Consider the following 72,089-nt stretch of genomic DNA (forward strand, 5'->3'; position numbering starts at 1 on the left):
AAGGCAATACTAGCAATAATGCATCTGTTGTGGCTTAACAGTATCATTTAGCACAATTTTTGGTTCGAAGTTCCCTTTTTTGACTTTTTCTGCTATGCCTACTGTAAGGAGATGGGATGGCTACTCCAGCTCAGGCTCTTGCTGCTAGAATTTGGATTTGTATGTTGTGTCTCTGTTACAATTACAGAGACTCACCCTCAAACAGGTACCCTTGCCCCTCGCAGCTTTTTTTTCTTGCACCACAGGGATCTGAAACAGCAGCTCTGTAGTCAAAGTGTTGGATGTTGTCCTATCAAACTCATTCTCCTTGATTTTACAGGAGAGATGCTACAAAGCGATGAGCATCACCCTGCTCTTGTTCCTCATGGTGTTCCCTCTGCCACGATGCTGTTTAGTGGAGCAGTGGCCAAGCTGACCCCTCATCCAGCCAGCTATCATGGTCGCCGGATAGACACCACCTTCCCAGCCCTACCCCCATGCTGGCAACAGCCTATGACTGCAGCAATCTTAAAAATAAAACAGGAAATGATTTCAATAGGGGATGTGGTGGTTGACAGAGAAAAGTGGGGTAGGTCTGAAGTTCAGTCATTCTTTCATGTGAGCGCCAGGGCCCTGCAGACATATTGCAGGGGAATGAATGTTTGTGCAGCCTTTCATGTGGCGGAGACACCCCTGCTTGTTTTTGTTGTTGCCGCTACCGAGACCTATTGTGGTGGCTGTCCTCCTGACCTGGGTCCGAATGCTGCCGGTTGCAATGCAGCAGCATTTTGCTGGGGCTGCATGGCCCCAGGGTGCTATTGGCACATGCTTGGTAGTGTGCGGGTGTTGCCTGATAATCTGGCCTGTGTTCGGGTCACCATGATAACCCCTAGACTTTAACATCGCAAATACTCCCTTGCAGTAACTGCAGCTGGGATAGCTGTGCTCTGGCCAGTAAACAATTCACTTGCCCACCACATTCCAGCATGAGATACCATTTTGGTTTGATGCCTGTCAGAAACGTCTACCCAACTTACTATTTCTTCTGAGAAGAACCTTTGGCATCTGATTAGATTATTGAATGGGAAGGTTTTGGGTAGCCTGGTCCTACATGTTGCTGAGAGCTCTTTATCCTCCCTGTTTTCTCCCGGGGGATCATCTGGAAGGAATCACAGTATCACAGAATGGTTGGGATTGGAAGGGACCTCTGGAGATCATCTAGTCCAACTCACCTGCTCAGGCAGATTCATCTAGAGCAGATTGCACAAGAATGTGTCCAGGTGGGTTTTGAATGTCTCCAGAGAAGACTCCACAACCTCTCTGGGCAGCCTGTTCCAGTGCTCTGGCACCCTCAAAGTAAAGAAGTTTCTCCTCATGTTTAGATGGAACCTCCCATGTTTCTGTCTGTGCCCACTGCCTCTCCTCCTATGGTTGGGCACCACTGAAAAGAGTCTGGTCCCATCCTCTCGACACCCACCCTTGAGATATTTATAAGCATTGATAGGATCACCTCTCAGCTTCTCTTCTCCAGGCTGAACAGACCCAGCACTCTCAGTCTCTCCTGGGTGAGTGCTGCCCCAGAAATGCCGGGCAATGGGGGACTCTCAGGCTAAAAGATGCTTCTTGGCTTCAGAAAGCTGAGTATTTTCTTGGAGGCAATGTCTTGGGCTTGGAAATGCACTTTTGGTCTGCTTCCACTAGCTTTGTATTTACACTGAACATTTATTTCTCTCACCAGCTGGGTTAAGTGTTTTTTCCTGTATCATTCAAATGTTTAGAATAGAGGTTCAAATCCTTCTCTGCCTTGAAACACAAACATACCATATCTGGGTCAGGAAATCCTTGACCTCCAAATCACTGGAGGTTGACAGAGTATATCATGGTAGTTTTATTACGGGCTTGCCCCAGTCTTATACTCTTCCCTAGGCATCTGCTATTGCCAGCATTAGAAGCGGGATATTGGGCTAGAGGGACCTTTGGTCTGACCTCCTATGGATGTTTTTATGTTTTTTTTTGTCTTTATCTGGGGCCTCCAGAGGCTAATAAAGATTTTGTAAATATAAAGAGTTCATTGTGATCCAAGAAGAAGTCATGAGCATAGGAGGGCTCTCCCAGCCCTGTGCTCCCTGGGAGCAAAGGTCCGATAAGAGAAGTGGGTGTCTGGCAAGTGCTGATGAAACAACTTCCAAGGTCTATCGGTTGCTAGATAGATGGTCCTCAGTGGGTAATGAAAATAACTGTTCCTGGATACTTCTTAACATACACTTCTTCATACAGTGCATGATTTAATAATTTATCATTTATGTTTGCTTCTAGCATTGTCCCACAGCCTCACTGGAAACAGCAGATATACCTATCTCCTTTGGCTTCTTAATTGGTTTCTTCAAAGAACAAAGAAGTCTCCAAAGAGGTCCCGTGTCCGCCTTGTCAAGCCCTGAAGGCCTGCTGAGAAGTGCGAGTACCCATGCTTGTTATTTGCTGTTATCTAAGTGGAGCAACTCCAATGTCATGAAGCTGTGCAGGGGTGTCAGGCTCACTGAGACACATGGTGTTTGTGGAGATGAGCTGGAGATGAGATCTGAGATATCTTCAGTGCACCAGGAAATGCCAAGGGGGTTTTGAGACAGCAGAAAAGCATCTGCCAAGACTCCTCTGAGCTTGTTTTCTATCTGTTTCTTCTCTCTGCTTGGTCAAGGGGAGCAAACGGGACAGAAATCCCTTGTGTAATTCAGTTTTCCTTTCCACTTTTCAGTTTGTTTCTAAAAGACATTTCTGCATAAGGAGGAGCATCCTCACAGCTGAGAAAGGACCTCAGCTGGGTGATGGGGGAGGTTTGACCAACTGGCCCAGATACATAACCCGTGCCTGCCTCTCTTGAGGGCTTCTGACCCAAAGCTGCTTAGCCAGATGAGAGGAGAGGAAAGAAAAATGGCAAAGTGGTTCCCACAAATGATGTGAAAAACCTGCAAAATAATCAGACAAGGATTTTTTAAAAAACTGTTCATTTTTCTATCTTCCCTTGCTCTTCCAAGACTAGAAGAATCCCCTTCAGTATGACATTAAGCCTGTAAAGAGTCCTATTCTCTTCTAGTCAGGTGTTGTTGAAGGGTTTAGAGCTGTGGTTTCAAACCTGCCTGAAGCTGCTTAACCTTCACTTGCTTTGTTGCAATCCCTGGGTCCTGAGCAGGAGCTTCAGTATTGACACTCGTAAAGGAGATGCTATTTTTAAAATCAGGCTCTACATTCATGTTTTTCATGCTCCCAAAATAGTCCTGAAGATTCAGATCTCTGTGTGCCCAACCCTGCCACCCCTGTGCCAGAAAGGGCGACAGCCCTGGCCCTGCAGCCAGTGCGCATCAGCAGCAGGGAAAATTCAGTAGAGCTCATCCAGTTACCCTAGGAGGGAAAAAGAAAGTTTCAGTTGTACAATTTGTGCTTTACTGAATATTGTACAGCTTTAAAAAAAATCCATTTTTTAAATTAGAATGAGCAAAGTGGGTGATCCTGCCTAAAAACTTTCTAAGTGACACGCTATCGCTTAAAAAGTGTCCACAATCTGCTTAATGTGAGTCAAGTATCAATGCAATATGCAACCTGAAAAAAACACTTTACACTGAAAAATACTCACTTCTTACAGGGGCAATTGAAGTGGCAAGTGAGGATTCTGCTGTGAAACTGGAAAACACCCCAGAAGCAAACCCACAGCAACTCATGGAGAGCGTCAACCTCTCTAGAAAGTTAAAAATACCTAATCATAAGCAAGCGCTTTTAAAACCAACATGGCTCTCTGTGCATGCATCTCACTTGCCTAATCTGTGGGGATCCTTGTTACTCATTCAGGGAGCGGGGTGAAGATCACTGAAGTCAATAGAAAGACGCAGAGTGATTTCAAGCAGTTTTAGATGTCACACACTTCGTGCCTTCTGACTGCCAGCGTCCTTGGTGTTCTTTGCCATCCTTGTCTTTGGTGGCCTCTACAGTAGTTTCTGAATTGCAGAGAGAAGATGAATTTCTGATGTTTCACATTTCTGATACACTGGCCTGCCCCATCCCCCTCACACTGTGAGCCGGCAGCTCCCACAAACACGGCCAAGGATTTCCAGGTAGACCTGGAAATCATGACTTTTGAACTTCTTACAGTAATAAAAACTAAAGGGTGCTTTTCTTACCCAATGGCATAAGGAAGGAAGGTTTATGGAGGGATTAATAGTGTCCTTTACAAATGCTGAAGTCATGAACATGTGCGTGACTTGAGTTCAACCAGGGTCAACACACAGGATTTGCTGAAAGGCAGCAAACACAGAAGCTCACCCAAGTGGATGGGTTTGACCAAGTTTCAGGGCTGGGGAATAAAAAGGGTGAAATTCCAAAGCTACAGTTTACTGCTTGATATTTTTTAACACAAATATGTCCACAAAATAGTTGGTGTCTGCAGTCACTTTTTGTGAAGCTGGCTGCAGTCGCCGATCAGGTTACCAGAGGTGAATGCTGCGCCCCGGCTATCCGGGCTCTCTCCACGGCTGGGGCTGGTGGGGGCGGCTGCATCCCACAAAACCCCACTGTGGAGGATGAGTGCCAGCAGCAGCACCGCTCTCCCGGGGTGCTCCCAAATTGGCCCTGGCTGAGCAAACTGGGGTGCTCTGCGGGGCGTGCAGGCGCGGGCTCAGCGCGGCGGTGGGGACAGGGACAGCTGTTGAGCACGCAGACAGCCACCCACCCACAATGTCTGCAATGCACAGCTGCTGCTGGGCTGCATTACAAAGGTGCCTCTGCAGCAGCACATGGGCTGGCTGTGATACCAGGCTCGGGCGATATTTTACAAGTTTATTTTCTGTGGTGCTTGCAAGCACAGGCACGCTTTTATGGCATCTAGAGCATTTCGCTTAATGATTTGGTAGTACGCTGCTGACCAGACAGCACATTTCCAGATTTAGATTATAAGAGGAAAACAGCAAGTGGTAGGTTCAGGTGCAGGTCAGTGGATATATTATACCAGAGCTCCTCTGATGAGCACTGGAGTACTCATGCTCCCCTGGGATCAATACTGTAAGCCGTGCTCAATAGACATGGCCTAAGGTGTTTGCTTTTATGATTACTAGTACCATTCACACTGGGAAAGCTGCTGTTATCACATTGTAAACATAATTTTTAATATCATGGAATCTTTTTGATTGATATTTGGGATTCAAAGAGGAATGGAAGATGTTAATTTTCTCCTGTTCTCTAGATGTATTAAGCAGCATTTTAGCTGGAGGTTTTCAGCAAGGAAGAGTACAGAGTTAGAGAGAATATTCTGAATCTGCTGATGGGTTTGTTTTTAAATAGCCACTAGTACCAGTGAGCACAGTTTGGAGGAGGAAAGCAAAGAAAAGCTGCAACCCAGACCATGAAAACCAAAATTGGTGCTGATGGCCACACTACAGATACGCATGGAAAAGTAAATACCGGAACACAATGTCATTGGCATTCAGCATGAACAAGCAGCATTTAAATATCTCGCTTGTAATAAAATCTGAGTTTACAGACAGCGTAAACCAACTTACTGATGTGGTTCATATCCACCACCTGAAAGGTGGTGGGAGAGTATCTTCTGATGGTCTGAAGAGCAAAGCAAATCCTGTTAATAATGTTTAGTAATTACAAACTGGCCTTGAACACTGCAAAGTTTTTTTAGATTAAATTCTGTTTAGTTAAACTTTAGATCACCTTTTGCAGGGCAATATTCCATTTAAAGCTAGACCCAGGGCTGCACGAGCCCCCTCAGCCTGCTCTCCAAGTGTAAATGGTGATTGCCAAAAGCATGACGGGTACAATATCAACAGAGAAACCTGCTTACCATTTCATTGCCACAAGGAATAAAGCTCCCTTGCTCACTCTCGCTGGGCTGAACTGCTTATAAAAGCGCAGCCTAAGCCCCAGCACGGTGTTTGCTGAGTAAGATCTGGCCCGTGTAGGAGTCACTCATGAATAACCTGCCCGGAATTACGGTTCAGGTTGCTCACAGATCTCCCACATCTTTTAACACAATGGTACTTTTAATGTCAGGGTGTGTCATACCCCTGGGGGTTGCTAATCATGGCTTTTGGGAAGGTGGTCCCTGTCCCCAGGCAGAAAGGGGATGTGAGAGATGCCGCTGCCTGGGGCTGGCAGGGGGTGAGGGACAGGGATGGGGACTGTGCCTGCACCAGCAGGGGGGAATCACCTGCCCCCAGCACAATGTGCTAACTAGACATATTTATTTTTGTGACAAGGAGACTCAGAGTGGCTGGAAAGGTGGAGTATCTGCGGCTTTGATGGCTTGGAGCTCTGATTCATCCTTTGGGAAGGCTGCCTTTGATGCAGCAGTTAGAAACATGATAAACCACATGCACACTAGCACTTTTAGGTCGATAATGCTTATTTTTCAGGGTGATGCTTTATTGCCCCCAGAACAGCCCAAATCCCATATTCCTGCCTTAGATCTTAATCAGACAAACCTCCTATGAACCTGCTCCTGTCTGGATTAGAAATGACCAAAACCTTCAGGTCTTGACCCAGAAGGTACGAAAAGATGCTAAACTAAGATTCACAGAGCTACATCCCTTTTGTTTAACCCAGTTTCTGTATGACACAGGCACATCTGACTGAGTGACAATGTGATGCATGTAAGGCAGATGCTGTTCATTGAGAAGACATTTGTGTCATGCCCATGCTTCTTGCAACACATCCCACCACACGGGACCCCTCCTCTCACCCTTGCTCTGAGAACAGGGCTATGCTGACGTGTGGGAGGAAGGGAAAAGGAAATGTGTAGATCTGCCTATCTGAAACAAACAACCTTTTTTTTGGTTGGCAGACAGTACAGCAGGCTTGGGTGGTGGGAGGGCGGGGGACACCCTGCTTACCTGCCCATGCCCTGCAGCCCCTGTCTCCTGCCCTGCCTTGGGACTCCCATGGTTTTGGCCAGCCCTGGGGCAGGGTCCGTCCTCATGGAGGGGTTGCAGCCCCGCGCCATGTGGAGGAAGGTGACATTTTACATTGTGGTCTTGAATGTCGTTGACAGATGTGGAGAAAACCTCAGCACCTGCAACCAGACAACTGACTGACAACAAAGCTTGTGTTCTGGAGCAGTGCTAATTATTTGAAGCAAAGCTAGCAAAAATTCAAACTCCCAAACCTTTCCCAGGAGATGCCCTTTCCCTTTGCCTTTCCATATCATGCCCCTCCAGCACATCTGGTTGGCCTCCATGCCCAAACCTGCCCTTGCTGAGGTGCTCCTGGCTGGAGCTGCCATGGGACATGGCAACCTGCTGGCACACAGGGGCTGCAGCCATGGGGCGTGCAGGCTGTTCCATCAATGAAGAATTAAATGAATCCTAAAAAGGCGAGAACAGCGAGTGAGAACCAATGGTATGTTGCTCAACTGTTTTACTTGCTCTAATCGCTCAGGTTTTAAAGCAAAATAGAAAGCTGTGCTTAATGAACTGCACTACCTTAATGTGTCCTACAGTTAGCAAGAGGTGACAATAGAAGCCTGGAAGGGGTTCCTAAATGGGCTGTACAGCTTTGCAGAAGGCCACCCAAAGGACAGAAAGCAAAGCGCTGGCACTGCTGGGAGCAGGTGTCGTGGCGACTGCAGCTGCAGCTGCAATTGCAAGCAGCCTCATTTTGAGTATGAAAACTTCAGGCTGGGAGGCACAAGGACGGGCTGAAAGCCGGTGGGGGGAGGAGGAGGAAGGCCCATGCTAAGTGTGCTCAAAGCACTGGAGCTGAGTTGGCATCTCACAGGCTGAGCACAGCTTGGCTATGCCAAGCAGCCAAACAGCCTCCCTGTGACCTTCCCTTCTGCAGCGCTGCAGACATTGCTTTAAAAAACTGCTGTCGCTGCAAAGAGATTAGAAATACCATGATTCAAGGAAAGCCCAAGGAAAAGTAACATGGAAAAGCCTCCTGCTATAAATGAATGCATTTGGACAAATGCCTCCTGTCCAAAATCAACAGGCATAGATAGAGCTGGTTGTCCATACTTCTACATATTCCGGTCTTTCTATGCCCCCTGTTTGCTGCTCATGAATCGGTGGCAATTTTATCCCACTGTTCATCAAAAGACACTATACCATAAGGTCCTACATCTAAGCTTATTATGAGGCAACTCTGCTTTTGTAAAAAAAAAAACTTGATAAATTGGATATTTTGGTTTGCTTGATTGTTCTAAGTTAATTGTTGGATTATTAAATAAGGATTGAATCTAAGACTCACAGAATTCTCAATTCTTTGCAGATCTCAGCAACAATGGGCTAGCAGAAAATAGAAAATTTGATCTAAACACATAGGAACATGAACTTGTTTCACTCGAGGCTTTGTCTTCTTATGTCTTTGTAAATTATTTTTCATTTCTATGTCACTATAGAATTTTCAGCCTTCCTCACAATATGCAGGACTTATTAACAGAAGCAGGTCTGCTGTCTTTAAGAGGCTGACGTGTCTGAAAGTGGTAAAATCCATCAAAAAATACATACCAATGATAACTACTGTTACTGCTAAATATGTGCAAGTAACTTAAACTATGTATTTTAACCTCATTAAATAAATACTAGAATTGTTTCCATTTTATATAAATACTCGATTACATTGATACACAGTACACAACAAATAGTAAATCTGTTGTTTACTGCTAGTATGAGTTTTATGTCTGGTTCTGTTATTAGTACAATGTCTATTTTCGGTGAAAATTCTTCAAATGTCAAAACATGACTAAAATGCAGTAAACTGCAAGTAAAGCAACCACATTTGAAAGAATGCAAAAAGTGCTTTGGGAAATTGTTATCTTTACAGTGGTATCTTTGCTCTATATATTTACACAAATACACAGAAAGATATTATATATTAATGACACAGGAAAATCTTACTCATCTCTGTAGAAAAACAGGATAGAGATTTCACATGTGGCTCATCTCTAGGACGACGTGATATTGGTGTCTGTGCTGTTTTCAAGATGCGCTTTATCTAACACTGGAAAAGGGTATGGTTTGGCTGACTAAACTCTGGAGTGATGTTGAATGATAAAAGTGCTAAGGGGAATTTTTGGGGCGTCTAAAAGACAACGTATTAGACTCTGTAGGTGTAAAAAAAAATCAAAGAGACTTTTTCTGGTGGTTGTATAAAAAGCTTACTGACATTTTGTGACACAGACCAGCCTACCTCCATACCTTTAACCCCTCCTTGCAAAGTGCAGCTGCCTTAGAGCAGAACACAAGCTCGCTTGCACAGAGGTGTTATTTTGGAACTTTGGCTCATCTTGCCCCTCTCTGGGAGTTTTTTTTGTGCCATTAGTGCCCCATACTGAAGCAGGCAGTAGTGCACGTAGGCAGGACCAGTGAGAAGGATAAGCATACAAACCCAACAGCTCGTCTGGGATTTGCACCACTAGTTATTTGCAAAACACTCGGCATCACAGATGTTTGAGAGTTGAGGCAAACCCTGCACCAGTTTCAAATGCTGGGGAGGGAGAGCTCTGCCAAACCCACCCTGCCATGGGGGCTGCCCCTGGTGAAGGGTGGATCCTTGTCTGTAGGAACTTGCTGAGCTGGGCAGCTTCTGGGAGGAGACCTGGCAAAGAAAGGCAGCCTTAGCTAAAAGAGCCCCTGTACTCACAGGCATGGTGTGGAGATAAAAGGTCAGTGGGCTGGTGTGGATGGATGTGCGAGCAGCACCCTGCAGGAGAGATTTGTGCCAGGAGAAGCAGTTTTTGTGTGATGGTGATGGATGGGTCTAGATAGAGATGAATGGTGGGCTGGCTCCTCTCTGCAGTGAAGCTGGAGTATGGTGGCACTGTTGTTAATGCTGAGGTTTGAGCTAGCTCTCAGACCCAGGATTCCCAGAAGCTCCCCACCCTGTCTCATCTGTGTGCTTGAGGTCTCAGTAAAGCTCAGGGTGGGGGGCTGGACTTTGTCCTGGGCTGCCCAGCGGTGTCAGGGTCCTGAACCATGGGGAGGCTCTGGGCAGGCTTCATCCTGTCCAACTTGTGAGGCACTTGATGGGGAGAAGGACATGTGCATAGAGGTAGATTTTGATCTTCAAGGGGCTACTGAAGTTATTTTCTGCAGGAGCCTTTTGGATTTGGCTCTAGAGAGAGCCTGGCATGAGCAGGTTTGCTGTTCTTACTTCCTCAAAGTCATCGAGGTCAAAATACCCACTTTGACCCAAGCTGTCACTCCCTATGGGTGTTCAGACAGACTCTTGGTGGCCATAACTCTCGTGGAGGTAAGTGTATTCCTAGATCTTCTCCTCTTGCATTGTAGCTCCTGCTCCTGGCACATCAACCATTTCTACCTACCACTGTTTCAAGGCCTTGCTTCAGGGGGAATGGGGAAATTCAGGTCCACATCAGGTTAAGGAACACAGAGGGAGATTGTTTTCTGTTGTATGAAGCCTGTGCTTCCTTCTTTCTGATGTTAGACCTTGATTTCAGGCCACCAGAGAAAAGATGTGATTGCTGCTGTCTTTGTGGAGTCCCAAGTCTGTGCTGATGAATTTCCCAAGAAAGTTTTGTTGCTTTCTTTGCTGCTTTCCTAGCCCCTGACTACACAACAATCCCAGCTGTGAATATTTTTGGAAAAATAGCTTGGCTCCAGCTTGAAAAGTCAGCAGTCCTCTTTCCAACCCTCCAGGCTCATAGAAAGCACCTTGGAAACCAAAAAAGGGCATGATCATAGTTGAATCTTGGGATTTCTTCAGCCAAATATTTAGGGGAACAGATTTGTGGATGTTGAATAACTGGGAATGGCGCTACTCTAAATTCAGGGCCTAGCAAAGCCAGAGGAGGAGGTCTACAGGGGGGAGGCAGAATTAAGAGCTTTGAGACAGGAGAAGAAAACCAGGGAGAATTGCGGGGTCTGAATTTTGTTTTCCACCAGCTAATCTCACTCAAAATTAATTTTGAAATCTGAATAAGGGGACTTCAGGATTCTAACAAGCACCAGCCTGGATGCAGCAGGCTTAGTGTTTTTTCTCCTTCTCACTGAACCAGGGAGGTTGCCCTGTCAGGTGTGGGTAGCAAACCTCTCAGATATTGATTTTCAGTCTGTTGGTCTTGAAAGAAAAAAACGTCTTTAATGTCACCAGGCACTGTCTCAGAGCCCACAGTGGCTTGCAGGGTATTTCTGTGCATCGTGGCAGTGAAGACAATAGAACATCCTGTGAAGTAACAGCCCTAGCAAAACACCACAACAGAAAATTGTGAAAAACACACTTCTCTGTTCCCTATTTCACACAGACTTTTGGTTATAAACACAGACATGCTGGATCTGAAATCGCTTTCTCTTGTGATTTGGCTTCTTTTTAAGCTTCAAACCATTTAAAGCTCCACTCCCCTCCCTCAAACCCTGTTGAAGCTTGATGTGGGAGAATGTAGGCTTTTTTCCTACTGCTTTCAGTCACTGTCTGACATGTTCTGAATGTGCCTTGATGTGTCCGCTGCTTTTAATATTGCTGGCTAACACAAAGCACTCAATTTGTTCCCTCCTACTGACAAACATAATTTGTATTTCCTTAGAGAAATTTTGGTGTATTTTGCAGGGAGATTATATGGGAGAACAATGTAACAGCTTCCATAAAATCACTGCTTGGTGTTGACTTAGTCAATCAGTTTCCCTATGGCATTACATGCTTATAGACTGTGGCATCTTGCATGCTAAGTAGTAGTAGACCTTTACACTTGCAGTTGCTACTCTGAGGTTGATGGAAACTTTATTTATTCTCCTAAACTTACTAGTGCCTGTCTTCAGTGCACTTTGGGACACTGTGCTGTTGGAAGTGTAACCTCAGGGATGGAACTTGTTATTGAGGTGCTGCAGCCTGCAGGAACAAAATGGCATTTTTTACCTTTATTTTTTTGGTGAGGCATTTGCTCCCAGGCTGGGAAAAGACTTTTTACTAAAATACACCTCCCCCGTGTTTGGCCTATGTCCATGTCCAGCATTGTTGTATTTAAAGTTTATTGCATTTCCCTCAAAGCTGGCTGAACTCTGTGAGTGGGTGAAATAATTCCTTTAATGTCTACTAAGTTTATGGCTGCAGCAATATCATTTTAATATCTTTTGGGATGGATGATGCTCTATGAAGAGGATGATCTGCCAGAGGTTCAGGGTAGGTGTTGACCAGCTACATTGCTCACTCATGCAGACTTTTGCTGGGGTATCAGTATGAAAACAGGAAACGATGTGGGAAATGTTAATAAAAATTGACAACAACAGCTCAAAAGTTGTTTGATCCACTATTCAAGTGTATGTAACTATTACAGGATGAGGAAACAGGAAATATGCTGAGGGGGAGGAGATGAGAACAGAGAAATGTAAAAAGGAAAAAAAGACTGAACTTGAAAAATTCCGAGTCACTCTTCTAAGTCAGCTGGCATGCACGAGGTATTTGTCACAGCACACAGCTCCTCACTTAGGTGTTACACATGTAAAACCTAAGGAGCCAGAATTGAGGTCCTTCAGCAATAAATTCCATTGTGGCACTGAATAGGAGACCAAGTTAATGCCAGAAAGAAAAACCCCAAATGAAAATGTTATTTCCAAGCAAGGGTTTTAAAATTTTCAAAACCAAATCAGCTCTCTGTGGTTCCAGTTTCTTCAGAATCTGCATTTGTTCACAGGTTTGAATAAATGAAATGCCATACTGCTACTTCTATGCAAGAGGAGTATTACCACTTCATGATCGCTTTTTTTTCTCCTCAGATCCCCCACACATCACCCCACGTTCTTTCACAAGTAAATGAGTCAGGAAAAAAAAAAAGAAAATCAAACGACCACACACCCTCTTTTTCCTGCTATGTTGTGTTGCAGTAGCTTCTCTGCCTTCTTGTTGAGGTTTGCATGATGAGTTTCCTAGTAACCCACTCTGAAGTGTTACTGAATGAAGTCTACCAAATGTTGAAAGAACCGTTCAGGGCAAAAAAAAATATTAATTTGGATGTAAGAACATCAAATTCTTCCCTAATTTTACCTTTTATTAGCAGCATTCAACACTTTTAAAAGTGTTGAAACACTTGAAGCCATGATTCATAGATATAGACAAAGAAACTGGGCTCCAAAGTCGAAGGTGTATGGTAATTAGTAAACTAATTGTGGAGTTCAGGTGTGCTGATTTTTAGCCTCTGGCCCATATCCACTGGATGATACTGTTTCCTGTGACAAATACACTGAAAGGAACCATTTTCTAATGTGTAGGCACCTATTATCTTCTTTAAAATGTCCCTTGGTCCTTTGAAAATGGGGAACAATAGTTACAAGATGCACACTTCCTTCTAGCTATGGGCCTGCACAAACTGATCACAGAATCACAGAATCACAGAATCACAGAATCGACTGGGTTGGAAAAGACCTCAGAGATCATCGAGTCCAACCCTTGGTCCAACTCTAGTCCGTTTATTAGATCATGGCACTAAGTGCCATGTCCAATCTCAGTTTAAAAACCTCCAGGGACGGCGAGTCCACCACCTCCCTGGGCAGGCCATTCCAATGCCTGACCACTCTCTCTGTAAAGAATTTCTTTCTAATATCCAGCCTAAATTTCCCCTGGCAGAGTTTAAGCCCATGCCCCCTTGTCCTATTGCTAACTGGCTGGGAGAAGAGACCAATCCCCACCTGGCTATAACTTCCCTTCAGGTAGTTATAGAGTGATGAGGTCACCTCTAAGCCTCCTCTTCTCTAGACTAAACAACCCCAGCTCCCTCAGCCTCTCCCCATAGGTCTTATGCTCAAGTCCCTTCACCAGTCTTGTTGCTCTTCTCTGGACTCGCTCCAGCACTTCAATGTCTTTCCTGAACTGAGGGGCCCAGAACTGAACACAATACTCCAGGTGTGGCCTCACCAATGCAGAGTACAGGGGAAGGATCACTTCCCTTGTCCTGCTGACCACGCTATTTTTGATACAGGACAGGATACCATTGGCCTTCTTGGCCACCTGGGCACACTGATGGCTCATGTTGAGCTTCCTGTCAATTAGTACCCCCAGGTCCCTTTCTGTCTGACTGCTCTCCAGCCACTCTGCGCCCAGCCTGAACAAGAGTTTCCAAGCCACAGAAGCAAAGGAGATTGTTAAGTATCTTCTGGTGCTTGGGAGCTTGTATAGGATGCATCTGCCCCAGCTTTGATGAGAGAGTTCTGAGGAGGGTGACGAAGCTGGGTCTGGAGCGCAAGTCTGATGAGGAGTGGCTGAGGGAACGGGGGCTGTTCAGCCTGGAGAAAAGGAGGCTGAGAGGAGACCTTATTGCTGTCTACAACTACCTGAAAGGAGGTTGTAGAATGGAGAGTGTTGGTCTCTTCTCCCAAGTAGCAAGTGATAGGACAAGAGCAAACGGCCTCAAGTTGCGCCAGGGAAGGTTCAGACTGTATATTAGGAAAAAATTCTTCATGGAAAGTGTTGTGACGTCGTGAAACAGGCTGTCAGTGTTGGAGTCACCATCCCTGGAGGTGTTGAAAAGGTGTATAGACGACGTTCTTAGGGTCATGGCTTAATGCTAGAGTTAGGTTATGGTTGGATTGGATGATGTTGAGGGTCTCTTCCAACTGAAATGATTCTATGATTCTATGATTCTGTGATGTCACTGCCAAAGTCACAACTAAGACAAGACAGATGCACCATCCTGTAGCAATATATTAGTTTCTGGGCACCCACTGCAAAGGTTAGCAACTCAGATTTCAGTGTTCAGCTTCTGAATTTCTAAGGGCAGACTCTTACACTTTGTGTCTCCCCTTGAGAATGAGCCTGCCCAGAGAGGAAGAGGATGGGGGCTCATGGGGACTTCCCTTGAGGCAGAGCTTCCTCAAGACACAACAACCCATTCCTCGCTGCTGTTGGTTTAGAACAATGCTTTGCCTTCTGCTGGTTTGGCAGATTCAGGGAGCTCTGTCAGGAGATGACCACCTTTGATCTCTAACATAGGCTACACTTTCTTCGGGAAGGTAAGCAGATATATGTGGTGTCTCTTCTTGACAACTCAGACAAGACATGTGACCACCACAGCTTGCACACACCTGTGTGCTTGTTTCCTTCCCTGTGATTTTCATCTCTTGGCTTTATGGGCAGTGGGTCAGGCCTGACCCTGCTTAAGCATCTGACCCATACACAGTGTGCTCTGCTGTGTTTTTTCATGGAAACAACCGCTTTTTGTGGAAGCCTGTTGCTTGTTGATACAGCTATGACAGTTTGACATGTAAAGATTTAATGGAACCACATATTAAACTGCCCCTGCAAAATTTGCCAAGTATCATAATCTGCTAGTTTGTTGTTCTTTGAAATTATTTTAGTGGAGTCTGGGAGAAATGCAGTGCTACAACTCTTGATAGCTCTGTTATGCTAAGCACATAAGCAAGTGTTCTATAGAGTCTGTGTATATGTGTACATACATATGTCCCCACCCACAATTATACCTGTCCTTCATCTGATGTTGAAGGTTTGCCCCATTTAAAGTGCAGAAGTCTATTGTTTATAGTCTTTAAAATACCCCTCCCTCAGGGCCATGATATCACTCCTGGCATCCCCTGAACTTCCTCCAAAGTGCTTTCATGTCTTCCTATGTTAGACAGAATAATGAATTGCCAAGTTTATTCATAAGTGGAGTGAAATATCACCTGCATGTTGGACTGTCATGCTGGAGACAGTGTGGCTGGTGATGAGTCCCCTTTTCATCATCTCCCAAAGGCTGGAAAGATAATACACAGTCACCTATTACAAACCAGGCTTTTTATAGAGCATGATTTCTCTGTGACACAGCCTTATTGCATGTGTTTAACTCTACTTTGGGTAGTGATATTAAAAACAAAGTAATCTCATGGCTGATGTAATGCCATGGTGCCCTTCTTTAAGATTGGCTGTGAGCATGAGAGCACTTCCACTAGTCTTTTTTTTTTGAAAGGCAAAGAAAGTAATATCCAATTTGACCAGTGAGTCATCTTTTATCTCCCTGGTGCAGTTCATTGGTTTCCAATTTGCTCCACCATTTTTAGGCTCTTCTGACCATGTTGCTCACTGTGAATAGGGACAGCCTGCAGCTGGTGTTTGCAGCTACCTTGGGAAGGCATTGTGAGCTGAGAAACCTGCCTAACACCATGTGTCCCCATGGGCTCTTAGAGGGAAGCCTTGTTTGTTGATGCAGGAAAGAAGGAAAGGTCAAGTGCAGGTAGGTTATGTGCCAGCAGTTTGGCTGAGGCAGTCACTGGTACCAGCAGCAGGAGGAAAAGGTTGGTGTGGAGACAGTAAGAAGGAGTAAGGGGTGGAGAAGGATGACACATGCAGGATGCAGGGTGAGGTAATTCTTTCCAGTTGTCCTTGGTCCTCCTTTTTTGTCTTGGTGCTTTCCCAGCAGCAGATTCCTCTTTGAACCTCTTTGTCTCCCATTTTCAGGCAGAAAACCATGGTGGAGGGCAGCAGTCTCAGGAGACCCGTGTGCTGCTTTACTTGTGGACAGAGGGACAGACAGACAGACTACCTTGGATTAATGATCTGAAAACCAAACAAACCTAAACTCCCCCAAAGCAAGCTGTGAAAAACTCCTAATGTACATTGGATTTTTGTGAGTGGAAGCAATAATGAATGTTTTTCTAGAGAGACCATCTATAAACAATTTCCTTTTTCTGTTCATCTGTTCATTAGAAAATGAAAGTGGATGTAAATGATTCCAGAGAGCGCTGGTTGAGATAAAGGCAGGACGTAGATGAACAATTGGCAGAGACTATATAAAAATCCTGGGGGAGCTGAACAACCTGCATGGCTTATCTTTGAGGGACAGAGACAAGGTTTGTGGAGGTGCAGAAGATACCTCATGCACACAGCCTATTGCCAGAGTTAGCTCCAGAGATAGCAGTGGAACATAATTTTCAATAGTGTTCAAGGCCTTACAGGCAGAAAAACCCAGCCCCACGGCACAACATGAAGTAAAAAGTGCTGACTGATGGAGAGCTTGACCTTAAAAGTCTCCTTTCCTATAAGAAAACTCATAGCAATGAACCCTTGGCTGTGCCGGCCTGGTGCAAACTGGCAAACATAATGCATGGCTCTAGTGAGGTGACACAGGCAGCAGAGACTCAGTGTTAAGGCCATCGTTCCCTGCACTGTTTGCTGGTGTCCAAGCACAGAATACTAAAAGGGACAAGGTGCAGGATAAGCTTAAGAAAAATCCAATTTAAGTCTGACATTTCTCATGCCAGAGAATAGTGACTTATGCAGTCTTCTCAGAGGCTTTATTCTTGCAGTTATGAAGGAACAAGTTGGTGGCACCTGGCAGTGTCTCCTCAGGTCCCCATGCCCTCCCTATACTGCAAGGGTAACTTTCCTCCTTCCTTTCAGAGCCACCACTGCCTGGGCTCCGCTGTCTGGGATGGCAGTGTGTCTCCTTGCCATGGTGGCTGGTAGCCTGGTGTGAGACAGCGATTCTTTGTTCCTGTGCAGAAACAGGTCACCGTGGTTAACCACACTGACTCCTTTAGGTGCAAACATTTCTTCCTGAGCTTATATGTATTGATCTTCTCCGTGACATCAACAGGGCAGTATGTAGGAGGCAAGACATGCTGACTTCAGTCATTTAAACTTCTGACAAAATCCCACATAAGGAAGCTCCGTCAGTGTAGGGGTTAGAAGCTGCTAGAGCTGGGTATTGACCCGTAGGAATAAATGGCCACTTGACAGCCCAGCAAATAGTGGGGCTCAAGAACTGGCCTGTTCTGTGTAGGGCATGACTTTGGCTCAGGGCAAAAAATCTCTGGGAAAAAGAAGGAAATACTTTTGAGATGGTATTTTGCTACCAGACTTCTTCAAGAGCTCCAGGATATTCCTGTGCTGCCCTGTGTCATGCTGAACCACATGTTTTAACCAGAAGAGCCGTAAGTGAACCGTGCAGTGGCCCTAGACTCTGTAGACAAACATGAGCGGCACAAGGCATTGCTGGTAACTGAGCTTCAGCAACCCTCATGTCCTACAGCTGCAGAAAACGCCTGACATTCAAAGGGAGAACAGGATGCCCTGTGAGGTGCAACCATCCTGATGAAGCTCCAGACAACCAGGAGACAAGAGGAGACATAGCAATGAAAAAATGGTATAGTCACCATGGTCAAGGTGCACCAAGAGGTTCTTTCGTTAATGCTGCCGGTTGCCATGCAGAAATAGGAAAGAAGAACCTGGTGACAGCACCCTAGAAGGCTTTATGTTAGAGACCAATTCAGAAATGCCACCAAAGTATTAGACCTTGTAGCACTCAGCAAAAATGTAAAAGTTGATGAAGTAGATTTGTTTTGTGTAGGTCTTTCTCAGCAGTTATATTAATCTTGCTTATGAACTGCAAGTTTTATGCCAATAATTAAATTGTGAAATACTCTGAAGATTTAGGAAATTATAACAGGAACGAGCACTGTACATTTTGTCCACTTTTAAAACAAAATGTTTTTTCCTGTTTTTCCTGGAATAGAGCAATATTTTAGACCATTACAGCTATTTGTTTGTTTCTCTATGATGAATTACTTGCATCTCTGAATCAGGAGTGCAGGTCTCTCGGTCAAATTGCTGAAATGTCATCAATATCTGTGTAAAAACTCATGGATTGGTAAAGCTGGCAATTGGCTGATAAAATTCCTTGAACTGCTGTAATGTCTGAGGACTCTGCTGATATGTGGCATATATTATGCTGAAGGCTATGATAACCTGCAAGATAGCTGTGTTTTTGAACGTGTTCTGTTCAGCTTCCCTTACCTGTGCTGCATCATGCCCTTCCCAGACTTTGCATCTCTCCCGAATTAAGGACAAGGCCTGATCATTAAAGTTCAGTAATTTTCTGCTGAGATGGGATATAAGAACCCATCTGACACATTCTGGTCTGCTTCTGACCACTTTTTTCTAAATCTGTGGTTTTCTCATGCTACTTAATATACATGATGCTTTATATCCCTGTGCAGGTGCATCTTGCGAAGCAGCACAGACACTGTCAATGGCTTAGTAATGCATAGAAGGGGTAGCCAACTCACCTACTCAGTGTTTCAAGCATTCAACCCTACAGAGAAACCTTAGGGAGATTAGCCCTCTGATTCTGATATGCAAGTTAGGTTTATAAGGTGGGAATGACCCATTTGTTCCACTGTGACAGATTGAGGACAAGCAAGCTCGGTGTATGCGGACCCACCGCAGCCTCGTTCAGCCAGCCAGCACTCAGCTCTAGGGCTTGCAGGTGTCTGTCACAGGATATCTGCACAGTGTTAGCTTCACGGTCTATTAGCTTGGGAATTCATAGTTCGTCCTGATATATTCTGTATTATCTGTAGTTTTATTGTTTGGGTTCCTGTATAACACCCTCCTTTGCGATTCTGGAAGAAAAGCAGTGGTGAAATAGTGAATGGAAACGTGGGAAACTCACCTTTCTTGATGTGTACGGGAAATGAGTGAAGTCAGCATTGCACAAATGATGAGTTGATGAACTATGCTTACCTCCATCTATGCTGTGCCACTGAGCAGGGTGTCACTGTGGGGGTGGAAGCGATGAAAGGACTGGATCTCTGGAGGGAATGAAGAAAAGGCTGCAGAAAAATGGGAGCCAGACTCCTGCCTTCCTCTGCTCTAGCACCAGAGCATCTTGCTGTAGCTCTTGCAACAGCATGAATAACATCTGTCACAGAGTTTAATCTCACACCCTCTCCCCAGGGGGAGAAGTGTGTGCACCGGAGTGTGCTGTTTTGCTGGGAGGGTAGATGTTGGTGGTAGATGGGGAAAGCATGTTCATCTTAGAGAGGAAAAGAGCCAAGACATGGGCCTTGCTGGTGCAGATGGAGGTGATGTGGGCGGTGACAGTGCCTAGACCCTGGGAAGGCCCTGCCACAGCTGTGAGGAAGTTTAGGATCTGTCATAGACATACTTCATGCTCCCCAATACTGCACCCTCTAAAGATGCTGAAGCCACTGCCTGCCTGCAATGCAGTTCCCTTGGCTGCCATTTGATGCTGTTCTCACCACCAAGCTGTCCTTGTGGAGAAGCACAACGCAGGCCAAGGCATGTCTGCGTGGTGTCCTTAAATGGTCCAAGTCACAGGCTGTAGATATCCCAGATCTGTACAAAAAGGGACGAATCCCACCAGAGCCTCTCTGCCCTGTTGCCCCCCTCCTTCCAAACCTTTAATGGTTTACCTTTTCTTCTTGCAAAAGGGTAAAATAAAGTGATTTGGGGGGCTCATATGACTTAAATTGAAGTTTTTTTCCAAGTTTTCTGCTTGTAATCAACAGAGAATTTTGCTGTGTAACCATCTCCTGTGAAGCAGTGGCTGGGCATTTGGTTGTCATATGGCTGTGCTGTATAATTATAGAGCATGTTATAGTTTGATGGATGAAGTCATTAAGAGCATAATAATAAGTACCAGCCTACTACTTTGAACTGCTGTGTGGTGTCACATATTCCTTACAGTGAATTACATCTGTGCACACACTGAATACAGCTTTCCAACCATCTGATGCCTCAGGCCTACATATTGTTATGCTGTATCCATCCAGAACATTTTTCATTCATTTTTAAAAATACACACACATCAAACCAGACACCAGTCTGTAGCTTCCTACCTCCTAGAAACTGCCTTTTTTGTTGTTGTTGTTTTTTGTTTGTTTGTTTGTTTGTTTTGGAAGGAAAACTCCAAAAGGAGAGTTTAAAGGCATGATGTGATGCCTGACATAGTCTGGGCACAGAAAATGAAATCTTGGAGAAGAAAGGTGAGACTTTCTGCTGCCATGTGTTGGACCTCCAGCCAGAGGTGATCCTGGTTTTCTGCCTTTTGACTTGGCAGGATGCATTTACAGCCTCTGAAGAAAGTGCTTGACATGCAGGCTTTTACCCTTGAGCTGAGCTGCACGTTGTGATTTCAGTGATGATCTGTATGGAAATCCCAACTGAGTGACCAAGGTTTTCTCTGGGAGAGCTGGATGCGTGCAGGAGCACAGAGAGGATGGGAAAAGCAGTCCTGCAATAGGGAGAAGTCTGATGGCTCATCCTGGAGGTTGCTCACCAGTGACCATTTCTTCACCACATGAAGCATCTCATCGCAGCCTCCTCCAAACAAGCACTGGTATCCCACCTGTCTCCCACTCCAGACTCCTGGAGGCAATCTGGGATGATCTCCCCTGTGAGCAGATGTGTTTTCCTCCCCTCCTCTGCCTCACCACAAATGACCTTAGATAAGCCTGTGCTACTGGGCACTCTGGTGGGAAAAACTCAACTACTGCACTTAATTACACAGGGGAGACATGTCCTTGCTATGTGGCTGGTATAGGGTTGGTTGTTTTTCTCTCCTCCACCTGCATCATATTCCCCTTTGGAGGACATCACTAGGCATGAAAAATCAAAATGTGACTATCTTCAGCTGCAAATGACAGCTTAGGTTTGCAGCATAGCATGTTGGTGCCTCCTGGGAATTACAGTGTGGTCAAACATGAAGTGCTGAGGCTGCGATATCTCACTTTTCTATTTGTGGTTGGACGTTCCTGCTGTGCCACAGCTCCCAGGGTGGCTTGGTGTCTCCCTGTTTAGACAGCCACCTTACACTGGAGAAGAGGTAACTTGAAATAGGGTAGTCTAACTCAGAGAGCATAATATCCAAACTAGGCTGAATTTGAGCTGGATTTGGAACAAAAACACTAAAATGCTTTGGGTTTAAGGGTTTTTTTAATGAAAAGTTGAAATTTAGTCTGGGAAACAATTGCTTTTAGAGGAAAAACAGAACTGAGCAACCACAACTAAAAATTCTGTTTCCTACTGAAAAAGTATCTGGCAAGAATTGCACTTAATCATACAAACAAGGAGCCTTCTTTACTGGCAAAAAAGAGAGGACATATGAAAGAAAAAAATGGCTTGAACAAAATACACTAGGGAGTATTGGTTTGATGATCATATGTAATGGTTGCATCAATCTCAGACTTCCATTCTCTGATCCATCTTTGCAAGGGGCTGAACTGCCTGCTTTAGAAATTGCTGCTACTGCTTGCATCAATTTTAGAGCTCATTTGCGGGGGCGGCAGGAGAAGAAATGGCCTTTGTAAAGTGGCAGTCATTTTGTCTGTCACCCTTTTCTTAGTTCGATGAGCTATTTTTTCAGCTTTTTCATTTATTTCCAAGGTGGTATCACTCCACAGACGGCACTGAACTGTGCTGTACATATAACAGTGCCCTTGCACTGGGATATGCATATGTGAGCATATCCCATATCTGCCCCATGCCTATGTCATTCTCATCTGCCAAACTGCCTGGTTGCTAGTTGCCACAGAAAGCTTGGGGAGCATAAATGACTTGCATAAATGTTTTCCATTTCATCCCTTTCACACTTTCCAAACTTCTTGGGATATAGGATGAAATCTGCACACCTTGTTTTCACCTCCAGCACTGCTGCCAAGCTGTAGGAGAACCTCTGCAGAGGTGCCTGTCCAATCTGAGTGGTAGGTTGTGGTGGATTTTTGGAGCGACCTTTTCAATTCTGATTCAATTCTGTGGGCTGAGGGATAAGGCATGGCATGTAACGTGGCGTGTAACATGGCATGAGACAATAAAAGTACATCTTATGTGAGGGACAGGCCTGTGCCACTGGGACTTCTCCACACTACAGTACAAGCACTTTGGGGCAGTGCTGTACTGTGAATACATGAGGTCCACCTTGATCAGATGTGGTGTCCAAATCTGAGGTCCCTTTGGAGTCAGGGAAGGACTCAGCACTTCCAGGTCAGCACCTCTCATTCTGCAGTAGCTGTCTAAGGTGGGATTTTAACAGTATCTCAGCTCCTTGTCTTGAATAAAAAAGTACTTTCTCCTTTGAAGCAGCTGACTCTTCCGCTGGTGAGTGACTACTGTTGTCCCTGGAGTCCCTCTCATCATCAGGCTGGAGAATTGGCATGCTGGAACTAATTAACTAAGGCACCTGATTTGAAGTGAGTTAATCCACACGGTTTCCTCTGGGTGCAGGTTAAGAAGTCACAGCTGACTCCACTTTTCCAAAGTGACAGATTGCATTCATTTTAGACGTTCCTGCTTCGGTTTCTGTGAGTGTATCCCAGACTCTGCAAGGCAAAGCAGTGCTCGTGTCAGGTGCTGAACATCAGGTACCTAAAGGGACTGTGTGGGCAGTGAGCTGGAGCTAAGGAGAAGTTATACATTAGGTTTTTCTCTTCACCTGCTTGGATGGTCGCTTTGAAGAACACTTGAGTGGCCTTAAGAAGACCAGGCAGGAGAGAAGAAGACAGGGCAGGAGAGTGTGCATGGTTTTCCTGATCCAGAATCAAAATCTCAGTCTACTCAATATCAGTCCTCTAATTAGAGTAGTGTATAGGTTTGAGTGGTGTTTGTTTTCTTTTTCCATACTGTGGACGATGAATGGATGCCATGGCAGGTGTTGGCTGTAGGATGTTGTCTGTGGATGGGCAAAGCAAGTCTGTGGCTGACTGGGAAAAGGTAGAACCACCTCCGGGATGTCTGTGGCTTGTTCTGTTCTTGGTGCATGTTTCTGAGCCCTCATCCCTTCTTCACACCTGACCCCCCATCAGGACACTCTCAGTGGAGCTTCTGCCCTACACACCTACTCTGCTGGATCTGTTATCAGACACAACTTTATAGCTGTGACTTATATAGCTTGTGGCTTAAACCATATGGTCATTCTTTTATGTAGTATTTCTGCTTGCTTATTTTTCATTTTCCCACACCCACTCCATTTATTGTTGGCTGCTTTCCCAGCACCTTTCCTCCAGAGAGGGAGTTACATAAATAGATCTCTGTAGGCTTTAGAAGGCAGATGCTGATGGATAGATCTTCCCAGATAGACTGCAGAGCAGTGTGAAATGCACATCACCTACGTACCTGCAGACACAGGAATTGCAAACCATGGTCCCCTGTGGCTGAGGAGCTTGATTGAGACGAGAGTGCCACCGTGTTGACAGTGCCAACACGGGGCCAGCAACAAACTCTGTGTTTCAGCTGCTGCATCTTATTAAATGGTGTCCTGCTTTGAGTGATTAGTCTGTCTGCAATCACTGGGAATGAATGTAGGGCTCAGGGGGAATTAGGAATAATTGAGGAAATTAAAATCTGCATAATGTTTGCATTTTCCTCTTCATATGCCTTTTATAATGATTTAATATTTATGTACCCAGTATCTGAAAACATGTGGTTGATTTGTTTTCTTGACTTAATTTGCTACTGAAACATTTAATTACATTTAAGACTAAACACATTAATACACTTGCTTTATATGGTTCAGTAAAACTTAGTAGTTGCACTGCAGTGGTCCTGCCTTGATTCCTCACACACCCAGGGCTCCCCTCAGTTTTAAGACAGCCTGTGGTAGGAATGGTTACTATGCTGCTATCTCTGCAGGCTTAGCAGCTTGGTTTTAGCCGGGCTTCTTCATACTTAAATGTGTTTTAATCAGAGCTAATAAAACTAAAATCAAGGTAAGGGTCCCTCTAGAGGAAAACTGGGAAAAGATTATCACCGCAGCTGAATTCTTGGGGAAACAGGCATGTTATCTGGAAAGTGGTAGGGAGCTGGTAATTTGAGGTTTGGGGTTGTTCATAGGGCTTGCTGGGGCAGGTAGCAGGAGGAAGAACCCCCAGATTAGGTCACTGCTCTAACAGCTGGAGGGCTGAGCAATAGGTGATGTGTCCCTGTCCAGGGAGGGCCAGCTGACCCAGGGAGTGGGGTAGGGAGACTTGCTGTCACCACATAGCTCTGCATCAAGGAGGGAGGACTGCTGATTTTGTGATGGACGGTGTGAAAGGATAGTGCAGCAGGAAAAGCAGTTATTGGGCTTGGGGGTTGTGTAAATAGGTGAGATAAATTAATACAGTTGTCAGCTGATGGCTTTAGATCCCATGCCCTGAAGGTCCACGATGGGGTAGCTGATGGCTCCAGCTATTCCATCCAGTCTTTGGTGTGACAACCCAACACCAGTAGCCCCCAGATTCACACAGAAACCACTGCTGAGCTGCTCTGCTGCCCTCTGTGCTGTGTCCACAGACCTGGGGCCTGGCAGGGCAGCTGGTTCATCACATGTATCAGTAGAGCCATGGGCTGCTAATAGCAAGAAATTGCCCTTAATCAAATTGCAGATGTGGATATTTCCAAACTGGAAGAAGTCTGTGTCTGGTCTGAACTTTCCAGCTCATGCTGCTTCCTACAAAACAGGGCACTGGCTTCCCCAGTGCTATTGCAAGGACCATCCTTCCACAGCATGAGGGAAAGAGCCATGAGCAATTGGAGTCGAAGCTACACTCCGGAGCCTCCAAAAGGCATGAGGAACTTGCACAAAATAGGCTGATCTCTCTTAAGAATGGAGCAAGCCACCCTGAGCTAGGCCAAAATGCTTTACTTCCTCCCCACATCCCCTCCTTGGAGACCAGGGAACTCATCATTGATGTTTCTGGTACTGCAGTCAACAGATCATTAACACCACCCATAACAGTAACAGTGCTGAGAGTCTAGTGATAGTGGGATGATGCTGATGGGGAAAAAAATACAGAGCCTTGGACTTCAGCTGTGAAATGCCCCCGTCCACTCTAAAGACACTGAATACCGGGGGAAAAGCCAAACTGTCTGCTTAAGATCCTCACTGGATTATTCCACCCATTTGGGAAGGGAGTTGCACAGCAATAAAGCTTCTTTCCATACTTCAGAGTAGATGTCTGAGTGCATGAGAAGCCCGCTCTGGTGTGCATCCTTCCTGCCTGTCTTCATGGTGCAGTCTGGAGACGTGCCGCATTCATTAGCTTTTGGCCAAGGGAACGGCTCCATGTGTGAAGAGAAAAATTCCCCAGGGAACCCACTGTGTAAACCACTGTCTGGGAGATAAGACTGGACCTCAAAGAAGAAATTGATCTTCTCAGACCATATTATGTCTACATGTCTGAGACCAGACAAGTGCCGAGACCAGAAAAAGCTGTGTACAGGAGGTTTTCATCAGGCGGAGAATTCCGTGGGCAGATAGAGCAAGTTGGCTAATGAGATAAAGGCACAAGAGCACGAGGAGCTAGAGAAACACGGTAAGGGAGGATGGGAGGCATGAAGCTGGATCAGGGTGATGAGACAGAGGGGGTTTCTGGTACAGGCTGGCTCTGCTGTACCAGACATCCTGAGAGAATACTCCCAGACAACACCCACTTTGTGGAAAAAAATGTGGGTTGGATACTGGCGTGCCACACACACAGATGTATTATGCTCCAGAAAAATGTGCTCTCCGAGGGACTGATCAGAACTTTAATGGGACTTCTCCCATGTACATGTTTGGGGGGAAAAAAAAAAAAAAAGAGCTGAAATGACTCTGAATGGTTGTGGACATCTCCTACTTTGAAGTCTATTCCTCTTGAATGTGGCAGTGGTACACATTTGACGTAGCAAAGGGAAGGATTGTGTACCACTAGCTTTTCAGTAGTAAAAGCTGGAGAGAACTTTATTGTAGTTCTCTCTATTTCTGGTTCTCCCTTCCAACACTTCCTGTGTGTAAAAATTGCTCTGCTTAATCCATTGTGGGACCACATCTTCAGTTTCTCAAGACCACTCTCAGTTGCACTGAGCTATAAAAACACTCATCCCTCTCCATGCCTCACTTCCCATAAGCACACTCAGTTTTCAAAACCAGTGGTCCATGAAACTCATCCTGAAATTGTAAAATAAGACTGCAAGGCTTTTTAATTTTTTCTTTTCTTTTCCTTTTTTTTTTTTTTTTTTTTTTTTTTTTTAAATCTTCTTTTATGCCAGTTTCTGTATCAAGATGAACTGGCTTTGAACTAGCAGAACTGTGCCACTTCCAGGCTGTGACCTCAGTGACACTAGCATAACACATGGCTCTGCATATGCTAATGCAATGTTTTGTCAACACTTTTGAATCTGCTTCAACATGTTATTTTCTTTGGCCGTATAAGACTCGGGTTTTAAAAATCAAGTCACCTTCCAGTAATAATATGAAGAGGCTCCAAGGACAGTCATGGAGAAGATCTGCTAGCTCAGAAGGTGCTGTGATGCTGAGAAGAAAGCTTTAGTCTACTACTTCTTGACCTGCTCTGTTTTCCAACCAGAGTAACAGGGTATTTCAAACCCCATTAAGTAGCACACCCTTTGTAGTTACGAGGGAAACCTGGACCTAGGTTAGAGGAAGGGAAAAGTGTGGGTGGAAAGAAATATCTTTGGATCATATTCAGACAGATATTCTGCTTTCTTACAGTTTGTCTTTTCCTTTTGGGTTCTTGTCAATGTAAGTCACCAAGAAGCTGCTTTCGGGATTTGAATTTTGCCACTGGCTTTTAGGCAGTGAGATGATGGGGAAAGGAAATGTATTTTTTTTTTTTCCTTTGCCATAACTCACCTGATGTTCAGAGAGGAGCAAATCAAGGAAAAAGCTCAGTTTTCACAGAGCTGGACGTAACTCCACGTCAGTGGAAAAACTGTGCTATCTTATAGCAGGAGAAGAGCCCCTGGGAGCCCTCACAGTAATGGGGACCTGGAAGGAAAACTTGAGTCACTCAGTCCCGTCTCCTTTTGCTGTCGTCACCACATCATACGGACCTTTCACACACCGATCACGTTCCATCGTAAAAGTAGAGAGTGCTTTTGCCCCTGTTACTTGTATTATATCGTTGTTTGAAAGCTTGGGTTCTGGTGATGGGGAGAATATAACTTCCACTGTGCTAACACTGGAGAGGGTTTTTTAAAGGAAAATTCTCATATGCCAGAGCTGGATGGCAGCAGACATAAGATTTATGGTTGACTGGGCAGCACCACGCACATAAGCAGGATAGGTGATGTGTGCACACTACGACATCCATGGTGATCAGGAAAACAGGGTTAAATTACATTTTATGGATAGCATGGATAAAATTGTGCCCCTCAAACTACTTTCAGGCTTGAAGATGTGGAATCTGAGTTAAGTTATTGAGGCATGACTAAGTTTTGGTCACGCTAGAAATGTTCCACTGTTTAGTAACCACATCAGAGGAAAATGGAGCTCTGAAGGCCTTGGTGGGTTGGATCCCAAATGTAAATGCAACCACCTAACAGAATTTGAATGCAGTCAGTTAGACTGTTTTTTAATGCTATCCCAAGGATTAGTGTGAAGGAGACTCTAATTGCAACACTTGGCTTCAAGACATATTTTGTTGTTCGTGAAGGCTCTATTTTTATACAAATATTTCAGTGAAGATTTGAAAACAAACTGCTCTGCTTTGCTATACTGATGGGTTTGCAGTTTGACAAGTATGACCTATGTGATGTGTATGTTGCTTCTGTCTTTGTTCTGGGCCTAAAAAGTATGATTATATCTATTTAAATGGTCACATTTAAGGCAGGTTCATTTGATGACAATTGCTGCAGGAAAATTTTCAAAGCAGAGAAGAGCATAGAGCTGAACATAAGAAATCATAGAATCACAGAATGTCCTGAGTTGGAAGGGACCCACAAGGATCCTCGAGTCCAACTCCTGTCCCTGCACAGGACAACCCCACAGTTCACACCATGTGTCTGAGGGTGTTGTCCAGTTTCTTCTTGAACACTGTCAGGCTTGGGGCTGTGACACCTCCCTGGGGAGCCTGTTCCAGTGCTCCACCACCCTCTGGGTGAAGAAACTTTTCCTCATGTCCAACTTGAACCTCCCCTGGCACATCTTCCTGCCATTCCCTCGGGTTCTGTCATTGGTCACTAAAGAGAAGAGATCAGCACCTGCCCCTCCTCCTCCCCTTGTGAGGAAGCTGTAGCCGCCATGGGGTCTCCCCTCAGTCTCCTCCAGGCTGAACAAACCTGGTGACTTTAACCGCTGCTCATATAGCTTCCTCTCCGAACCCTTCAGCAAATTCATGGCCTTCCTCTGGACCCTCTGCAGTAGCTTTATATCCTTGTTACCCTGTGGCACCCAGACCTGCACACAGTGCTCCAGGTGAGGCCGCACCAGTGCAGAGCAGAGCGGGACAATCACCTCCCTGCCTGGCTGGCAATGCTGGGCTTGATACCCCCAAAACATCTGGGAGGGTGAGGTGCTAAGATGGCTCCTCCCAGTACAAATGTGACATTGACACTATTAAAGGGAGTTGGTGCAGTATATTGCACTCCAGATAGGCACTGCTTACTCAGATATGGGTTACACCAGAATAAATATTAAATTGTGCATGAGAGGGAGGATATAGATTGAGATAACAGTTGTAACATGATTTCTTACATTGGCAGTTACTCAAACACAAATTCAAGATTTGTTCTGGGTAACATTCATTATTGGCTTACCCCAGAAATAATGCGAGAATTCCTCTATAACCAGGCACAGTGCATCATTAACCCTGATGTCAGCCAAAAACCCAAGCAGAGTTTTATGCCCCAATATTTAAAGGATATAGATAACAGAGAGCACACTGCATTTAGCTCAGAGACCAAACAAACTGCTGTTATAAACCCTGGTGTTGCACCCACTTTCTACAAGGTACACCTTAGAACTGAAACTTGAACAGAAATATTCTGTTTAAAGCTCTCAATGTGCTCACTCTTTCTTGCCTTCTCCCTTTTCATTTAGCTTTTGTCACCCTTCTGCTTGCTTTGGCTGCTCCCCTGATGATGACCAAGAGGCAAGGTGGATACCGTGCTTCTCCCAGGAACAGGTATCCTGTATGTAAACTGAAGTAACTGGAGGCTTTATTTTCCACTGCATGATGATATTTGGATATTCACTGCTCTAGACAAGGGCTGAATCCTTTGGGAGAGAAAGGTAAGGTCTTGGCTGCTCATCTTCTTAGTGACAAAGAAATGCTTTTGCATAAGGAGGACCCCCTTCTACTCTTTGTTATTGCAAGCATAATGTTTTGTGGAACTTCTCACAGTCTCTCTTACTTTTCCACTGGTTTACAGGCCCAGAGTCACACTGGTGCAACCTGTTGTAAGCAGCATCCTATTCAAACCCCTTAAATTCCTCCTTTTTGACCTGTGGGAGATGGTGCTGTTAGTGCTAGATGTCTGCCAAGTGCACTAGGACATGGCACATAGCACCAGCAGCACCCTTACCTCTCTGCAGGAGTGCAGTGGCCACACGTGCCTGCTGTGGCTCTGAGGGCTCCCAGCACTGCTGAGCACTGGTGCCAGTGGAGGAGGCTGGTCCTCCCAACAGGGACTGAAGAGACCTTGAGAAAGATGGGACTGGAAAGTGGGAAAGAGAACAGCAGTTCCCCAACTTTCCAGGAGAGAGTAAAGGCACGTGTGCCCACATATGCACCCATTAAATAATTAAACAGTAAAATGTGCATTTTTCTCTCAATCTTTGTTTTTTTTTTTCAAACAATTATCCTGTCTCTCACTCTTCCCTGGATCTTCTTCTCCAAAACTCCTCATCTTTCAATATCTCTGTTGAAAAAGGCCAAGATGATTTATGGACTCACCACTTCCCCAGGGCTTCAATGGGTCCTCATGAGTGGATGGGGTGGCCATGGTATCTGTCACCCGTGGCTGTAGAGATACACCAGTCAGACTTTTTTCTTTTGCCTGGAGAGGCAGGATATGGTGTAGATACAGGATGATGCACTTTGCTTTCCCTGTGCATGAATACTGATACACATGGCAGACAGTAGGCTATTTCAGAGGAGATTGCTTCATGTCTACCTTCAAACTCCATAGCATTAAGAAAAAAACCTCACAAAACAACAACCTTAAAAAGGAATAAAGAATGGTTTACTGTAGGGAGATAGCAGGAGTGGGTTATCTCTTTCTGGTGTTGAAATATAGACAAAAGATTTTCTAATGGGGCAGATTAATATTTTAAATACTTACCTGAGAGCCCATCATGATGCACTTTTTGAATAAAATGAAAATTTCAGCCCTTCTGAAAGCCAGGCCTTTCAAGAGGCTTCACATTTGGACACACAAAATGAGTTTGAACAGATTGTGTTTGTTAACCTCCTGTTGCCCTCCAGTTCAGCAGAATTTCTATTTTGGAAAATTGTTGTTATACATACATACATTGGTTATTTGCTAATTGGCAACCAACTGCCACAGTTGTCCACCTAGCAAATTTATTGATATATTTTCTGGAGAGGAACTGACAACCCCTTGGGTTGCTGGGCTGGTCCTACGTCCAGACCCCCTGTGTAGCCTCTATTTGTGTAAGCTAATGAAAGGAGAATATGTTAGAGAAAATGTTTTTGCTTTCTCTAAAGCTTCAGCGTGGTTATGGACTCGACCCCTGCAGCTTTCTCCCTTAAACCTTGCCATTGTAGCTTCTGGTTTTTCTAGGATCACCCAAAATGAGTCCATTGATATAATTACATCAGCTTGCTTCAGAAACCCTTTGTCACTGCCCTTACTTTCCAATGCATCTCACTCCCCCAACACATCAATGCTCTGAAAATGACATAACTCCCACCTTCCCTGTGTCAGCACCGGGTTGATCTTACGTTACCCTCTCTGCATCCCAGCACCCTGGAATCCAGTCTCAGAGCCCCACTGACACATTTCTCCTGTGAGGTTTTCTCTGCTTCCCTACCTTACATGACTTCTTGTGGTGTCTCAAGCAGCACCCCATCCTGTGCTGCAGTGCCCTGGGCTTAGCTCCTGTCATGCTGTCATGTTTTGTTGTATCTTCTTTCTTTTCCTTACTATTTTTTTCCTCTCATTTCATTTTATTTTGTTAATAGAGACAGGATTTAGTAGAGGGAGAGGAATCACCCAGAAGAAAACATGCGTGAGCTGCGTACCCACCTGGTACCATTGATTTCTCTTGCTGGTACTAAGTATGTGACTTGTCACCTTGTATCAACAGTTGGCATCATGTTGCCAGTGAGTGAATCAACATGAATCAGTTAGTGCTCTCACTTTTAATCCTAAAAATGGCTATTAAGGTGAACACATTGTGACAGTGTATGTTTACAAGGACCAAATGATCTTCCACTGCTCTGAACCAAGAAGCGAATGCCAGATGCAGCAGTGCACCTAGTGTCTTGCTTAATAGAGCAGGTGCACATCTGTTTCTCACCTCTGTTTGTCCAGGTCAAAAATCTTCTTGTCGACAGTGTTTGACCTGCAATATCTCTGTATTTGAAAATTAGATTTTATTTTACTTTCAGAAGTTTAATTATTTAAAGTTTTCAATCTCCTCCAAGGGTTCCAATTTGTTTTCCTTAGTCTGCTGTAGCTGTTGCTGGAGGTCATACACTGGCATTCTTTATGTACCTAAGTAGTCTTGGCTATATGTGAAGAGCCTAGTCCCTTTGAAGTGGGTTTGGTAGGAGAGGATTATCCCTTTTATTGTGGTTTCCTTTAATGTAGTCCCGTTGTGTGCTACAATGGTGTGAAATCATAAGCATGACCTTTCCAGCAGTCACTGCAGAGGAGAGCAATGAGGAGACATTGTGGCCATATATCCACTGCACAGACAGCAATAAATGATTTAAATTTTCTGTGCAATGGATCTGGTGATTACATTTAACAAAAATATAGAGTAGTGAGAGATAAAATAAGAATGTTGTGCCGCTTTCTTTCAAATAGCTTGATGTCTCCAGGTGCTGGGCTGGAAGCACAGCTGAGTCAAGGGAGTTGAGCCAGTGTAGAAGGGAGTGCTGACTCTGCTTTCAAAAGGTGGAGGAGTTGCTGTATTTAGCAAGCACAGAGGCCTCAGTCATTTTTACTTCTTTTGGCCTAGTTAGCCAGAATTGCTCTATGCTTACTCCCCTTTTCTCAGCAAGCACAGATGTTTCTACAGAGAGCCATTTGAGGGGATGTTCTTCCAAGCCTAGATCAGGCCTCTTGTCTACTTCTTCTCCTATGATCTTGTATTTTTGGAGAGAGAAGGGATTTGCTGACAGAGGTGCTAGGGAGACTTTTGCTGCCAACATTTTAACACCATCAGAAGAAGGGTCCCTTGCTGAGGAGCCAGTGCAGGAACCCCTGAACCTCCTGCAGGGCATTGTGTGACCATGCCCAGAGATATGCTTCAGTTAAACATCCTGGACACAACCTTGGATAAACAAGGGGGAAGGGAAGATGGGGACATGAATGTAACCTCCTCAGGGGGAAAAAGTTTGTATGTGGTGCATGAGGTCACCAGCAAAATTAATTTGGTGGTCTTCTGATACTCCTTAATGCATCTGTGTCCACCACAGACAGACATACCATTTGTCACCACTGTCAGTAACTGTTTAGCAGAGGTCCAAGAGTTGAACAACAAAGGTATCACATGTCAGGTCCAAGATGCACCAGTAGAGTGTCAAAGCTCGCAAAACAATTATTTGAAATTTGAATGGCTTTGTCTTGTTCTCAAAAGTCTCTTAAATTTCAGGAGTAATAAACCTGACCAAATTAAAAAACAGAGTAAAAAAAGTGCTAAGAGAGTTTTTAATTGAAAGACTGGCAAAGCCAGGGCTAAACTATTTTCACCAAGAGATCGTTTGAGCTTTTCAATCTACTCTGCCAAAGTTTGTTAAACTATTTTGCTTATTAGCTCTTTTGCAATCCCTTCCTTAACTGTGCCTGAAATTTTAATGTTAAGCCACTAAATCCATTTTACAACCAGAGATTATAATGTCAAAGAAGACACGTTCGTGAGTTTAAGCACTGGCCCTTGAAAGATGAGACATGAAACACGCTTCCTTTGAGACTGTATCTTCATCCTATGAGAATCAGTGGGGGCAGGACTGAGTCTACATTGGGAAGTATGAAGTCCATCTGAGCAAAGGTACCACAGACGTGCTGGCTGTAGCCATTTGCTGTGTTTGATCTTAAAGTCCATGCTCTGCTGGTGCCTCTGCAGCAACAATCGTGCACATTGCATCACTGTGTTACTAAACTTCCACCTTTAGTAGTGAAAAATGGGTTTTCAGGAAGGACCAAAGGCAGGTGAAACATTAAGGCACTGCATATGGTTTCCATGTACTTAAGGTGCTCATATAAGTGTCTACAGCAAGACTGAGAGTGCAATCTGAAAGAAAATTAATGTGCTTACAAGTACAGTTTCAAGCTGAAAGTAGGGGTCACTAAGTCAGATTCAGAAGGGATACCTTCTTTGGGATAGTTATCAAGCAGTGGCTGCAGACAAACGAACAAGTTAGCGCTACATGGGCTACAGAGAAAATGTAAGCAATCGTTATTAGGCAGTTAGGGGTACAGGAGAGAACTGGAGGCATCTTGTGGGAAGAAGGCTACAGCTGCTACAGAGGCTAGGTGGTTTGATTCACTTAAATCTACTAAAAATGACTAATTCCTACTAAAAATGAGTAATTCTAATAACTGACAAGCATGCTATAGCATTCGCATGACTTTTGAATAGCAATCAAGTTAATTTTCATCTTAACTGTTTACTTTTCCTTTGCGTGTTCCTAAGCGTAGCAGCCACTGGCACCACCTCTTCTTCACTCCCTAGAAGAGAGACAGTGAGAAACAGAGGAAGATTTAAGCATTGCAAGCCGTGATTCATTCTCAGGCTGCACAACCTGCCAAATGATCTCCAGAGTGGCACTGTTGCTTGGCCTGGAAACAGTTTTCCTCCCTCCCCCCCCAAACTAGAAGGAAAGAAACTGATACTCATGGCAGGCAACCAGGATGGCTAGAACGAATATTGGAGAAGTTCAGGAAACTAAATATGGGATCCATGGTCTGGAAAACATGCCAGGACAAAAAAGGATAAAAATACAGAAATAACAAAGGGAAGGAAATAAAAAATAAGCAAAAGAGATTCCATTACCAAAAATCAATCCCTGGGATGAAGTACTCATTAAAGGCCTAATCTTACCTTCCCTATGCAGTGACTGGTTTTGTAAGAGACTGCTAGAGGCTGAACACCCATTCTTATGAGGGAAGTCAAAAGATGGAGTTTGATGTGTTTTTCTGCATAAAGACTTCAAATCTCAGAGAACTGCAGGAAAATTATTAAATCTTGGATTAGGACAACCTGGCCATAGAAATTAATGGTTAAAATTTCCCCTTGTTTCCAGGAGTCAGGGAAACATGTCATCCTAACCCTGCTTCAGACTCAGCAAGAATCCATTTCAGGCTGTCCTTGGATCATATTCGCAATTACACCCTGCTAATTTATACAATTATTAAAGTCCCAGGGCCAAATGTTGCAGCTGACAGTTCTCAGAGGGATGTCAAGTACTGGCTGCTTCACCAAGGTGCAGCCAAGGAGCTGCACCCTTTGGATGTTCTCCTGGAAGCACGAGTAGATACCAGGGCTATCATTTTCAGTGTCTTCCTAAAGGCCAAGATGAGGTCCTGCTTTGACTCTGATACACGAACTCTGTTGGGGAATCCGGAGCAATTGTATTTTTACTACGTTTTGATTTTATGGATCATTTGATGCACTAGAAAAATGTAAGCTTTTCCTCTTTTTCTTCTGTTCTGACTGTCCTTGTAGTATTCCAATGGTGGTAGGGAAATGTTGCTTTGAGGGACTCATTCCCCACAGACTGGGGAGCTCCAGCCCGCACTGAAAGGTAACTTAAAGAGCTGCTCTTTTTGAGTGTCCAAAATTGTATTTTTCATATCTATGTTATTATTCTTTTTAAATCTGAGCTTTTATGTACTGCTTTCTGCTTCTGGTTATGGCAGAAAAGTTTTGGCATTGTTGCATGCCCAAGTAAATCCTACTTGCCTCAGCGTGTCATGGAGATGTTTTTGGTTTTAATCCATCGGTGGCTTTGTTGATTAAGATAAAGGTCTTGATTAGGCACTGGCAAAGATCTGAGAGCTGTGGAGGCCCTGGAGCTTCAGTGTAAACCACTCTCAAAGCTTGAATCACTTGGGAATCTGACTATTTTTTTCCATGCTAGCATAAGCTATTACAGCTGGTAGACAACTGTTGCCATATTGATTAAATGCTGGGCCTTCATGAATAATAGTCCCTCCTACATGAGTAGGCTGCAAATGCCCCTTCTCATAGCTTCGAGCTGATTTTCCTCTGGGTGGGTAAATCAGAGGAAGAATGGAGGTAAGGCAATGAAAGCAGCTCAGTTTCAAACTTCAGTAAGGGGATTTTCATTTTCGCATAGGTGATACTTGGTACAAATGCAAAGAGACTGAATCTTCCTTACAAAGTAAGGTACAACTCCTACATCCATCAAATTCTACAGTCTCTGCAGAGGTCTTCTTGCTGAAAAGAGAGAAATATTCAGCTGACCGACTCAAATACTCTGAGGTCACAGTGTATTAAAAGCAGATTAAAAGGTCTTTGCAGCTCTTGCAAAATCAATCACTCCCATTAGGAAACGCTGGCCTCTGTTTGTGCTGACCCTTTTCAGTTCAGATGATGCACTGAGGAGCAGTTGCTGTCATGCCCATTGTTTTAGTCCTCATTAGTTGAGGTGCAACACCATGTCTTCTGTATTGTAGCCTTTGGTCTGAAGACATTATTTTCCCTGGCTTTTCTTATTAATATTCACAAGGGAGAAACTGAAGTCTTCCTGATAGCCTCTATTCTACACACAAGGAACAGACTCATGAGGAATTTAAGATCAGGATGAATTTATCGTGTCAGCTTCTATCCTCCTAGGGAAGGGCTCAGCTCACCAGCAGAGAGAGATCCACCAGTGGGGCTGTCTCCACCTGAGCTTTATGTCTTGAAATTCTGCACTGCCCCTTCTGTCTGTGGGTGCCTCATGCATGCCGAGGGATTATGCATAGTGAGGCAGACATGAAACTGTCCTTTTTCCTCCACCGACTATAGGTAGGGTGTAGATAAAGTTTTTATGTGAGATGAAGCCTATCGTTGCTATGCTCAGCACTATGTAGCACAGATACATTCAGGTGTGTTTCCACTGGCTTCATTTGCATTTTTGAGTGCTTATCATTTCAGACCTCTGATTACTAAGTTGAGCACACAGGAAAAAAAAGGGACAAATGATTAGTGAACTCGAGTGACAAGTTTGGTTTTGTTAATTTGACATTGCACAGAAAACCTGCCGCAGCAACAGGGATAAATCCAGTTCTTTAAAGCAGCACTCAGCTGCCTGAGCTGTGAGACCATCGTTTTTCTTCCTGCCACCAGAAGCTGCAAAGGGTTTAACACAAATTTCATAGGAAGACCAGGCTGGCCAGCAAAGCTGTACTCCAGCCTGTTACTGATTTTGTTGGCAACAGCACAGCATTATTAATAAAATGCAGATATAAGTGTGGGAAGATAGAGCTGCATCTTCAGGAGCTGACAGCCCGTCCCTGCAGAGGTGGGATGTGCAGCTGTGCGTGTGATGTGCGCAACTCACAGAACAAACTCCGTTTCAGTGCAACCAGAATTTGCCCCAGTAAGAACTCAGTAAAAGTTCAGCAAGAACTTAGGTATTTGGACAGAGTTCTGGAAATATTCCATGCCTTTAGCAGTCTAAATGTAAGAGATTGGCAGATGTGATTCTTGTAGTATTTTCCTTTGATTGTTGGGTGCTTTCCGACAGCTCTTAGTGCAAAAAGGGTCGGGGAAGCTCCAGGTGAAGAGCTGCCCATGCTGAGCAGATTTACTCAGGTTAACTCCTGCCTTGCAATTCTAGGATTGGACAGGCATCCTAAATAAATTCCTGTGTGCCCATCAAAATGAAGAATTCCCAATTAAAAGCTCATCATCGTAATAATTCTGTGCCTCATCTGCACCTTAACATATGAATTATCTTACTTGAGCCTTACTGGAGATGCTGATGTACAAATGAGAAAAAGCCACATGGATTTTTCATATTTCACTTTATTTTACAGCACTATGATACATAAAGCCCAACTTTTACTTCCCAGTGAAACAACTTAGCTCCAGAACTTGGCATAACAGCAAAGGTGGAATACTATAGAATATTTTCACATAGTTGCATTACACAGTTGTGCTCCATTTTAATTATTGTATTTGAATACAGCAAACAGGACACATCTGAATGTGAGTATGTGCTATCCACTGCATACGTCTTTTACATATATGAGTGGTCTATACTAGATACCAAGAAAACACATAATTAAATGTTACTTTAATTGTTACTAATGAGAATCAAAGTGTAGCAATGAACAGAGGCATAAAACAAGATAATTACAAGAAAATACAGGAACCAAGACAACATAAGTTCTCAGGGAACATATTTTATTGTACAAAGAAGCAGCAGAAATGAGGGAAACAGGATCATTACCTATGTGACTTCGGGAGATAAATCATCAGCAAATATTATTTCAAGCAACACCACAGTTAACACAGAACAATTTCACGTTTGTAGATAATTTGCAACTCAGCAACATTCTGTCAACATTTTCTCATATGTATGGTTTGATTCAACTTAGTGAAAGACACTTCCCATCAGAGCTGAAATGTCTCTGAGGTTTTAACGATTTTCCACATGGGAAGGGCACACTTGGTACCAAATGTGTTCTGTTTTTCCAGTATGCCCAAATTAAGTAACTAATTAATAAAGTGTCAATGAATATAATTGCTTTAAGGCAAGAATGCAGATCTGGAAGGAAAACAAAGTCCAGTGGTGCCTTGCTTCTTCAACAGATGGATTTTTAGACACCCTTAGAGCAGACAGCATATATAAGAACAAAATGTTAGACTCTTATTTTTGTTGGCTGTGAATAAATTCATCACAGGATACATGGTTTAAATATGACCTGATGTAATTCCCATTATCCTACTACTAGCTGCTATCTGCTGAGCCAATTTCAACTTCAGCTTGGTTTCTTTTGAGTAAAGATTGCAGACAGACTCTTGTCTTCATTTATTCTGTCCAATTCAGGATGCAAAGGACTCCTGGACACAGAATATAGGGTGTTTTTCATTTTTGTAGTGTGTGACTCAGTTTCAGTGTATGAAACTACTCTTTGCTAATGTGCTATGTGAGAATTGACTCATCCATATCGAAGGTGCAAAGTCCTTGAGTGCTTTACCAATAGCTTTAGATTTTAGAAAGTGTATATTATACCTTCTTGGTTTTTGCTTAGATTTGTTTTTGAGATTTTTGTTCTCATTAATAAATGATACAGACAAACAACGGAACCTTGCAGTTTAGATGTAAATAAGTCATTGGAAAAAAAATACCGCAACTTTCAAACTTTGGCAGCCAAGGAAATCCTTAGTCTTTGTCTGTTACTCATGATTTAAACCTGTGGGTAATTATAAACTGTTCAGCAATTACACAGTGTTAAGGACAAGATTTTTCTAAAGGGCTCAGAGCCCAAAATCATTTGCAGGTTTTCAGAACTGCCCAGCTTGTGTCAAAGCACCAAAGTGAGTAGGTGAATCCACATGCAGACTTCTGAGTTTCTCTTAGCACTTGAATACCCTTTTTCTTCACCCCTACCTGGGCAGTGAGCTCTTGAAAACTTGCCCATCCTCTAGGCAGGAGAAGACAAAACGAAAGCAAAATCCAGGATAAGCTTCATATTAGTGACTTGTCTATTCATGATCCCACAAACAAGCTTTCATTTCTAAGTCTGAGACATATCCAAGCAGAGATCCAAATCCCTGGGATTTCCAATAGGCTTCCTCCTTTTAACAAGATAACCTGTGTGAAGTGGCACACATAAATCAACATTTTTCCCTTTGGAGGGAATGTGAGGTTGGAGTTCATCCCCCTCACTAGCTGTTTGGCATTCCAGAGACCAGCCCTCTCTCCTTGTCACCTGCGAAGGGGCCACCTCAGTCGTCCCAGCTCTCTTGGAGATTTATAGTGAATTTGTGTTGCAGAAACAAGTTGATAACCTTTGCACCAACATGGAAGGCCGAACATTTATTGCAGGATTGTTAAGATAACAGCAGACTTGAATGTATACTGCTGCTGTGTTTCCAAATGGAAACAAAGCTCTGCCTGTCTGCTCAGCTACCTGGGCCTTGGTGGTGGCCAAGAGTGGGAAGATCTTGCACAGCTAGTTAGTTGTTTCCTATGACTCTTGTTTTGAGGCAGTAGAAAGACACTTGGCTTTCTGCTGCTTTGTTATCTAAGGAATTCATATACTACTTAACCCCAATAAAAAACCCAAAGCACGACTTTACTGTGTGAGCTCTGCAGGGAGCATCAGCATTCCAGATCTGGGGCCAAAAGGCTTGTGAGCAGATTGTGGGGTGTGCAGAAAACTGCGCTTTTAGGGCAAGCTGTACCATAAGTGAAGGGAAAGGCTGTGTGAAATCATTTAAACAATTTATTGGGTGATTTGAAGTTTCTGGACTTAAAACATTATGTGACAGACCTTTAACTGGTGTAAAGAGAACCTTAATAGGAAGACTATTAGATGTTGCTTCCATCTGCCTTGCCATGTATGCCTGATAATCACTTTTTTTCATCAGTTTCAAGGAGCAGTTGCCTTCTTGGGAAATGAAGTCTTCTTTAGATAAAAACCTGAACAGAACAGTGGACAGACAATATGCGTATATCTTTTTGGATGTGAGCCAGATGGTAGACAAATTCCCCGTGAAACTGATATTCAGAAGCCTTTTTTTTTTTTTTCCCTCTAAATGACTAGAGCAGGACAAAATATGATAACAATACACACTGGAATGTTTATCTTAAAATAGATAGCAGGTCTGAAAACCCCTTGCCTAGTTCAGTACCCTGGAACATCCCTGCAGCTTAACCTCCTGTCAGTGTGAGCTGGAGCAGGGTGAGGAATGCTTCTTGCCTTTCCCAGGCAAACTCTTCTGGAGAAATTCAGAGTGCACAGTTTGCTCAAACTCCTTTTTTTCCTCTTTAGAATTATTAATTATTTCAGATTGATGCACGAGCTCAGGGCTGGTGGGATTCTTTCCTGGACATCTGCCTTAAATGAGTGCTGCGTATCTCATAGATCCCAACAGATCGGGTTATCACAGGATGTTCCCCTCATGTCCTATATATCCTATAAAGTCACTTCCAACAACTGGTGTTTCCACCCTATGGAGAACACAGAGATTTGGAATAGTGGAGCTGAAAGCAGGCTTGAACAGGGAAAGGCTGAAGCACAGACATTGAGCTTTGCCCTGCCTCCCTTACTTAGGTTTTAATCAGCCAAAACCCCTACCGAGTCAGCAAGATTTTTCACTTCCAAAATAGCTGTGTGAAAACTAAGGGAGGGCTTCAGACAGATCCAGTACAATAGCTGAAAAACAACACACCAAAGTAAAAAGAAGTAAGATAAGCAGAGCACACAGCTTAAGAAAAGTGTTTTTGCTAGACAGCGAGTCCAATATCCTGCTGCTCCTCTGAAGAAGAAGGGTAGCAGCTAATATTGTCAGTGTGATGGGTTGTGAAGCATCTAATAAAATATCCTAGGATTTCCTTTTTATGTTTTGGGCATGAGAAGTGAATTTGAATAATAGGCAAGGAGTGGAAGGAGTTAAAGCCAGTCTTCTACTTCTTTCTTCTGGATTTAAAGTCCAGGCTGTCTGCTTGCTTTTTCTCTCCAGGACAGTAGTCACCTTTTTTACAAAGCTCTTTTGTTAGTATCCCATGTTTTGTTTATGCACAATACTGTCAGCAATATCAGGATAGACTGGCTTGGGGTTTTTGAGAGTTTATCTCAGTAGATAGTACTCCAGTAGATTTTTCTAGTGGCTCTCATTAGTTGGCTCTGCCTTATCTAATCAGACTCTGAAGCCAATCAATACAGAAACTTGCCAATCAGTGCTGAAGTATTTAATGTGGTTATAATCTTGAGACTCAGAGGGAAAAAAAGGGAAAGGAGCTTAGAAGTACTTTTTGTTTTGTTCTGGTTAAATGCCGTTCTGAACAAATGGTTACTGGATCAGCTGCTAGGAGCTGATCCCTGCTAGCTTTTCTGGCACCACTTGATGCATTAGGCTTTAAATGTCTTTATTTCTCCTGAGGTGGGATTCTTTTCTACTTTTCAGATTAGCCTTCAGTATTTTGTGGCAATGTATTTACTCAGCCTTCCTAACTGGACTTTCTACCCATGGTTCTTCTCACTAAGGGTCCTGGACTGGTGATGTTTATAGGCAGTCAAATTGCTTAATCCCAGGTCTTTGCTTTTTCAACAGTGTAGTTTCCAAGCAGTTGAAATGGAAGAGTTTTAAAACAGCCAACTATCAACATATCCATGGGAGTGAAAGGAGCTTCTTTCCTTGGCGTTTGGGAAGCAGGCATAAACTCTCTACATGATCTTGTGGGTGCCTGTCCCAGTTGGCTTTACCTGCGCTGACACCTAAAAGCCGTTCCTTGGCTATTTTCCATTGCTGTCTTTGGCCCTGGTTCTCAGCATTACTTCTAGGAGCTCCCCAGAGGTAATATAAAGAATATCCAGAGCAAAAAGTGTGTCCGTTGCCTCTTAACATATCCAAAATGGGTACAACGATGTGGTAGTAGTTCATCCTGAGCCATTCTTGTTTTTGCTTACAGTGCTCATAATATACCACAGCAGTGTACACATATAGAAAACATCTCAGGTCATCAGGCAGTTATAATACAGTGCTATAGGGGCTGCCATTCTGTCATAGGCACTTATTTATCATTATTTTGTTTCCATAAGAATATCAAGCATGGAGACTAACATCAGCCATGAATGGTGGTTTTAAGAGAGTTAGTCTGATATAGACTCTGGTGAATCATCTGGAAAGTGTTTAACCATGGGAAAAACTGTCCTGGATATAATGTTTTTCATATATTGTCCCATTCCATTGTAAATGAGCTTAGCTCTTCCAAGGATGCTGACTCACATCTGATCCTGAAAAGTACTGATTTTGGTCATCTGACCAAACCAACACTCACATATGCCCTTGGTGGGATGTAAGTCCATGAAGACATTGGTGTGAAGTGCTGAGGTGGGCCCTGGAGCCCCTTGTTATGGTTCAATGTTGTGCATTTATCTTCTCTGTTTACTTGGTATACTTTTAGATTTTGGCAATTCCGTCATCCTGAAATGAGGAAACCAGATGAAACCCATCACTCTCACTTCTTGAAACACACCTGTCTTTTTATAAATGCCAGCAAAGGCCATCTGTATCTTTTGATGCTGCAGGTGTCCACAGCTATGTTACAGTTTCGATTTGACTTTTTTTTTCACTGTGAAAGCTAAATGAGGAGTGTAAAATGTTCCTGATTTAGTTTCTGTGATCAAAACCAAGAGATATTTCAAGCATTTTCAAGCACGGGGAATGAGGAAAAAGGCAAAACATGGGTGGCATGTGAGATTGCTCAACTGTTTCACTCACTGCAAATTGATGATAAAATGATGTGCATTTGGTCCCAGTTGAAGAGCATGACTGAGGCATGCAATAAACCCCACATGACTCCTAGAAGCATAGGAATTGTGGTAGATATGACTCGGACCATATTGCTGAATCGAGATATATATTTACAGGGAAAATGTGCAAACAATGGATATCTCTGAGGCTAACTTTGGGCTATTCTTGGCAGCAGTGTCTGACTGTACCCTGGCATCCCTTTGGTCAGGGAACATTTTGGAGCATGGTAGAGTATAACCCAGAGGTACATCAGTGTCAGGTTGTGGGGACAAGTGAGGAATTAGGGTTCGAGCAGAAAAACTGATAATGTGGCAGCAATCCACAAATACCCATGGAGAAGAAGGCCCTGCAGGAGAACACTTCTGTGGAAAGAGTAACTGCAAAGTGTGCTATGGGAAGAAAATTCAGATAGGAGGTGCAGCCAGGGGACACTTTCAGACCTCAGAGGCTCGCTCCAAAAGAAAGAAACAGATAAGCTAAAAAATACAGACGAGTCCTTGGCAAACATATGAGATCAACAATATGTAGTGTCAATATGCTGGCTCTGAATATTTTTTTATCTTTTCTTTGCATAAATGACAATAATTGTAATTGAGATCCATTCTGGAATAAAACCTGCACAACCAAGTTGAGAATTTGGCTTATTTTCTGTCTAAAGTTTTAAGCCACAGTCTTACTGGATGTGTGCTAGGACTAAAGCCCTAAATATAAATGGTTACTGTACTTGGTTTCCTGTTTTATTACAGCTGCAAAAGTGAACCATAATGATTTTTATAGTACATGATAGTATTTTTCAGCTGCAGGACAGAATGAACTCACACGATAACAACTGGCACAGCCTCAAAGTGATAAACATGTCAAGATAATGGCAATCATTTTTTCCTCAAGCATGAGAATACAAAGCAATTTAAACCAGCTTTTTTTTTTTCTTTTTCTGCCTTTTAGTATTTCTATAATCAATCACCGACCATAACTCTTTTATTATGACTATGGACACAAAGGATCAAATTTTTACGGCCTGGTCTTAGTTTTCCATCTGTAATCTGCCAGCACCAGTAATTGCACAGTTTAGGTCGAGTACCTGATTACCCCCACAAATCAGGTAACTAGACATCTGTGCTGCATGCTGACATAACTGGGAGGATAAACTAGTTCACAAAACTTGGCACATGTAAAGTCGAAAGTCATACTTCAGGCAAGAGTGAAAATTTTGCTTTGCTTGTTTATTGTTGTGATATCCCCTGGGACTATATAAAGACAGAAAACTTCAAAACATTTGCTTTAAATGTGCAGTTTCTTTCAAGACTCTGGCTAGAACCTAACCTAAAAGTTAGGGATTCTTGTCCATAAACAGGCAGAGGTAAATATTCTCTGGTTATAATAGTGTATTAGATTTTTCAAAACCTTTAATTCAAAACTCTCAGAAATAACCAGCTGCTATGGAATCAGAGTGGACACCCAGATTGAAAGATGGGAAAAGAGGACAAGGAAGAAGTTATTATATTCATTTACACAATGGAGAGCTGTTACCTGAAGGTATCCATAGGCACCTGTATGGGTCAGAATCTTCATAAATGGTGTAAAAAGGATGGTACCAAGATAGTAATGCTTATGGGTAATTAAAAATGATTTAGGGTAGTAAAACTAAAGACAACTGGGATTAGTTGCATGAAGATCTTACAACGCTGAGTGACTGAGTCATGAAAAAGAGGCAATGCTTGCAGAAGAGCAGACAGGCAGGGACCAGGAGTTCACTGCCAAAATATGCAAGGTGAGATACAAAAGGGAAAATAAGGCCAGCTACGTACATACATACAACATAATGTCTCTACCTAACTCGTATCTCTCAGGAAAGAGCAAACATTTGCTTCCTGCTTATTAGTGGTCAGAAAGACAAAGTGAGCATTAGGTGTTGTTACAAAAGGAGTACAAAATAAAAGAGAAACTGTTGTCATCCACCTGTACAAATCAGTGCTCCCACATCTTGAGTTGCGGATGCAGACCTAGTCTGCTGAGGGTGAAAGAGACGGTATCAGGAAAGCCGCAGACTCAGATGTGCCCAACCAGTGGCATGCAGAAGTTGGGAGCATGGCAAAGGATGTCTCACACTGTCCTTACTGGGGTCAAAATAGGGTCCTGCTCTGGGTGACCTGAGCTCTCCCAAATCTTCTTATGCTACAGAGGTAAACAGAACTTGTTACAAATGCAATGCCCTTTTATTAGTCATGCAGCATCCCTTTCAGTTGAGTCAGAGCCTTTTTGGACGGGGCTAGTTGTGGAGAAAGGCATCATGGGGTGGCTTAGCGTGCTGGCAGGTACTCTTGATCTTGGTTGCCCTCAACTCATGGTAGCCCCTCATCCCCCATGCCTCACTGACCCGTGCTCCTCATGGTTTCACCAGTTTGGTCTGGCAGTGGTCTCTCTCCCTGCTGCAGCTTCCTGGCTGCCTGCTGCTGTGGTCCCATCCTCTCCCATGCTGGGGACACCAGAGGAGAGGTACATGCTGCCCCCAGTGCTGGGCACAGGGGAATGGGAGCTGCAGAGGTGGGGGAAGAATATAGAGGGGATGGAGATTCTTGTCCTTGCTCTGGATGCAGATACGGCTCTTGGCATCCCATGCTGTCACGCTGCATTTGCCTCCTTGGTCCTGGTGAAGTGGGCAATGGCCCTGCTGCCTCTCGTGCAAGGTGGACAGCCATGAGAGGCAGAGAGAGGCTCAGGCATGTGGACAGCTAGGGCTGCAGGCGCACACTTGTGTAAAAATTGAAAAGGCTAGCTCATTGCTTATTTTCTGCTTGATACATCATCTTAAAGCTTTTCTACAAAATTATCATGGACATGTTAGCCAAGCTACAGAACTCACTGCCTGTCCTTTACTATGCTAATGAAGACACTGCTGATATTTTCAATTAAAAAAATAACACCCCTGGGAGGTAAGATTTTGCCAGGCTGTTTTACAACTTTCCTTCATGTCCAGCAATATGTACGTGACTCAGCTACTAAAGAGGCATCTAAATAAAGAGGCTTCTCTTGTGCTTTATACTCACAAAACTCTCATTCCAGTGAGCAAAGAAACACTCCACAGCTTTTCTACATGTTCTTTCTTTGATCTCCAGAGTGCTAACAATAAAACATGTTCATGTGAATCATAAGTGGAGAATTATTTGAGTCTGATTTTTTTTTTTAGGATTCCTGGTCATAGTTTAATATGACACAAGTGTATAATTGAATTATAAGACTATATAGTTCTCTACATTATTTTCTTTCATTTAGTCTTTAAAAAATGCTTAGCAGAAGTATAACAGCCTTGAGACATTTTCATTTTAAAAGAACTCAAAAGGGCCTAGTACAGTTGTATAATATGGGAAAGAGTTTTAAATTTACTATGTCTAATACGAATGCATGCTGTCATGCAGAGCCTTCCCAAAAGTATTTCAATGCATTATCTGAGTGGCAGATGCTTTGAGAAAATGCTTACAAAGTAATTCCAAAGTACAGCATATTCAGACATAGTGCAACTTGCAGATTTCTTTTAACATTTCTGTGCACGGTCTCTTTCTGTGTCTGTACAGCGCTCACATAATGATGTCCTAGTGCATTCTTAGAAATCACCAAATAAGAATAATACAAAAGTCATATGAACAGGCATAAACGCACTGTATAAAGTTGTCACATCAGACAAGGCCCACTTTGAGTGCTCTCCAAGTTTATATGAAAGTTGTTTCAGAATTCAAAAGATTTTTGCAGTAGTTGCTGCAATTCATTCTTAGTAGAATGGCTAAATTATTTGCCATGAGTAAGTTTTGTTAACATAACCGCTCTGTCTGCTTGCAAATATATTGGAATTCAGTAGAGCAAATGTCTACCAAGTGTTTTGGGTATTGCTTTTGGTGCATGTAGTGTTCATTTTATTCTATGTGGCATTTTAATGTTCTTTATTTGTATGGTCCAGGTGACCACCAGTTATTACTTCTCTCCTCTGATCTGGCAAATCAAAATTTTAAGCAAAGAAATTGGGCTGAAAGCTAATAATCTGTGAAGAGCAAAGGTTACTGGCTAGGGGCATGTAGGAGCACTAGCAGAAATAATAACACTGAGGTGAAGGAATCCATTTGTGTGAATGGTGTTGATGAGCAAATAGGTACGGTAGAATCTGCAATGAGGATGGCTCCTCCAGAAATGAATGCACTGGACTTCTAATGTTGTGTTCCTCCAGTTCCAGGTCTCAGTTTAGGAAAGCATTTAAGAACTTTGTCAACATATGGGATTGCACATTAATAACTACCTTCTTCAAAAGGAATTTGTTCTTAGATCAGAGCCCTAGTTTCTTGGAATAGGAAGCACAGTGGCAATAGTATAGGGAATGATTTTGAAATGGTATTAGATCTATGGATTTGAGCAGAGAGACCTGCCAGCTCCCAGTTGTGTCACATCCTGTAAAATATCTTCCTGTAAATGGAGACGGAACTGTTTCTTTTATTTTCTTTGTAATTTTCATTTTATAATAGAAATGGGATATGCCACACTGTATTTCAAAGAGATCAGTGTTATCCTTTAGTAACTCCATTTATCCACTGGCCTCATGCCTTTTGAAATATCCGTACACTGAAGTAGCCAGATCCTTTAACACTTGCAGTCCTGTAAATCATGAGTAGTTGTACTAAAGTAAACTAGTTTCACATCAGCATATAACCAGTGAAAAGGTAATCAGGCCCAACCCCAAAAGTGATGTTGTACATGACAATACATCCTTTGTATCTTAAAAGTGAATATTTCATTAGAGGGTAATTTTGTGGAAGTTTCACATTTATTGGTTTCCCCATAAGGTAAAGTGGGGATTTTCCCTATGCTGAATTTTCCACTAACTGTTAGGAGAGCAACATTTGCCTTTAAATCTTTAGCATCCAAAATCACCTGTTCCCTAATTACCATAGTTTAAGCAATCCTCAGGAGAGGTCACACAGTTGACTCTCCCAGCAATGAACATCCTTCTGATGTACTGCCCAGCCTTGATCTTTGTTTCAATAGGAACACAACCTTCCCCAGGCTTCAGGAGCTCAGTTTTGCAGTGCTCTTATGCCAGTCACTTAGGCTGTGGATCAAGGACTGAATCTCATTCACTCTGTGAACAGTTGAGACTTAAAAGTTTTCCATGAGAACCGTGCCAGTTGCGATCTGACTAAAATATTTATACTAGTGAAAGACCAAATGTAAACTCAGGTTACACCAGGAATAAGCTGTGCTTCTGGGAATGCTTGTGTTGCAGGTTAACTGTATTCACACGAAGATAAGATTTATGTAGCAACAGCTAGATGTCTTTTCTACTGCTTTATGTAAGTTCTTTTGACCCCCATTTAAAAGATTTTAGGCTCAGAATGTAGCCTAGATTTCTTATAGCATTTACTGTCTGTATCTGCATCAGCAGGAGGTGCAGATAACAGGAGGAGGTTTGTAAAACAAAATGGTTGTGGCTGAGATCCCGGTGCCTATACCAGACATGCTTCAGTGGGGTTTACTTCTCACTGGCTCTGCTCTGGCCCATGCACAGCATGTCCATCAGCTGCTGTTGCTGGTTGGCTTCATAGGTACACCTCCTGCAACAGACTGTCTGGAAAAGAATCCAGTTTGTGTGCTCTGAGCCCACTCTGTGATGTAAGCCAGTGCCTCAAGCGAGGACAACGTGGAGATTCACTTCAAAGCACGCTCCTGATCTAAACTGGAACCCTGAACTGAATGTACGCATTCAGTCAGAAGAATTAAAAACTTACATGCATCCAGACTCGTGGAGATGGAAGAATTATCCTCATGGCCATTTGACGGATGGAGAGGGAATATTGAAATGGAATGAATTTTGGGAAGCAGCCACTGAAAAAAGATCTCAAATGCAGGCTTCCAAGAGGAGAGAAAATGCTGAAAGATGTCACAGAGAATGGCACAACAGTTAGGAGTCTACAATACAGCATGGCAATAGGAAAAAAAAGATCAGGATTATTTGGAGGTGCCTATAGAAAGACACAAGACTTTGCAAAGCTGTTCTCTTTTGCCCCTAGACTCTGGTGAAAGTACACCTGGACACTGGATTTGTTTCCTGATGCTTAATACTTTCATCCCCAGACAAGCCCCAGAGACACAAAGTAATTCCAAAGAGTTCAAAGTAAAAGCACATCCAGGAAGGAACTGATTTGTGAGGAAAAACTTCATCTTGATTTACATGATTGGTGTCTTTGCTAATTTTGGGTAAAGCTAGCCAGAAGTAATTGGTGGTTATGGAGTCATATATGACTTCTTGTGCCACCTGCTAGTTCTTAATTTCCTCTTCAAGTCATTTAGTACTCACATAGTGGGTTCTTTTCAATGGATCACTGGTGATTTTTCTGATTTGAAACCAAATAGTTCTCAGATTCTGAAACAGCTGAAGCAGCCCAGAGCACTTCTTTAATTTTGCTAGCTTGAATGGTCTTTGCAGTGTGACAGGAAACTGAAAAGCTCCAGAGCTTCCCAAAATTACAAGAGCAGGTTTAGGGATGGATGTTTGACTGGGAATCCCTGAACAGAAAAGCTGTGTTTGCTATCACATTTCAGATAACCACAGTTCCTTCCTCAGCTAATGTATGTTTCTTGGATAAGCAGCAATAATAACCATTGTATGAAAAGTATAGACATTTTTGATATTATCAGGCCCTGTAGATTAGGAAATCAGGAGAGCAGCCAGCACAGGTAATGTAGCTAGAAAATGGGCAGTTCTTCCTTCAAGGTCTCAGATTATATTTTTTTGCAGTAGTCTTAACTGATTCCACTCGAGACGTACTGCTTCTTTATCCTTGTAGTCACTTAGCTCAGGGAGAAGGAAACAGAGACAGTTTGTCTGTGGCTCTCCAACAAATACGGTGGTTACAGAAAATGGCATTTTGTCTTAATGTTAATTTTTCATGTGATGAGCACACTGAGGAATGTGAATGTCAAAGAATGAAATGGGACAGAGTTAAGCATGGTCATGGTCACAGCACAGGGCCGGGCAGGGGTATGCAATGACTTGAAGAGCCAGTCTGGATCAGAGGGTGAAGTGGTGTGAAGTAATAAAAATATTACCAAGTCTTCTAGAACGTAGTTGTACAATAAGACTCAGTACCAGAAGTCATCAGGTTTTGCGCTCTCTCCTGTTTTCTCTCCTCATTTCCCCTGCTCTCAAATTGTCTCTCCTGATGTGTCTCATCCTCCCAGCTGGATAGCAGAAAACCTGCCCCAGATGCGAGCTGTTGGCTGGAAGCCATGTGAGAGTTTATGATGGTCCTAATGCCTCTGGAAGTAGTCCAGGTGGCATCATCTTCACAGTCATGAATTCATTTTATACCTCTACAGGTTGAGAGTTTTCTCATGCCTAAAAGCCCCTCCCTGGATGGCTGCTGGGGAAACTTTGACCAGGCTTGGAAATGTGACTGTGATATAATTCTCTCCAGTTTAAATTTAAAAGGAAATATTTTCAAGGGTCCTATTTGCAGTGAAGGAGGATAGAAATGGACTTTAAAAAAGCGTAAAATGTACTTGTGCTGACACTACGTTGACACATTTAGACAACCAGTGTAAAACAATAGGTAGGGGTTTTTAAAAGCCTGTGGAGAAAGAGGTGCTCCACGGTGGAATCCACTTTGAATTAAACTAGGACCCTAAGGTGAGACATTGGTCCTGGGAGCAGCCTGTCTCAATCCAGTGCACACGGCTACAGTTCAATAGGATGGATTTCTACCTTTATGACGTGTCTGTGTAACTACATAAGCATGGATCCGAGTTTGTTCTCAGGTCCAAACTCACCTGCCAACCCTCCATTGGTAGGCACTCCTGATCACGGCCCTCAGCCCTGGCTTTTGCCCTGGGAGCTCTGTGGAAGGAAGGAAGCCAGGCTGACTTGAGGTCTCAGATCAGGCACAAGCACCTATCCACAGCGTCCACACTGCATTGGCTCATGTGCAGGCCATGATCCAGTCCACTTGCAGCTGATACCTCCATGGCCTTTTCCTACATACAGTAGGGTGTTTAGAATGAAAACTGCCATCAGGTTACCATCCAGCAAACGAGTAGCACCCAGGAAATGTGGCTTCACCTGCCTTGACAAGAAACATAGCCTTGAAATATCTCCTGGCCAGTTGACAATATAATCCAAACCTGAAACTTTGGTTTTGGTTGTCCCATCAACCATCTCTACATGAGCCATGCTGCTTGTGTAATAGTTGCTGGAAAGAGGGATTTGACCCTTTTCTTCCCCTCTCCTGAAGCAGAAGTGGTTAAAGAAACCGGCCAGAGTGAGCAGGAACCCAGCACTCAGGGTAAGGCACTCTGAAAGAAAGCAGATGTCTTTCCATCTGTCCTCAGGTGATGAGATGTCTGGCACAATTACTGGTGCAACATGCGGGACAGACAGAAGCGTTTCAGTTTTGGCTTTGAGTGTTTGGGCTACTTCTCGTCTGGGAGGTACCTTTTGCAAACTATCTTTTTCATCTGTCTTTAACAAAAGGTGAACATTGGATTCCAACATAAATAGGCAAATCAGAGTCAAATCACTCTTCTGTATCTTTTTAGAAGGTATAAAAAATTTTGAATGTTAATATTGCTTGCTGGTGTGATTTCCTTAAAGCAACAAGGCAACACCCTGACAGAAGGTACTGAGAAGTTGCTTATTGTCATCAAGTATTCTGTTATTTTTTAAAAGCAGGGCAGATTTTATTGTTTAAATATATCTTGTCTTGAAGGCAATGGTGGTAGGAAGCAACAAATTTCATTTTTCTCTACCACTCATGTCAAAACATCTGCATCAAACATTCGGTGCATAGTGACATAGCAAAACAAATGTAGAGCAGACATTACAGATGGATGGCTTGTTGACAGATTAGCAGATGAGTTTCCCTTATGTTTTTAAAAAACATAGCTCCCTAGACATAATGTACAAAGGGGAAAGCTAGGATTAAAGATCAGATAACAAAAAGCAAGGTTTTATTTTCAGTGTTTACTATTCAAATTCCCTGATATCATGAAAGATATTAAGAGCAAGTAAAGAAAAACATGTTGCATCCAACACAGGGAAGTGAAACGTGGACATTTTTCAGCACTAAATCTGCTGGGTAAATGTTTTGGCCTTTCAGTTTATGTTGAGAAAAAAATGCAGATTTGTGTTACTGAAGATGCTGGCAAAATTTGTGTTGAGTTCATCACATTATTTTGGGTGAAAAAGAGATGAATTATTTTTAAAATATTGAAGGTTGTTTTCTAAATAAAATGCTTTTTTTTTTTTGTTTCCAAAATGGCATTTTGTTTATAAATGTACTGAACTTTAAATACAGGAATTAAATTACACTTTAAAATGAATCAAGTTTGAACCAAAATGAAATTATTTTGTTCTTTTTTTTTTTTCCCCTGTTGTTGTTGATTGTTTGCCAAGAAACTGAAGAACAGATTATGTGCACAGTTCCAGATACAATATGAGTTGTGGATCATTTTAAGTAGCTCTGTTAATTCAGACGTGTTTTAATAAAACAATTGAAATTTTGCTCCCAAGTCAGACAGTAGATTTGTGGCTGGGTTAACTCTCCTATCCTTTCCAGTTCACTAAAATCCTACAAGCAAAACAGCTCTGTTGGCTTCCTTAACCACTTTGGTGCTGCCTTCTCAAGTAAACGTGTTATCAATTTCACTTGCTGTGTGAAAGCTGTCTCTTGCACGGTGTGAGGACCAGGCATGAGATGATTGCAGTGGTCATCAAAGATGTTCCTACTGCTTCATGACATGCAATGGTGTGCTCTGCATCCCACTGGATCCATCAGAGACCAGCACTGTTGAATGTGTGTGTCTGTGTGTGTGTGGTTTTGCTTGGGGAAGACTCATCAATATGTTGAATAACTCGACAAGGTGGATGGCAAGCTCTGAGAAGGACACTGTTAAGGCATCTAGGACAGACATTTAAGGTTCTGCTCTGTTACGTGCAGTTTCAGGGACTGAGGAAAAAGGATGAGGAAGGGGAAGGCATCCCCACAGTAATTTCACGTTGCTTCTCTGGCTAACCTCAGCCAGATAGCATGGGGAAAGCCTTCTGATGAATGCCTTGGGAGAAAACACAGACTTAAACTGCTGCAGTTTACCCAGGCTCTGGATATATAAGGTGGGCAAAGTCTAGAGTCGATCCTTTACAGTGTGTGAGCACTGCTGGTAGCAGGAAATCCCCAGTCCTCCTTGACAGCATAAAAATGAAATTAATAGCCAGCCCTTGCATAGTTCTGTGAGGGTTTGGAGACCTCTTCCTTTTCATTCAGTTATCCATACATGGGCAGCCCAAAACTAGCTGGTGGGTTTTACAAAACAAAAATGGAATTATTTTCATGTGTTGCTTGATTTTTTTTAAACTTTCCTTTTATTACATGCTGACAGAAAAATCCAATATATAATTCACTGACAGCCAGCGAGCGCCAGAGCCCGAGAAGTCATCTTACAAAGAAGGATACGCGATTTTGTATTTCCATCAAGCATGCTAGAATAATAAGTCAGCTGCCACAAGCCTTGGAGAACTGGCTGGGGTTGGACCTCCTACAGCAAATTGTAATTAAGATTGTAGAAATTTCCCTTTTCAGGACTTGGTTTGCAGAATATAAGGTCTCAATATTTTTTATAAGCTTCCAGTTTAGGCCACTATGCAAGGCACACTAGGATAACGAGAGGGATACAATTACTTCCTCTCTTACCTTCAGCAGAGAAGGTAGATGGTCCTACCACAGTTTTCTGTTCAAATAAGAGGTTCAGAGTGTCTCCTGAGGACCTGGACACGTCAATCCATGTCCAAGTCTGTCAGAGCCAAATGTGTGTTGGCTGTTTTCCCAGGGTGCGAAACTTTGGTCACCTTCCGGCAAAGTTTACGTGCTTACCTGTAGCACCTTCATCAGGAGTCTGGTCTCCCCCAGGTCCCTCTGTGATCTGTGGAAAGAGGTAGGCACCTTCAGAGGTCGAGGCAGCCCTCTTGCAACCTGAATTGAACTCTGGAGGAGCTTCCTCACCTTCACTAAATATAAAAGAAATTAAAATCCCTTCAGTTTTGTCCAACTCTGGTACCAAGTATTTGAAGACTCTTTTTTCATTTAACTATATGGCACTTGATGAGGACCTTAAGTAGTAGTTTGTTGAAGAGGCATCCACCTGTGCTCCTTCAGTAATCCCTACAGGACTACTGTTCTTTGGATGGCAGTCAGGATGGGTTCGGAGTGAAGGTGTGGACGTCCCTATTCATTGGAAACCACCGCAATACTCTCAGCTCTGCTCTGATCTGTTTTCTTGCAAACAGGTTATGCATGTCAAAAGTTGCCTCTTGGCTAGGTGTTTCAGAAGACACTGAGCATTTTGTGTTCCCTTCAGTGCCAGCAGGAACAACAGATCATTTACCTGGGTAAGAAGCCAAAACATGAAGTCTAAATATGAAATGTAGAAACTGAGCTACTCCCCAATCCATGGACTCTTCATTTATTCAAAATGGGCATGATTTACCTGTGTGGAAGGCATCTCCTATTCCATCACATGTGACTGTGGTCAGTTCATATTTAGTCAATCCACTTTCAGGGTGGAGTCATTGCTTTGAAACTGAGCTGCCTGGAAGGAGAGTGCAGTGGAAAAGGAAAGGGGGAAGGATAATATGTTTCCCTGCAGTATACTTCTGAGCCACCCGAGATTTCTCTGGCTAGTATAGTGTGAGTCCTGTGAAACAAGGACAACCATGCCCTGAAATAGTGTAGAGTCCTTTCACCTGCAGCTGTAGGCTTTTGCTTCAACAAATGCTTCCTGCTCAGGAGAACACACTGTTAAACATGAGGCCATTTGAAAACTGAATCATAGTTCTTCTAAGTGCAGTTGATTTCATTTTGATGGCCAAAAGTGCTGCAATTTATTTCTGGGATCCCCTTCCCCTTGTGAGTTGCAGTGACATGGCCAGAGGGGCTGAGAGCCCGGGCTGCTCTGCCTGTCTGTCAGGAGCGGCAGTGGTCCCATGTCCCTGTGGCAGTCCCAGGTCTGAGAGCTGGGCAGGTACAGGGGACATTTGGCTGTGCCTGTTGTCCAAATAACCATCCTTTATCTCCTCTGGGGAAAAAATGATGGGCTAACTTACTTAGCAACATCTGGCCTATGGGCTACCTGCTGAGCCATGTCATAAATTAAGGTCTTTTAGGATGGATATGTGCTTGTTGGCTGGACTTGTGCATCTCCATATTTATAATTCAACCAACGTGTATTGTTAGAGGAGTTTTCAACACTTAATCTTCAGCATTTCAACCCAAAATGTAGACTTGTTTTATGAGAGAATGCACAAACAACTGCCCTGATTTTTCTCACTCAAGCTTCACAAAGTAAACAAGTTGCAAGAGGTCTACAGAGTAAGAGGGAGTTAAATAAAGTATTTGGCTTTAAAACATGAAAAACATTTAAGGAGACACAGGGCCAAGCTCTCATCTTATTTCCAGCAAAGCAGAGCAAAGCTGGCTTCAGTGGAGTTGGAGCCCACCTGAGCTCTGCAGCTGTGTATGAAGCTGTAGCACGCTAATGTGCAGCCTGGGGGCTGTCTTAGATGCTGTCAGTGCCAGATCAGCTGGCTTAGGTGCCCTATTGATTGTGTGCATTGAGGATACCCACATCAGGAACAAGGGCAGCGTGCACTGCAGTGTGCATTCTCAAGCTTGGCAAAGGTCACTTGATCATGCTGACACATCAGTCCTTCCTGCATGCTCTGCTCTGGGGGCCTAATCTTCGTGCAAGGAGCCACTGAACTTTGTGTCACCCAGGATGAGACCCCTAAGAGGTTTACCACTCTTTGAGATAGTTTTTTTCATCCAAGCTCCTCACCATCACCAGGGAGTGGCACCGCCAGCACCATTTGCCAAATGAGTGGTGAAGCGGGCTTGTCACACCTCAGTGCTCACAGGCTGGAAATAGAACAAGCTCACACCACTCCCACACAAGCATGCATTACACAGTCAAACAAAAATATCTGTACTTTCCAGGATGACTCTGATGATTTTTAATGCCACTGACTCTAAATCATGTGCATTTATATTACCTCAGGAATACACCCAACTCGTGTTGAGCTGGCTCCACTACCTGGCATGGCTTCACATCAGCCACACCACATGCACTTATGGGTATTTTGGTTTGCTTATGATGCCTGGGAAAAGCTTGCCATGGTCACCGCGGGCCACATCTCTTTCTACATCTTTGTCTCTAATGAATTTAAAACTGGGCCAAAGTCCCCTTGTCACTGTGCTGGTGACCCAAAGAAAGCAGGATTACTCCCACAAGTTAGTACTGCAGAAACTTGATAATATATCACAAAATTATCCCTGCAGTTTACTGCCAGTTTTAAGTTCAGCTTGAATGTAGACATACGGCTTTAAAATCTCCAAGCAGAGATCACCAGCAGTGCTGTAGGAAGGAGGTTTCATTCCCTGTTCCTATTACTCAACTGTGAGCTTTCCTGTGCTAAAACCCACTCAGGAAATGCTGCAAACAAAAGAAGTAAATAGTTCTTGGCATTCCTAGTTGCTTGGAAGGAGTTAAGTTCTGCACGACGGCCGATCGAGTTCTTCTGGCATTATCCCATTAGCTTAAGTCATTGCTGATGACTTCACCCTTGTGGTGACATCAGCCTCTAATCTCGTGAAGGTGAATTCATGTGAGATTGTTTCAAAACAATTACTCCCTGAATTGTAGGCCATTTCAACTGATATATGGATGCAACATTCACTTTTGCAGATTGTAGCCTCTCTTATACTGTGTGTATATATTTTCCATATTGTATTTCAGCATGTGTGTTATGTCACAAACTGGCATTGCCTGAGATCAGTGGAAGAATGTGTTTGTTCTAAATGCAAAAGTAAAATAAATAAATGGAAAACAACCCACTGATTTTACTATTTTTAAATCTATGGTTAAGACTTCTCTACAGTTGTATATGTGGTTTGTCTGATTCCCTCTGGATGCTGCCTCCCTGTCTCTGCTGGAATATTCCTTCTTCTTTGGCTAGACTGTGTCTTTGCTTAGGAGGGCTCTGGTCATTTCAGATTCTCTTGTCTTTTTCCATACGTAGGGAAAAATGTAGACAGATAAACACCCAGGATGGTTACTTAATATCTCACAATTTTTAATAATTTTAGATATCTTTTTCTCACTCCAAACCAAATTAAATATAGGCATAAGTGCATAAAGACGATAGATTGGGTTTTAAAATATTTTCTGTGTTTCTCTTTCCTCTGAATAAGTGACTCAGAGGAAGACGTAGACACAGTCGGCGCTTGTAAGAAGTGGTTTTAATAAGAGGAGACAAGTCATCGTCCCAGCTGTGAAATCCTTGCAGAAGTCAAAGGGGCTGAAAAGAAAGGCCCCATTTGTCCTGAAGAGCTGCACACACATGTACACCGAAGAGGGATAGTGATGTATTTAGACTAGAAGTTCCCCAGACCTAGACAAGACATTCCTCTGTTTGCTTAACTTCATTGTTCTTCCCTTCTCTCATCACTTGTCCTCAGCTGACTGCAGCTGTCCCTGTGGAGCACTACCGTGGCAGCCACCTTAAAAACAGGGGAAAGAGAGTTCCCACTCCCCAAAACCCCTTGTGCTTCCAGCCACTGGTAGAAAACCCCTCTTAGCTGCCCTGTGTATGAGTCTGGCTGCAGTCAGGGAGAGGGACAGGGCTCAGGGCGGCACTGGCGGCAGGAGGATCCAGACGCTCTCCTCTCTATCTGCCGTATTGTGTGTAGACTTCTTAATGTGACTAATAGCTCTTGGCATTGAGCTGCAGCTCCTGAAGTGCAGAGCTGGCATGTCCATGCACTAATGTTTAAAGTAATGTGTCAGAAAAGTTTTATAGTAGTAGCACAGTATTGTTGGGGGAGAAGAAGCCTGTTTAAATAAAGCCAATAAAATTCTACTATCATCACTTTTCTCTCTTTATTGTTGAGAGGGTGGAAATGACTAAAGTTTTTATTTGGTGTTAGCAGTGTGATGCTAGATTTTTTTCCACATTTGGAAGTGGGCAAGGTAGTGATAAAAAAATCACTAAAAAGTGAACAAGTTGTCCTTAGCTCCTGGGTGCTCTAGAGGGACTCAGCCAAAGAGACAGCAAACCCACAGTAGGAACCCAGAAAGGGATTATTTTCTCCTTGAAAAATGAACCCTATTGTGCTATTCCTTTAGGAAGGAAATTGAGTCTCTGGATGACTCGCAAATGTTTTGCCCATTGTAGTGGCCTGTACGTTTCCTGAAAATCCAGATCTGATTTAGATTAGGGCCTTCTTTGGGGGATGGCAGGGTTGAGGAAAAAGAACAGGCTAAATAAGAGGAAATTTATGTAGTTTTAGTCCAAGGTCCAAGCACTGTTACCAATTACATGTGTACAAGCTATAAGAGAGAGACTGCATCTGCCTTAGCTGTAGTTGAAGTCATTAAGTGCTTCAGCCTTTTCCTCTGCCCTTTCCTTCCCTTTCAGAGGCAAGGAAAACAGGAAAAACAGAGAAGTATCTCCCCAGACTGCTCTCTGTGATTGAAACCCATATCAGGGTTAAATAAAGTAGCTAGAGTCTAACTCAAGAGAAAGAATAGGCAGGAAAAATCAAATCAGCGAGCATTGCTTAAAATGCATTTATTGTGGCTGGCCTTCATGTGGATATGCAACGAAGCAGAAGAAGCAGAAAAACAAGAAAAGCTAAAGGTGAAAGCAGAAAAAGCCTTTCCTGTCTAAAACTCCAGTAGAAATGGCAGCTTCCCCAGTCTAGCTGGCTCTTGGTAACTGTTCCCAGAATGCCTGGTACCTCAATTTTTCCCGTGTAAACCCACCACAGTAGTCCATCCCTCAATAGCAGGCCAAAATACTGAAGGCTTGGTTTGGGCCAAACAGTGGCGGTGCAATATTTTTGGTGTTGGGAGCTGAAGTGAGGTTTGGGGATGGGGTTGGAGTGTTTTGGCAGGGGTGGTGTGTGGGTCTGGATGCCAGATGTCTCTGGGCCATGACATCCTCCCATGTGGATGCAGTGGCTGCTCCACCAGGGAGAAGGCAGTAGGACCGGTGGAGCTGCTGCAGGGCTGTACTGGTGGGCCAGCCATTCTCAACCTCCCTGTCCTGATAATCCTTCTCTTCTCCTGGGTGGGAGAGCATCTCACACCCAGTTTACCTTCTCTGCCTGCTGCTTCAGTGGGCTAATGCGACACAAAGAAGTAAAGGACATGGCCCTTGTAGTGTGCCCACCAATTCTGAAGAGACTATCCTCTGTGATTTGCTTTTGTGTTGACCATGTGGTTACCAGATTGCATTCCCCGATTTTGTCTTACAGAAAGAAACTCAATTGTTTTCACTAAAAAAAAAAAAGCTGGCATGCAAAAGACCAGTTCCGTACAGCAGGCTGTGGTTTGTTCTTACTCTCTTTGGTAGCTGGGCAAAAATCATTTGCCTTTCAAGATCCACCTTTTTTCTCCACTGTGTACTAAGTCTATGTAAACCTTTTTTCTACTGGGCATGCTGAGTTTTTTCATTTATATAGGAACCTTGAGGATTCAAAGGTATGTTCAAAAGAAACAGAAACCCTCCCCAAAAGAACAAAGTGCTAATTCATCCTTACATATCTCTGCAGTAGCAATAGGTGTTCCACCACACCATCCTCATCAAATGTAGCATCAGACCTATTCTCAGGAAGTATTTGCTTCCTATCTGGGCCCAGAATAAACATGGAATAAATGTAGTCTAGAAACTATAGCACCATCTCTAAGGGAGGTTTAATACAAAAATTCCCAAACCTGAGACTGCCGGTGTCAAAAAAGCATTTAATTCAAACTTTACATTTTAAATTTGTGATTACTTTTTCCTGGGCTGCATTCTTACTTTTCTTGAACACTTTTTACCCATTCCAACATCACCAAGGGGAGTCTGCATTCCAGGATGGTGCCCTTAGGCATTACCAGATTCCAGCAATGCTGGTGAGCTCTGCAAATGTTTGGTTTCTTTGGAAAAGACCTCTTAGGACTAACTGGGGCACCAGGTTTCAGTAATTTAGCTTACACAAAAAAAACATTACTCATTGAGGTTCAAGGAGCTATGGCAGCTTGGTTAATCACAGATATTTATATGTTTCCATGAGGTGCCATATGTACGATTTGAAAAAGGACTCTGAGGGAAATTTGTTGCTTTCATCATGTGGTGATGAGAATGAGGGCTTAAGAGAATTGAGTGCTGTGCTTGCTGAGTGCCCTATCAAGATCTTGGTAGCCAAAGCACATTTATGGGAGCAAGGGATGAGTTTGTAGCCTGTCTTCTTCTGTTGCCTGCATTTCCCTTAGGTTACTTCTATGGCAATATGGAGCAGCAGCTCACCACTTTGTCCACTGTCTCGCATCACTGCTGGATTTAGACCTGATTTGCAAAGGTACCAGATCCAGGTACTCAAGAATGAGTAAGATGGTGTCTGGATATCGCAATATTGGTGGAGTTCACTACGAGCTGCAGAGCACCTCCCTTGCCTACTTTTTATGCTGGCTTTTAACAGGATTTTTCTGGAGGTTTAAAAGCTCAGGTGGGCACTGTATACTTTAGGATGAGACAGCAGGCAGCTGCTGTTTTGTGGAGGACAGAACTAGAGAGTAAAGCATGAGCAGTTTCTCCATTTTTAAGTGAGGCTCTTGCTTTCAGGTAACAATGGAAATTCATGCAGTTGAGTAGCTAAATGTTAGCTAAGATATCTATGGTCTAATCCAAAGCCAGTCAAAATCTATAACTCCTGAAGGGTTTTAGAGCAGGCTGCTGAAGTGCAGAATAGATAAAATACAGATAAAATGTGATATATGTATACTTTTGAAGAGGTGTGGTTTCAATACTGTGTATGAACTCACTATTGACTAAGGGACTATATGGAAAAACAATTAGTTTCCTTCGCTTCTCTAAGACAAAAATACTTTGCAAACAATGTCTTCTGCTTGTCTGCTACAATGTTCAGTGTAGCTGGGGACTGTATTCATGTGCTAGAGGAACATAGCCAAGAAAATGTATTATCTTATTTTGTAGTGCACACTTTCTCCAGGAAGAAATAAATTGAGCAGGACATCTGCACTGGTAAAAATGAGACATACCACTAAGCATTTTTCATATGAGGTTTTGAAAATGCTTTGTAAAGGACAGCACCTCTTAGCTCCATTTTTCAAATGGGGTATCTTAGATACAGAGGATTTTAAGAAATTGCACTAATTCACATAACAGATCTGCAGACTCAGGAACAGGCTCCCCAGTTTTATTTTTTTCTGGTTTTGTTCATTTAGATATGCAACTCTATGAGTCAAAAAGTAGTGATGATGGAGGGGTCTCAACAGGCTCAGCTGTTTTCCCTTTTCCTTTCTCTCCATCTGCTTTTGGACCATGGGGCAGCCATGGGGAGATCCCCCTTCTTCTCACCCACACCCAGTCCCTGACTGAGATGAAGGAAGAAGAAAAGCAGCAGCAGCAGAGAGGCACCAGCAGAAAGGATGAATGGATGATCTCATATGGCACAGGAGCCTTCCCTACTCAAGCTACCTCTGTTTCAGTATATTCGTTTATTGTGAGATATGCAATAGCCACAGTGAAACGTTTTTGATTTCTGTGCACGATGCCATTCAGATATCCACTCTCACAAGGACTAGATGCTTTTTCCTCCTGCCTGTGGCTAGATTTAGACCTGCCTGTGATTAGGCAATAGTTTTTCTCTTGGTGAGATGCTCCTGCTGTTGCTTTCCTAGCAACTCCATATTGTGCCCTTCATGAGTTGCCCTGGCAATAGCCCTGGAAATAAAAATCCTTCGTGTTTCCCCCTAGTAGACATTATCACTGGATAGCAGGAACTTTCTTAATTTTTGCATTAATTCAGCTTGAGCTTTGTTAGAGCAGGAACTGAAGAAATACTGCAGAGAGATCATCTTAGAGATTATACAGATAATACAACAGTCTGCCACTTACAGAAAAAAATAGTGCTAGTGATGGGAAAGGATTTACTATGTGGATTTCAGTCTTCTGTTGGGAATGACACTGGGAACTGCCAATCTCCTCCTCATAAAGACTGTAGATAAGATATTTAATGGCATCTCTCTGTCATTTATGAGTGATCTGGGTAGGAGGGAAGGGAAGGAAGTTGATTAACTAAAGCCCTGAAAGTGTGAGGCTGGCTGAGAGCCCCAGCTGTGTCCTGTACCCACTTCAACCCAATGCAGGGGAAATCTGGAGAGGACTGTCAAGCTGTTAAGAAACAGCCTTCCCACAGAGCAGAAGAGACAGAGATGGAGCAGGGTCTGAAAATCTTACCAAATATGTCCAAATATTCAAAATAAACTCAAACATCCAGTGGCTGCTTAGCCATACCTTTTACATTCAACCCGCAACAATTAGTGTAAATGGAACTCTGATTTATATAGTGGAATAAAATAAATTTGGAGAAGTCAAGCTTGACATTTTTTTAGGTCTGGTACATTTTCTTTATTTCTTTATAAGGTTTGATTAATGGGTTTTCATTGTTGAATGTCAATGAGCGTTGAACTTGTGCTCAGCACATCACCAAGCACAGCAGTGAAATGACAAAGAACAGAATACATGTACATACATTTCAGGCGTATTGGATCCTTTTCCCAAAATTTTACTGAACTCTGTAAGACCTTTTCCATACTTAAACCTTATACATTATTTCTATAAAATAACTGTAGAGATGGAAAGAGCACTAAGGCAGCCTCTTATGACCCTAACCTTGTATCTTACTGAATAACTGTTTTGTGTACTGACGTGAAAATTTTTGCTAAAATACTGACCCATAGTGCCTCACGTCAGGCATCATAGTCTTTTCTAAGAGGTGTCAAATACCTACAGAGCTCACTGACTTCACTGGAGAATTGGAGTCCTCAAAACTTGTTAAAATCATGCTATTGTCTATAGCTATCCTGGGAAGCATTGGGTTGGTCATGTTTGACTACTAGAAACTAGAAAAAATTTATAGGTCACAAGCAAACTGAAAATGCAGCTTTATTAATCCAAGGGGAGAATTAGAAACACAACTAATTTTGAGGCTGAATTAGAACACAACAGAAAAAAAAGAGAAAAGAGAAAGCCAAGTTGGACCTAAGTTAAGGTTACAAAATCCCACAACTGAAATGATTCTTTGCAGAGGTGCCATTGCCACTGTGCCTTTCTCTCTCTGGGGCTGTCACCCCATGCTATCATCTACACCACAGTTATGGCATGAAGCAACATTTACCATTTACGTATTTTCTGTGAAGGATTTAAACTAATGATGTGGTGACATGACACTGGTGAAACAGGGCAAAAACAATCCAAATTTTAGTTTAAACCAAGGAAGACACATAACGGTCTCTAACTTCCTCAGCCTACGGTCTTGTACATTTTACAAAGCAAACCAGATTTCCTGATCCAACGGTCCCCTTGGTAATTAAGGTAACCAATCCTTTCCAAGTGGCGTCATCTACGAGCAAGTGCAGGAGGAACCGGTTGTCACATTCATTTACCCTGTTAATTGTATTAGCTATCGGTGACTGAGAAGGCAGTAACCAAACTCTCCAAAGCACAAGTAAATGAGCCAGGATTCTGGAGCCAAGTCACATTTCATAGATTTTGCAGAGATTATGCCCGATCTCCTGCTCATCATCGTCACATTTCACTCAGTTCCCAGGGCAGGGGAGGAATATTCCTCTTGTCAAAACCTGAGTGCTGTTGGTGGAGAACGCGAAGCCTCTTGTGCCTCTGTGACTGTACAGATTGAGGTGATATGTGTTGGTGTGTCACCCTGCAAGAAGCAGAGCCAGAAAGCTTATCCCAGCCTGCCCAAAGGAAAATCCTTTCCAGACCTCAAAGCTGGTGATCCCAAGCATATAAAAGAACCTGATAGGTACAGGTGAAGCTTAAAATATGAGACTTCTTTTGTGATTGTTACCCTTATGTGGAGCTGCAAGTACCATGAACATGGTCCGGTTCCAGAAGGGATGGGCAAGAAAGAACGGCATGGATCTATGGGTCCAGAATAGGCTGGCACAATCATCACAGTACCTGCTCAAATAGATTGCAGAGTTCTTCTATTGAACTGAAACAGTGCATACTGTATCCTCTAAAAATTATATCCAGTCTCATTTAAAGGCTCTCAGTCACAGTGGAGCCATGACTTTTGAGGATTATGTGACAGTATCTGTTACATCACAGCATTTAACATTGAATTATTAATGTAGGAACATGATTTTGAGATGCCTGTCAAAAGTATTTTTTCATTTCTGTAACAGACATAGGTGTATTTGGAATAACAGAAGTGAGCAAACATTTAGTGATAAATGTTGAGAGAGAGATCTATGGTTCCTCATAAAGGAACAATTAAGTGCATTCATCATGTAGCACACAATTTTATTAATTTGAATTGTTGCAAGGTGGATGGGATGTTTGAGTTGCAAGTCTCCTAGTTAGCCCATCATTTATGAGATACTTAAAAAGAGAAGGCTTGGCAGGTCTGTGCCAAAGATGTTACTGTGAAGTAGAAATGAAGCAAATGTGGAATTACTAATCAGAAAAATGGATTTCAAGGCTGTGAAAATGAATATGTGGATAAGAATGTTTTGAAAGCTAGAAAGAACACAAACAGTTAAAGAAGGAGCTGTTTCTGCAAGAGCTGAGTTTTTAATATGTCATTTGATTCTTGCAAAGTTGCTGAGTTTGTGAGTATGCTAACATGCTGGATTTTCAATGCTTTTTTGATTTTACTAATAAAGCGTGTTAAATGTATATCCTGTTGTTCCTACTGTGTAAGCATATGCTGCTTTCTATGGTGACTTTGTTAACTTTCATGTGGCTGTTTTGAAGTGTTCATTACATTGAAGATCAAAATATTTAATGTATGTGTTGTTATCTAACACTCATCACGTTCTCTAATAAACTCTGGTGATATTCTGCCTTGATTTCTAGTAAGTTGTTAGGGTTTGGGTATATTTGGGCAAATTTAAGACTTGGAGACTATCTAAAAATAAAGGACTGTTCTCGAGGATTCCTGTTCAGAAACTGGTATTTTCTGGTGGTTCCTAGAAGTGTATGAATGATGCTGATTTCAGCGAGAAATAGGTGTATCTCAGACTTTGTTTTCTGGGCCGTCTGAGCCGTGCCCAGCAGCTCTTCAAGAGGAAACTCTTTACAGTGCAGATCATTTCTGAGTCTGTTAAAAAGTGTAATTTAGGACTTTTCAGTGTGGCTAGTGCATGCTATGGTTGCACCCAGAGTAATAAACGGACTAGGTAAGGAGATGAGGTAAAGGTGGCTTCATGTTACACATTGCTTTTTCCTGACTCCATAATTTCCTAAAGGCAGACTAGGTTGTTGTAAGTTGTACTTAGCTGTTGTGACACATCCCACCTGCCTCCTGTATCCTACGAATATTCCTTAAACCAGGAACGTGGCACAGAAGATGGGTGGCTTGTAGTGCCTCTTGCAGTAGAGTTATAATTTTTTAATGCCAACAGTATGGTGAAAGGGCCAAGGAAGGGCTGAGAATCTGGAAAACGGCAATTTTTTTTTTAAACTGTGATCAATGTGAATGCTAAGCAACATCACTACTGTAATAATTATGAAAATTAATTAAAATGAGCAAAAGCAAAATTAAAAGGAAATTGAATTGTGTTCACTTCTCATATTGTAATGACTAAGTTGCCCGTTAGTATAATAACTCATACAAAATGTTGTTGCAGACAGCTCTATTGCTTTGGTAGAGCATTGGACTGGGTTTGTCTCATATATCTTCAGCTGCTAATAATATTAAAATTAAAAAACTTACCAGTTCTGCTTAACATTTCACAGTGACAACCACTGCCATAATTCTGTATTTCAGCAAAATTATTCCTTTGAAAACATCAATTTTCTATGCATGCTTTCTATTTATTATTTTGTTAGAAGGCTGGAGTGCATTGACCAGGACTGAAATAACTTCAGGTAAAAAAAGTGTTGCTGTTCTTTGGGTTAGCTGTACTCAAGTTTCTTTAAATAATTTGTCATTATATTCTGAATTACTTCTATCAAAGGTGAAAATAATAGTAGGAAGAACTACCTCCTATATGATGGACCACAGTTGAGGATTTCCTTTTCCTATGAGCACGTGCGAAGTCTGTAGTGCATGTGAAATGCAGCATAATAAGGGAATTCAAATTGCAGAAGAGGAAAGAGTCACAGGAGACCTGCATGATGGCTCCCACAAAACACTACCACAGTATATTTTTCACAGGTTTTAGTTAAGCTTTTTTTTTTTTTCTTTTTTCTTTTTCTGGCATTTGCATTTTCACAAGGGGAAAAATGAATCAGTCTTGTACTGTTGTTGCTATAAATACTGGCTTTTAGATTCGACCAGTGGGCTGGATCCCTACCGGTTTTAAAGCCAACAAATATGTGAGCTGCATGAATTTCCCGCAGAACGTTTTATTTGTCTGCGCTATTCTACATTTTAGAAGAGGAGTGTCACAAAGACAGGATGAAAGCACAGCCCTGTAGTTCTCAGTTGAGCTGGAATATCACAAAGGAATTTTCCCCCAAAATCTTCTTAGAAAGCTGAGGCAGAGACAGTGAAGAGGCGTGCCTTCATAATTTGTATCTCACTTCCCCAGGCTGACACTTCGCTTCCCATATAGCCCAGTTTTTCCACTTGGAAGGAGGTGAAGGTTTGGGATGCCCCTCTGCTTCTGTTTTCTTTATTCCTGAGTCCCTTCATGTACTGTTCCATATAATTGCTTAATATATATCTCCTGCCTATGGCTCTGACTGGTAAGTCATCGCTTTTATTCTCAGGGTGTGCTTTCTTTAAATACTGGGTGTAAAGCTCTTCTCCACCCATTCCCTATAACTCTACAGCTCTGCTGCTGGTGCCAGTCTTGACAGTCTCTTTATTACCCTCTTTGTGCTCTGTCTCTGCCTCTTTCTAGGTTGTCCCTTAGGAATGGAGTAATTTCCAACACTTTTTTTTTTTTTTTGCAAGAAGACTACATCTTATTTAACTGCATGTTAAAATCCCACTACTGCCAGACCCATGGAGCACTCAAAAACACAGATGGTGGGTTGCCCTTTTTTGTGTCTGTCCTGCAGGGGAGGAAGATGGAAAGAGAAGGTTTTTCTTTAGTCTGGGCTTTGGCACAGCAGCAGGTATGCCGTCAAAGCTGACAAATAGCAGACAGGGCAGGGTATTAAGATGGTATTCAGTAAACCTAGTTTCAATCCTTGGCTCAGATTCCAGTACAGCAGGTATGAAATTTTCCTTCCTCGCTAAGGTGTTGTAAGAGTAAAACCACGTTAGTAATTGTGGATTGCTGGCATCTGTGGGGTGAGGGACAGACAGTGGTTTTCCAGCTTAAAACTGCAACAGAACAAAGTTGGGTGTTGGGTTTAGGTTCTGTCCTGCAAGGAGCAGATGAGGGGAGCAGCTCGCTGCCATCATGGGTGCTCCTAAGAAGATGTTCAGGCACCTCTGTGGTGTAAGAACATGCAAAGAGCAGAAATGTGGTTGGTGAACTTAGCTCTCCTGCTGCTAGTCCACTTCTGAACTGGGGCATCCACAAGAATTTGCATCCACAAGCAAGATGGAAAACTGAAGAACATTTGGGGTTTGTGTGTTACAAGATACATACTCTGTTTGGAAATTCAAAGAAAGGCTTAATTAATTTTTGTTAGGAGGAAAAAGTCCCCTTATTAAATTCTAGTTGCAGTGTTTAAGATTTTTCTTCATTTTATAAACTGTGTTAGAAATAGGGCAACCCCCACCCCCGTGATAAATAGCAACAGATGTAGCTCTGTAGACTTCAGACCATTCCAAAGCCTTTGACAGGACAAACAACACTAACACACTTTCCACTCTCAACCATCAAATAAAGTGTTTACAAATTAGGACATAATGGCCATTGCTTTTCTTCTCTGTAATAAAGTAGAAAGAAAGGACTTTAAATTATTGAATCTGTTACCTTAATTAGCCCTGGCTCTTTGACACTTTGAAATCTACATCAAGATAAATAATAGAGGGTTTTTTGTCTTTATTTTTTTCTTTCTTTTTTTTTTTTTTTTTAATACAACAAATTGTTGTTTACAAAATGCAGTGTAGTATGAAATCCTGTATTCTCTTGAGACTCAGACTACATAGTGACCAGGGTTTCAGTCTCAGTTGGCGATTCCAGTTGAATAACTGGAACAGAGCATGGGTAATCATCATGTAAGCACGACCAGCCACAAATGGCAAAATGCTTAGCAATGTCTCAGATTTGCACTGTCTCCATGGCTTTTTTTCAGGCCACTGGCTCTTAATGCCACTGTGCAGGCGTTTGCATGGCAATACTGCTGTGCTAAATACAGAGACAGGCTTGAAAATTAGAAATGGGAGAAATAGACCCTATTTTAGGCTTTGTGAAGCACTAGGAAACCTTACAGTTAACTTTACATGAAAAATATTTTTTCAAAGTGAATTACCCTTGGATTTGTCAAATAAGTGCATTAACAAATTAAATGAGTGCATGATCAGGATAAACATGAGCTGGAGTTCTGTCGGTGGATGGAATTCTGCCACTGACATATAACATTGCATCTTCTCCCCTAAAAAATGCAAATAGACAGAATCTGGCCCTAGGTTGTGTTAAGTACTTCTGATTTCCCTAGAAAAGTGTCTGTGTATAGACTGAATCACTCCTGATCACACCAGGATTTAGTTTGCAAATGCAACAAATCTGAGACGTTTAACTTTGCTAATTCAATGGATCTTAATTGATTTGATTAATATTAACCACTAGGATTCATCCTTTCTTGGCTTCCTGCATTTTCTTCTCCCACTGTTTTATTGACCAATATAACACTATTTCTCTTTTGTTTATGCTATACAGTGCTTGCCTCTTTTCCCCAAGTAAGAAACTAAACAAAATTGTGTGCTACAGAAAGAGGGCTCTGTCTCTATCCTTCCCATTTGAGGGTGCCATATGCCCAATTAAACCCTTCTTTTCACCTTGGTGATTATTTTTTTGTTAAAGATGCAGACGTCCAGAGCTTGCAGACTGAGCTAAAGAATTGAGGTTGGACCTGCACCAGCAGAAGACTCATTGTTCGAGTCATGTTGGTACAGCTTGAGCAAACACTCAAAGCAGCTGCTCAGCTCCAGATGGATTTCATCTCCAGTCAACCGTTACATACAACCTTGGTTCCAATGCCGTACCTCTCTCTGCCCAGACCCTCTGTCTATTCTAATTTTTTTTCCAGCAATTCTCTTTCTCATTTCCCATCTTTCACTAGGTAGATTTTGTGGCTGTTCCTTCTTTGGCAGGAGAAATGTTTTATTCTTTCTTACCATCTTCTGAAGAGAAGAAAAACAAGTGAGAGCAGAGCCCCAAAGAGTTCCTCTTCTTTTTACTGCAGTTCCCTACTTCTTTTTTTTTCCAATGGAGAAAGGCAGAGCAGAGAGAAATGGAGAAAGTGAAAGCAAAATGCACTTTAATCTGAAAATGAAAAAAAAAAAAAGGGAAGAAGTAAGGAAATAAAATTCCTTTTCAAATCAAGATGAAAATAATTTTTTATTTTCCTGTATAAAACTCATTCAATAGCATTTCAATGAAGATACATTTCTGTCCTCAGTGAAGTCTTCTATTTAGCTTTGGAAAGTGTTTGGTTTAACTTTTTCTTTTTTCCTTTTTTTTTTTCATCATCAAGTACCAAGCATACTAAGCAGATCTGCACTTTTTTATATCTTCTGACAGCTTTAAGCCAGCTTTTGCTTCTGGGAGTTGAGGCTGCATGTGTGTTAGTGCATGAAACGTGCTTGGACCTGACCCCCACGAGGCCAAGCAGCCAGTGCCTGGGCGGGCAGAGGACCTCGGTGCCCAGGACAGGGAGGCTGCGTGTGGACCACTCGCTCCCAAATTGTGCCTGGGAACTGCTGGGGGACACTCCAGCTGGCACTGGTCCAAACTGGGCTACAGTTGGGTCACTCCAGCAGCTTGACAGTAGGGATGATCCCTCTTTCTAGAACTCAGGATTCTTTCCAGGCACTGCTTAACTTGGTAATACAGACACAAATGGAGAGTATTTGTGCTTTTTTGTACGTCCACTAACTGTCTGGGTCTTAGGAGTGGACTTTAACTGTTGAAGCTATGAGGAGTAACTTATTAGCTAGTTTTCAGGAGCAAAGCAGTCTCTTTTCTGCTAGTGGTTGCGTAAACATCAACTGAGATTTGAAAGAGAGAGAGACGTGGGTCACAGACATGCAACCACAACAGCTCACCCAGCAAGCACTCTATGCACCAGTCCTTGTGCTACAGGGCAACAGTCACAGGTGTAATGTTACTCAGAAGCCCAGGCAATGTGGTCTTGGGTCAAAGATGCCTCTTCCAAATCAGATACCCATGAGACACCATACCAATTCATTAGAAGAGCCCCAGGTTGGAAAATGCAGTTAATGTTCTGACCCAATCATCCTCTCCTGTAGAGCTCAGGACAGACTGATTTGCTCTTCCTCTGTTTTAGTCCTGTGTTTGCGTAACTGGTGTTTAGATATCAACCAGATGAAATCCTTACTCTCCTTGCACGTCCATCATGTGGCTGCATTGGCACCCATGTGTGTTGGACTGGAGCACAGCAAGAAATTGCTGTCCAGATACTTCCACACCAGCTGGTCATTACCGTTATCTCCAGAGCAGAAAAAATATAGGTGATACTCAAAATGATTGCATGCAAAGAGCAAACAAGGGTCTGTTTTCATGAGGCAACAACCCAGAACACTTATCTAAATACCTGCAGGAAGTCAGTAGCCATTAAAATCCCCAGTCTCCAACATGGGCCAGAGCCAGATGTGAGCAAATTCTTCTCAAGTTACAAGTTAGTTACAGCCAGAGGTTTAACAATGTGGTTTCACTAGGTAATTGTGCTGTCCAAGTTAACTATTAATTAACCTCCCATCAGATGATGTCAAACCTTGCTGCACAAGAAACAATTGCCATAATTATCACTTTTTTTTTTCCTACTTCGCTATTGATTATACAGTAAAAAGATAAGCATGGCAGAATTAGATTGCATTTACTGTCCATTTAGGAATGAATTCTCATATCTGTTTTCATTCAGATCTTTTAAAAAGACCAAAATTTCTGTGGAGATATTTTATTTGTATTTTTAGCAGAACTGATGATATCCCATCCTGTGACAGGAGCCACATACTATTCCTTCGGGTAATCTCTGTTCTTCTTCATCTCCCTCTTCATATTCTTTTGATAACATTTTATTAAACAAGTTTTGAAATAAGATTTTACCTCCTTCTGGCAAGGACACCTTCTTGTTTGTTCTGTGAACTGGCAGGCAGACTTTTTCAGAGCTATAAAAATATCATTCAAAATATACCCCTTTCTGATATAAAATATTGCTATACCTTATATTATTACATTAATCAGGATTTGAGGGAAGGGAATAGTTTGAAAAATTGGGTTCCTGTGGTTGCTTCTACCACCAAACTCTTCAACAATATTGGATCTACAGCTATTTGTTACTGTCTTCTGTTGCTAGCACTTTCTGCAGTGCAGTAGTATAAAATAAGAACACTGTCTCTCCCTGTGTCTGTACCAGTGGCCTTTGAGGTGACCTTTTCAAAATTACAAGCTGGGGTGGTCTGACTGCCACCATTAATTCAGGTTAGCCAAGAAACTGCAATATATATCACTTCATATGTCCAGCATAGCCACAAAATGCACAGACTGCTGAAGTCCTGGAATCCCAGGGCTTGTGTGGACAAGCAAGGACCAATTTTAGCGGTGCCTCCACCATCAGCATTAGCAGGTTGTTTACCAAGTTATTTTGAGAAACCCATGGGAAGTCAAGGAGCTGAGAGGGATCTTCAAAATAGATTTCTGTCACGTAGCATTCATAGAATTTATTGTCTGCCAGTTACCAGAGCTAGGTCTGTGAGCCATGCTGGCAACATCAGGCTTA

This window comes from Streptopelia decaocto, assembly GCF_964273445.1.
Source record: "Streptopelia decaocto genome assembly, chromosome: 1".
NCBI lineage: Eukaryota > Metazoa > Chordata > Aves > Columbiformes > Columbidae > Streptopelia > Streptopelia decaocto.